Source organism: Crotalus tigris, unplaced genomic scaffold (assembly GCF_016545835.1).
Source record: "Crotalus tigris isolate CLP2741 ecotype Arizona unplaced genomic scaffold, ASM1654583v1 scf7180000020588.15403103151:6194809, whole genome shotgun sequence".
Classification (NCBI taxonomy): domain Eukaryota; kingdom Metazoa; phylum Chordata; class Lepidosauria; order Squamata; family Viperidae; genus Crotalus; species Crotalus tigris.
In genome coordinates, this window is record NW_024098092.1 from 3807600 (window position 1) to 3878512 (window position 70913).

Below are 70913 nucleotides of genomic sequence, written 5' to 3' on the forward strand. Positions count from 1 at the left end.
TCCGCGATCCCTATTGGTGGACAGGTGAGTCTCCTCCTCCCCTTTCTCGGGTTCCGCCCCGCCCCTCGGCGCCAGGTAAGGACGTCTTGACGAGCTCTGATTGGCTAAGCCCCTGCTCCGAGGGGAGGGCGATGGCTTTAGGTGAAGCGCCAGCCCGGCCCTGGCTTCCTATAGGCCAGCAGGTGCGGAGAGGCGGGAGCTAGCAAGCAAGCCATTGGCTGGGAGGCGGGCGCGCGCGCGCGGAGAGGGCGGAGCGGCCGGGGCTGAGAGGGACGCGTCCCGCGGGGAGGCGGGACCGCCATGTTGGGAGGCGGGAGAGCGGCTGCGCGGAGGGCAGCTGGGAGGGGGGGGTCGCTGAGGGGGTGAGCGAGGCGGCGGGAGCGCGCCGCCATTACCTGCTCGCGCGCTCGGGAACGCGCCTCCTCCTCCAAGGGGGAGAAGAAGAAAAGAAAAGAAAAAAAAAAACCGAAGCGAAACGAAAAAAAACAATCCTAATCCTAATCATCCTGTCAGGAAGGGGCGGACGCGAAGGGCGACTTGGAGCCCTTCCCTCTTGTCTCCTCCTCCGGGAAGTTGGAGCCGAACTTCCGCGGAGCGCGAGCCTTTCCCGGAGCGAGGCGGGAAGTGTGGAGAGGCGACCGACCCTCCTCCCCCCCTCCCCGTCACCTCATCAACTGAGGGAGGGGGTGACAATACCTGTAAGAAGGAGAGACCCCGCCCAAAACAGGTGAGCTTTTTGGGAGGGGGGAACTAGGAGGCCGGTGGGGAGGAGTGGAGGGAGGGAAAGGGGGCCAACAGGTGAAGCCGGGAATAAAGGGGGCAAGTGAGGGTGAGAGGGGTGGGCAATCAGAAAAGATAACTCCCAAGCATCCCCCTCCCCCATTATCCAAGGCAGGAAGCTAAACTAGCGGGGGACTCCAAAGACAGGGCTATTGCTGCTTTTTATTATTAATTTATTAATATTCATCTTTCTCTCCCAATAGGACTAATTGTTTTATTTATTGTTCTTAAGAGCGGTTGGCGGGAAGGAGCTGGATTCCAAGCTGAAAGAGGTGAGTTCTAATCCTGCCTCAGACCGAAAGCCAACAGGGCAAATTCTGGATAGTGGCTCTTTTTTTTTTCCCCTCTGGGAGAAGGAAGATATTTGGCAAGCCACTTCTGAAAAATGTTTGTAAGAGAGCGACGTGCATTTGTTCTCGGTGTCTCCGGGAATCAGGATTGACTCAAAACCCCTAACAACAGCAGTCACAACAACATTGTGTTGTTAGAGTCCACAGAGAAGTTTAGGAGAAAGCCTTTCCCTTACTACTAATATTCATAGTATTCTCTCTCTCTCTCCACATATCTAACTAGACCATCTTCTTTAGCTGAATATAGATGAATTTGACGTTTAGGAGAAGTTCAGATGGGGCAGAGCCAACAGAGGATAAGAGAGAATATAGTCTCTATTACAGCTACAATTAGAATTCTCTCTGTAAATTAAGTATTGATTTGTTTTTAATTTTATATTGGTTACTTCATAAGCTGCTTGGAGTCTATTTCTACTTCATCTCTGTAGTGGTATATAAATTGCAGTGATTATTGTGTATATTGTGGGTAAATATGTATTGTATATAATTAGATCATATTCTGTAGCTTAGATTAGTGTGGCAGAGAACTGGTGGAAAGGATACAAACATTGTGGGTGTTATTTTGCTTTTTGTTATTATCATCAAACATTCTATTATATATAAACAGTCTTAACTGGATTCCAAGGAGCGTAGGAACAGCAACAATAGCAAATATTGGCAACAAAGTGTACATAAATGTATTGTGTTACAGTGTATACACACAAACCTCTCACAATATGAACAGAATCATTCAGTACTCTCCACAGCAGATGTTAGAATCTAGCTTGCCTGGTCTAATCTCAAAAAGCTAAAATTTGGAGCCAGTTACTAGTGGGATGGGAGACCACCTGGAAATGCCAGAGCTTTAAGCAAATGTCCCAGAAAGGGGCATCAAATTATTTCCATACTGTTGTATGGAAAAGCAAGTTGCATGTGTGAGGAATTACTATATGATTCTGCATTTAAATAGAGGGGTATTAAGGTGATGGAAAGCCTATGATACACAATAAGTATACTGCCATGCGTATGCCATTTATGATGAATGTTAATGTTGTATATACTATTACCTTTGTGTGTATGAACTTTATTAACATACAGCCATTTATATGTTTATTGGATCAGTTTACTGTTAGATTATATTAATAATTCATATAATTAAGTATTCCACAGTGAAAGGCATAAATGTTAGTTGTTCATACTTCCTGTGTTGCTTTCCTTTGTCACAACACCTTGCAATCCAAAATGTGTCATAATAAAGACCCATCAGTATCCCTGCAGTAGACACACACACACACACACACACACACACACACACACAGTGTCAAGGAATAGGTTTGAGAGAGGAGAGTTTTATCACTGTTATACATAATAGTGTGTTGTAATTGCTTCTTATCTGGTGGAGGTAAGATAGATCCCTTTTGTGAGGGATTGATAATGTCAGTGGAAAATATTTATTAGGTCTACTTTGCTAGAAAGGAGTAGAAGGGAAGAAAAATTGAGATATTTGATTTGTGTCCCATCTTTGGCTTAGCCAAAGATGGGACAATAATAATGGGCTTCCCTGGCTGAATGTGAACTTCAATCTGAGATTCTGCTTTTGTCAGGCTCCCTGGGGTGGGCCATACCTATTGTATGAATCAAAAGTAGTTCGGTCAAAGGGAGGAAAAGGGTAAGCTGATGTTATTTAATACAGTATGAGGAGGTTTTTTGCAAGAGAGGAATTTTGTCCCACCATGAGCAATACAACTAAGTGAACAAAAGAATTGGTGCCAGGATAATAAAAAAAGGAGATGCAAGAATTCTAATTAAATATAATTGGGCTAAATTATAGTGATGGGATATTCAGCCAGGAGGTAAACTTGGTGCTGAAGGAACAGGAAGTCTTCTTGAGAAGGTGAGCATGTGTGGTAAGCGGGTGGGGCACTGTGAGTGGAAGGTGAAAAGGGTGTGTTTTGCCTCGTCTTAAATTATAATGTGAAGAGGGCACTGGTGGTATGTGAGGAATGCAGATCTGTCTGGCAATCCAGAAGTTATAGCAGGGGTGGGGAACGATGGCCCTTTTACGGCCTGTGGACTTCAACTCCCAGAATTCCTGAGCCAGCCATGCTAGATCTGGAATTCTGGGATAGCTGAAGTTAGAGGCTATCTAAATTGTTCCCCACCTCTAAATTGCAGGATAGCTGAAGTTAGAGGCTGTCCAAACTTTTCCTTTTTATCTTTGGTTGTGAACTACTTAAGAAAAAATCCCTTTGAACAGATTATATCACACATTTTTGTAGTTTTTGTGCTTGGAAAGGAAAGGGTTTGGAATCAAGCCAGATTTGTTTGCTAAAAAAAATCATTCAGTTTTCAAGCAGGGATAACTGATGTTATTGGCCAAAATGTTACCTGGTTTGTTTTAGCAGAGGCAACTTCTATTCTAGAATGTATACAGTTTACATATAATGGTACCTAACGTTACAAAGTTGTTTTTTCTTCTTCTGGGGTAATCTTAAGCAACAGTATATAACTTCATTGTAGCAAGAAAAGGAACATAAATTACATAGCTGATTTGTTTGACTGTGCATGTCTTTTTTAGGTTTAATTCAATATTTATTATGTTTTCCATTCACTTCTTTTTTTTTTGTCTATACTTTTGTGTGCATGCAGTCTAATGAAGTTTTTCCTGGGAAGAAGCATAAAAATGTCGCCTGTTCATTTATTGCACCCCTCGTCATTCTCTGAATGATTTGGAAGACCAGTCTATAAAACGAGGACATTGTTTCCCCCATTTGAATGTTGCATAGTATCATGCCTAGCAGAATGGGATCAAAAATGAACACGAAGAAAGACTTCATTAGAGTAAAAACTCATTATAATGGGTAAGTTACATTAAGGGTGTTTATGCACTGTATTTATTTATTTATTTATTTATTTATTTTATGAGACTTATATACCGCTTTAAGTGCAAGCACTCTCTAAGCGGTGTACACCAGTAAGCAATGTATATATATATATTTACATTGCCCCCAACAATCTGGGTCCTCATTTTACCTACCCCGGAAGGATGGAAGGCTGAGTCAACCTTGAGCCGGTAAGATTTGAACCGCTGATCTGCTGAACACAGTCAGCTAAAGTGGCCTGCAATACTGCACTCTAACTGCTGCGCCACCTCGGCTCTTCACTCATGTTGTTCAAGCCGTACACGTAGTCCTCAACTTACAACGATTCATTTAGAGACCTTTAGCAGTTACTGAAAAAAGTGACTTACAGCCCATCTTGCAGTTATGATCATCACAGCATCTCCATGGTCACATGATCAAAATTCAGATGCTTGGCAACTGGCATGTACGTAGTACAGTTGCAGAATTCCAGGGCACGTGATGACAGTTTGTGACCTTTCCAGCTGGCTTCCCACAAATGAAATCAATAGGGGGAGGCAGACTTGCTTTACTCAACAACAGCTGCAGGGATTCACTTAACCCAGGTCAAAAAAGGTCATAAAATTGAGTGGGACTCGCTTAGCAACCTGCCTTGCATAGCGACAGAAATTCTGGTCCTCTTAGCTTCATTTCAGACCTTCTTTTATTTTCACATATTGTAAAATGGATTTGGTGAAAAAACGTAGCCAGCACCACATGCTCTGTTTCCCATCACCGTCAGTGGGGAGGCGTTTAAATTGACACAATGTAGAATTCTTTAATTACTCAGTCTGGGTTTTATTGATCACACGTACAGGGTGGTATAAAGAATTTTACCAAAGCTTGCCACCATGAAGAGGATTTCTATTTTTATATGATCTGACGCGTCGCGCATTCTGAAGGTGCCAGCATCAAGACACAAAATTAGTGTCAAGAATTATTCGGGAAGGTGTTAAATTATTTACGATGTCTATTTCGGGTACAGAGCACCTTTGATAGTATGACTAAACTGAAGTCTTGCAAGCATGAGGAAGTTGTACTATTCATGTTTGCTAATGCGCCTCCTTGAATGCTTAAAAGATGGATATTTGTACATTTCGGGTGTGACCAATTCATTACTTAAAGTGGTATAAGTGTTCATCCTGAATGGCTAAAATACAGGTTGTGCGAACATAATCTTCCTTCAGGAATGAAATCTGTTGAGGAATGTATTTTCATTGAAATTTCCCAGGACTGTGCTTCATGTTGACATTTTGAATAAAGGACAGTTCTCGCTGAGTAGGAAGTCTTCTATCTCCTGCAACATTTCAAATCTTATTTAACCGTTCTTCACTTCCGTAAGTTGAAAATTGTCTACCTGTCCTTTTTGCACAAAGTGCAAAAGTGGCGACAAAGTTCTGGTGCTATGGTCATAAGTTTGAATCCGTTGCCAAGCATCCTAGTTTTAATCAAGCGACCTTAGGAATGCTGCAATTATAAGGATGAAAAATGGTCATAAGTCACTTTTTTCAGTGCCGTCGTAACTCCAAACCATCTCTAAATGAACTAAATGAAGTCGAGGACTATCTGTAAGGGCATCAGAAAAATGCACAGATCTTGCTTTCAAATCTTTTCGTGGATTCAGTGCATTTATTTGGTATAGCTACCCAATTACGTTCTGCGGGATCGTTCCTTTTTGAAAGCCACATATTTATTTACTCATATTTATTTACATGTGGACAGATGTTGCATAGTTTCAAAACATCTTTCGAATTTCTTGAAGTAGGAAGTTGCCAAGGATCTTGACTGAGCTAATTTGCCTTTACAAAGACCAGGCACTCTACTAAGCACTTATTTTACTTAATTTGTGAATTAATCTCTTTCAGAGACATCCTTATCACCCACTTGGGTGCCTCAATGAACTATGATGAACTTTGTGATGAAGTGAGAGAAATGTGCAATTTATCACAGGAACAACCAATTACCCTGAAGTGGATTGATAATGAAGGTATTTCAGGCTTTTGTAACCATGGTTTTGGGGGAAAAATATATTTTTTTCCTAAAGTACTTTATGGTCCAGTTAATTATCCCACCGAAAAAAGAGATATTAAACAGGTAACTTTTTATTTCAAAAGCTTTTTTGGAACTGTCACTCAATTGGCAGCTTCAGATTAGAGAAATAAAAAACTGAAGTCATTAGGGGCGTATTATATCTCCCTTTATTTTGAATTAATAGCCTCAGATATTCAAACTAGCAATAATTTCCCTTTAGACATTACATCATGAATTGACTGCATCTTATGATGGTTTTGCTGAAAATTGAAAGTTAACTTTGGTGTTCAGGAAAACGGTGCCTTAACAAAGAATGGTTCTGCTAAATGTCTGCAGCCTTTGCTTAATGGTTGCCCCAGAAAAAAATCCAGTTGGTCCTGTAATTGACTGGATTTACAACCATCATGGTATATGACCATTATAGGCAGTCTTTATTATAGGACTATTTCAAGGACTTCATGTATAGACCTCCCTTTCTTTGTACCAGCTAGAGAGAGAAAGGAAGAATTTGGCTTCTTCTATACCCAGGTGATCCTCAACTTACAATAGTTGTCGTAAGTCGAGGACTACCTGAAAATTTCCAGCTGTTTCAAGATGAGAAGGCCTGGCTGGCTGGAATTGGGGCAGTAGGACCCCCCTAAGACCCTTCACTCTTTGTATCAATTTGTGGGTACCACAAACGTTGGAGATCCTCACTTAAAACTTGAAAGCATCAAGGAGCCTTCTTAAAACTTCTTAAAAATAATCGAAGAGAGAAACAATTGTTTCCTTAAAGCATAGTTAGCTTGTTCTTCAGTCAGTATAAACAATAATATAGAGGGACTGGTATATTCAAATTCTGGTGCTTTCTAACTTGAGTTGTTTCACACTATTCTTTGGGGACCTCACTTCATGCTTTTCTCAGAATAAGTGACATTAAATTCCATGACCTTTTCTGTGTAAACACCGACAGGATCCATCAATTGTCTGTTGAGAATTTGCTTCCCAAAAAGGGTGTTTGCCAACAAAGGAAGACATAATAACACACTAAATGATCCTGCAGAATGATTGCTATCCTTTTAAATGTTTGCTCTGCTAATTAGAGGGAAAAAGTGGTGATTGATGGAATGAATAGCCAGTTCTACCCTCTACTATCCTGATTTTTAGTGTTTTATTTTCATGCCAGGATGAAACAGGCTTATCATTTTCCCATAGCCCTTCCAGTGAGTAACTACTACGAGACAGAGCTACACTCACATTTATGAAGGGAAGGGTCTCCGAGTCCCAGAACAATTGTTTTTCAACCGCTAAGTGTCCCTTCCCCCCGTTCTGAAATGTATAAATGAATTCCCATGATCTCCAAATTGCACTGTTTGAAAATCAGGGGGAAAAAAACACCTATTTTAAATGAGAGAGTTGCGTACATGGATTGCTTCCCTAAATGACATTATTTCTTTGTTTTCTTTTTTTTAAAACAGGTGATCCCTGTACCATTTCATCCCAGATGGAGCTGGAAGAAGCATTCCGTTTGTATTGTCGTTACAGAGACGAAGGGCTTATTATTCATGGCAAGTTTTGAGACTCGTAGTTTAGCCAACATTTCGAATGATACCTTCTCAGATCAGAAAACCTGCTTTTGTTCTTCCGCTCTGTCTTCTTTCTCAAGCCAGCTCAAAATGCAAGTGTTGGGGCATCGACCGCCCTCTTCTTTGGATTGATGCTGAACCCTAAGATCTGATCCTTACCCACTTTACACTTGTAACACAATCCTGTCTACCTACCGCAACAAATAACCAGAAGATCTGCTTTGTTGTTTCTTTGGTTTCCAAGCCACTGGTGAAATTTCTTTTCTCTGTTTGAGCTGTGGACCATTTTCCCAAGAGGACCGTTCTTGCTATTAAAACCTCTTTGAGGTGAAGATTGTCACTTTTGGGGGAGGCCCTTAAGAGTTCCTTGCCTGGTTTAATCAAATCACTCTTTTACGGGCTTTAGACATTTGTTAATTGTCACTGGCGTGTTTCATTGCTCTTTTCTTGTCTCACAACTTTGCGTCTTGATCTTAGGAGCCACAGTTTGATCAAGCAGGATTGGTGTATAAATGTCTTAAATGATAAAATAAATGAGACGTGGTTATAATTGTAAGCTGTTTGTTCAACCTCCACACATACAAAAAAATAGGAATTTACCTTCTGCAGCTTCTTCCTCTTAAGTGTATTGTTCTGATTTGCAAGTTCACCTGAATCTTTTTGTATTTCTTCTCTTGAATGTATGCTTCTTGTATGAGAGCACTCCTTGCACATCCTTTCTTTTTTTTTTTTTTTGAGTTTTATTCATACTGCCAATATCTCTTTTGTGTATGTTGCTTAGCCTGACTTTGACTTCAGTAACTGGGGTGCCTGCAACGAAGTCTGCAAAGGACTGTCATATTTTTAGAGTCCCAGTTTTGTGACTGAGGAAGTAGTCTGTCACTGGCGATTTATTCAAAAGACTGAGTAGCTAGGAAAGACTGCTCTTTAGGAAATATATATATATATTTATGATGCGTATTTTATGTTTTGATGCAGTCTTCCCAAGCATTCCAGAACAGCCCGGCTTGCCGTGTCCTGGGGAAGATCGTAAGTATCGAGGGCCAGAATTTGGGGTTTGAAAAAAGTTTTAGTTCATCGCCTCCCCTTTTTATTTTCCTTCAAAACATCTCTAGCCTGCCAAAGAAAACGGCAATGTAAGTGGGATGCATTGCCGGGCAGAAATTTTCTGCCGTATAAATAATGTTTAAATAGTATGTTGTTTTATTCAATTTACCACAAGGCATTCATGTAGCCCAATGTTTCTCAACCTTGACAATTTTAAGGCATGTGGACTTCAACTTCCAGAATTCCACAGCCAGCAATGCTGGCTGTGGAATTCTGGGAGTTGAAGTCCACACGCCTTAAAATTGTCAAGGTTGAGAAACACTGATATTGTAGCCATTGTCTGCATTTCTTTCAAGCAGCTTTTTTTTAATTTTACCCTGGAGTGTATGGCTGCTTTATACCATGATAAGCAAGATTTCAGGAAAAACTACAGAGAGTTGCATTATTGTTATCTGCATTCTCTGAAGTACCTTTTTGCTCTAAGGAACTGCACACTCTTATTCTAAATCATTGTTAACACAATGCTTTCCTCCTTATTGGGAAGCCTTATTTTCCCAACTGGATTTATCTCAAATGGAGAAGAATACTAACAGCCTCAAATGAGGAAAAACAAACAGGCAGTTATGCTCATTTTAAGAGTCTTTTGCTCCTGATGTAATTAGAAGCAGAAAATTGGGTATATAGTGACATCTCTGGGAAGGGCGAGAAAAACAAAGATGTGACCGCGTGATCAATAAGCCACGACCCTTTCTACATACATGTGATGTTGATCTGTGTACAGGTAGTCCTTGACTCATGAGCACAACTCTCTGTTCCAAACGAGAGTTGTTAAATGAATTTTGCCCCATTTTACAGTCTGTCTTGCCACCGTTGTAAAGACAATCGCTGCAGTTGTGAAATTGGTTGTTACGCTCCAGCTGTTACAATCATGGCTTTTATGAAGGTCCCAAAAGGTGATCACATGACCCAGGGACACCACAACTATCGTAAATACAAGCCATTTTCTTACTTTCAGCTTTCTTAGTGAACCAAACAGTAAACTGAATTTACTTACTACAACTCACCTTGTTCAAAGGCGGCCTTTAGTTTCACTTGAGAATCGATTCAAATTTAATCCGGACCGCCTTGTCCATTTTATCTGCATCATACTGACTGCAACGAAATGGGTTTTTGTTCCTGGGCCTATATTTTGTGTGATAAATATATACGACGAAAGAACGTGGCTTAGCTGCAACAGATACTCCCAAAACAGTATAGCGTGTCAGGACCTGTCAAAAATTTGGCCTGGATCAGAATAACTGCTTTAGCATCCATGGGTGTTCTTGATATATTTCTGAAAGAACAGATCCGACTGCCATATGACAAATTTTAAAGCCAAGGGGAGTTTTTTTAAACTATTTGTCACAATCCTTATAGAGGAGTCCACCGCTGTGAGTGAATAAATAAACTTTCAAGTCATATTATTCTGCAGTGTTTTCCACAGAAACGGTCTGGTTCAGCAGTTGTAACATACTTGGTGCGATCTATTATGCAATGTTGTGAGTTGTGCAGAGCTGTTGTCAATCTGCAAGATCAACTTGTTTGAATAGATACTACATAGGGATCTGATGGAAGATGCTCTAACGTAGTTTGTAAATAGCTAGCCGCACCCACCTATATTAATAAATTATAGATTAAAAAGAGGAAAGATACTCCAATTTATGTAAATCTTGCCTCTCTGGAGGTAATTCCTGTGAGAGAATATTTGACAAGATTTTGCTTGTAGCTCTGTCCTAATTTCCATTTGCTTTTCATTAGGGACAGCATGGAAATAAATACGTTAAAAAATAATAATAGAGAAACCAAGTAATTGTTGCTGAAATAAAACAGTTCAGAGTTGCATGCGCTGATTTTGTATTGTTTGAGAGTATTATTCAGTTCAACTGTCAGTGCAACATTATTGTTTCAAGCACAACTTACAACAGAGAGGAAAGAAAGAGGGTTACCATAGCTTATAAAAGGACTAAAGGAATATATATATAAAACTTGGATCCTGTGTCAGAAAAAAAGTCAGTGTTAACTGTTAACATGGCATACCTTCTTTCAGTCATGGACAATTAGATAGAGTCGGTTTTCCAAAATTGATGTTGGCATTGCAGTTGCTTTAGTCAAGCTAAACAAGTTCTAAGAGTGCAAATATTCCACTAATATTTGCATTCAGATGTGATTTTGCGCCTTGCAATGATCGATGGTATAACATATAAGTGTCTGCCATCTGGCCCAAAAGCGGGAGGTTTTTGAGAAGTTTGTAAGAGAAAGCCCTAAGGTCCATATTTTGCAACAAAGGCACGGCAGAGGTTCTTGTCTCAATAGCTCTTTATTATCAGGGTTATATAATAATAAATAGCTTTTACTGCTTTCTCCTTGTAGAACATACTATATACTTTGAATCTTTATAGTGTTGATGCTAGTAGCTGGAGACATGTTTCTGTGCTCTACTCAGAAATAAAGGAAAGGAAGCACTCCCAGCAGCTAAATATAAAATGTAAAATATGCTTCTATAAATCCACAGCTACATTGATTTAAAACACTGGCCCCTACGGCTTTGTGGTTTGTTGCAAGCCATTGTTTCCACCGTAGAGTCAAAGCCGACAAAACTCGGCATCAGTAGTCTTCAGCTTACCGGCCACGAGGGAACATCCCTGTTACTAAGCGTAATCTCAATTGTTAAGTGAGTTAGGTTCCATTTTGCGACATTTCTTTCTCGCCCAGGTTGTTAAATGAATCAACGTCGTGGTTAAGTAACACAGTTGTTAAACGAATCTTGCTTCCCTGCTTGTTATAGAACGTCATAAAAAGGGATTACAGGGCCCCAGGACACCACGCGTCATAACTATGAGTCTGAATGTAGATCACGTGACCATGGGGATGTTGCAAGCGTTGTAACACTGAAAAATAGTCATGTTACTTTTTCGGTGTCGTTGCAAATGGTCACTAAGCAAAACGGGGGTAAGTCAGGACTATTTATAGTCGCACTAGCCTCAGTTTTAGAATAATTTCAGCGTCTCAGTAGTTTGAAAGACTTAAGGTAGCACAAGATTCTCATCACTACAGAACAGGCCTAAATGACCTTTGGGGACACATTTCATATATGTAGTGATCCAAAGGAAGTGGCTTGATTTTTGAGAAGAGCTGGGGTTTTAAACCTCTAGTAAGCCTGTTGTAGCTATTGCGCTACCGGTTGGATGCATGTCTTGCCACAGAAGAGTGAGGAATGGTGACAAGCTCTCCTTGTAGCAATGGTGGGGAAAAAAAGATTCAGATCTGCAAAGAGGGACATCACAGCTACCAGTTGACCCACCTGGTCCAGAGCTGAACCTGCGGCCGACCAGCTACACTTATGAAAGATATCTCCATAGCATTAACACATCAAGTCTCTTGATTTGACAGTCCCATTATAAATTATGGATTTGTATAGATTAGTGTAACTCGCGTGACCTAATTCTTCACTGATATGTGTAGGAAGCATGCTCTCCCGCTGTTTCAGCGGTCAGGCTGCATTACACATGGAATACTTGAAAAGACCGCTCTGGAGAAGACAGTTGATAAATATCTCGGAGATATGCTGAAATAATCCCATATATTTCATCGCCCTCTGCTTCTGAAAAAGCTGTCTATAGTCAGGAATCAACACTAATTAATGGCATTAATTTCAGGCGATTAGCAGCTAATATCTGCAGTGGCGGTGCATAAATCAGTTTGTTTCAATTTATCTGTAGTCATTAGAGGCTTTTAAACCTCCAAATAATTTCCTTCTCTACGCCCTGTCTATAGAATGGTTTGTGTTTCCTCATACTGTTATGATTCTCACTAAAAATAACTTGTGGCTTTGAAAAACAATCCTCGGGTGAAGCTTGTTTTAATTGATCCTAAATTTCTCACTCATTCCCCCTGTCTGCTGTTTACAGTGAGCCATATTTACATTTCCGTGCCTGGAAATTATTTTCAGAGAGCAGAGCGAGAAATTTAAATTCTCCATTTGCCTCAGGAAGAGGCTGCCACTTAAATTAGCCATCTGTTAGAAGGTGCTCATTTTCTACAGTTGCGCAAAAAGGTGGACATTGTGGAATGAATCTCACAGACAGTGGGCGGTTAATTGTCCCTCCCCTCTTTATCCGGAAAGAGATCTTGATCGTATTGAGCTGAACACACAATGCTTAATTTACTGCTATGTGAAGTCAACACTTTTAGGGGGGTTGCGTGTTTAAGGATCACTTCCTCCAAATTTCTTGCAGGCCTTTGAATGCACCGAAACATCATTTCCTAGTGTGATTTTTCTTGTTGTTGTTGAATTCAGGCTAGTAATTTTCTTTCGTTCGGACAGCGTGCCAAAAGATAAAACTCAGGTTTTTTTTATCTACAGGTGGTCCTCGCCTTACGACCACAATTGAGCCCAAAATTTCTGTTGCTAAGCCAGACGGTCATTAAGCGAGCTTTGCCCCGGTTGTTAAGCGAATCACTGCAGTGGTTAAGTTAGTAGCACGGTCGTTAAACAAACCTGGCTCCCCTGCTTATCGGAAGATCGCAAAAGGGGAATCACCTGACCCCGGGACACTGCGACCGTCATAAATACGAGTCAATTGCTAAGCGTCTGAATATTGATCACGTGACCGTGGGGATGCGGCAATGATTGTAAGGGTGAAAAATGGTCGTAAGTGTGAAACAGGGTCGTAAGTCCCTTTTTCCCCAGTGCTGTTGTAACTTTGAGCGGTCACTAAACAAACCGTTGTAAGTCAAGGACACCCTGTACGTTTGCAGCGATGTTATTTTCAAATAAAGCAGATTTCCCATTTTCTCATCCCCCAAAACTCTCTCTCTCTCTCTCTCTCTTTTCCCTCCACTTCCTGTTTGTCTTCTCAAGTATGTGCAGATGCTTCCCCCTCCAAGATTTTGTGGTGCACAACCACAAGTTTCCTTAATTGGTTAATTGGAGCTGCTGGTGATAAGGATGCAGAGGGAAACACACCTTCTGGTTTTTTAAAGTTAAGAGTGGAGTGGCGTGAGGGGGGGGAGGGCTTCCTGGGGATGGGCTGATGGCCGCTGCTGGCTCCTGTGGATCAAAGGCAGAAGGGTCTGCCTTAGGCAGGCCCAGGACCCCCTGCTTAGCTCTGGAGACCCAGGAGCCATGGATTTAGGCTGAAAATGGAACTCTGTATTTCCCCCCCCCCCCCCGCATTTAAAGCGTGTGCGTTATTTTATCTGTTTTATGGTGATGTTTCCCATAGTGCGTCGGAGAGAAAGATTGCTCCTTACAGTCTGCTTCCAAATGCAGTCCTGGTCTCCTTAGTCTGCCCTCCCCTCCCCTCCTTCCCAGCTCTTGCCAACGGTCACCCCTTCCTAAGGAACCTCTCTGTAATATTTGGGGAAACCTAGTCGTGCTTTTCTCTCCTCACCTCCCCCCCCGGCATCCATGCCATGTTTTAGTTTGTGCCTGGGCTGCGAGGGAGAGCCTCCCAAGGGGAGCTGGTCCAACCCCTGCCTGGATACATGAGGCAGAGATGTGAAAGACGAGAGAACAGGATAACCAGCCTTCCATTAAATATTGGCTCTTAATATTCCGTCTTCTTCTTCTTCTTCTGCCTGCCGTCCTTTTTTTGGGGGGGGGGTCTAGCAGCAGCCACCAGTCTGCCAAATAGCAGCAGCAATGAATTAGCCGGGCCAGCCAAGGCTGGCAGCATCCTTGCTGCATTGTAAAGCAGAACGAATTCCATGCGGAGGAAGGAAAGGACTGAAACCCAGTGAGTAACGCTTTCTCTCCCCCCCTCCCCTTCCCTCGATTTCCTGTGTTTTTACTGCAATTGTTAGGGCGATGCAGTCGGTCTGGGCAAGCAGCAGCAGCAGCAGCATCGGGCATGTATCGGGGTGGACCAGTCCACCTTGCAAGCCACACCGGTCTGGCTGCTGCTCCCTCTTGCAGGCGTCCTGGGATGTGGCTGAGGCAGCGCTGAGAAAGACAGGGAGGGTGGGGGGGCGTCAGGGAGGATTTGCCCTGAAAAGACGTGCTCTCGCCAGGTGAGGGGGGGGGGAGAGACCAGACAGAGGCTTCTGCGGAGGGGATGCTCCTCGCCAGGACCGATGAAGGAGATGTACCCAAAAAAACCTGATGGTATGTCTGCGTCCGCGGCCTTGTTTTATGGCGAGGAGGAGGAGGGGGATTGTCGCCATCCGCTTTTGGATTTCTGACATATTTCCAAGGCAGCCTCGGAAAAGAGCGGGCGCCTTCCGCCGTCAGCATCCAGGAGAATTCAGCTGGTACTGCATTGCTACATCAGGCGACATCGAACCCTTTAAGGGGCAGATTGGATTTTGTGCAGGAGCTGGGGCTCACCCTCCATCACTTTTTAATTCGGCTTTTATTTTTATTTTTCCAGCCGAGACGCCGGTTGTGGTGCTTGTCGTGTAGCAAGGCTTTGCTTACTTGTGCCCCTTTTTAGACACGGCTCCTTGGATGTGATCAGGGCATCTAATTGGGTTTGTTGGCCAGGAGTCTTGGGCCTGTTTATTTATTTCATTTTCGTGTCTGACTTGCTTTGTCAGACACAGGTTTAACGCTTGAGGTTTGTCTCCGGTGACAATGTCAGCGATCTGTGTCCCTTTTGCTCTGAGTGCAAAGGAAACCGTGGCTCCTTGCATGCTTTTCTGGTGTGTAGACATTATTTTCCCGAGGGACCGTTAGTTGTATTTGACAGAGGATGCTACGCATTGTTATCTCAAGGAAGAGAGTAACGCCACAGTCTAGTACGTGAATTTGTCTCTCCGTTCCTGGCCTGTAAATACTATTCGACTCAGCTTTTCCCTTCAATTGTTGCCGTATTAGCAGCCATGCTGAGGTTATTCAGAGCACGTGAATGAAACCTGTCCTCCTGCAAAGAAAGGAAGGAGCGTGAGAGATGATGAGGCAACTCTGGTGATAACAGCTCTGCTTGCAGAGAGAGTAGATCTTTTGTACTACAGCTAGGAAGGCAAAAAAGGTGGAGATCCGTCTGTGTGGGTGTGCGAGGGAAATTGAACCGGCGCCGTTGTGAAAATAAAATAAAATGCCTATTTACCAGCTGTGTTGCAGCTATTCAGGGCTTTTAATTCCAAGTCTGCTTTCCCCTCTCATTTAAACAGACTCCTTATTTTGGAAAAGAAACTCAGGCTTTTAATAGGATAATTTTCACCCAATGTTTGTGGTCACCTAGTTGGAGGTGTTTACGTTTGGGGCAACAGAGAAAAAGCTGCCATTCTTTCTTTCTTCTTTCTTTCCCCTCCCCAAACAACAGGAATGTCTTCCCCAAGGAAATCTGCTTTGGAAACCCCCAGGGCTTTTAGAAATATTTCATTTCATTTCATTTATATGATCTTGGCATGAGATTGCTATTTAAAGAAGGAAAAACAAAATAGCGCAGGTCGAGCACAACTTTTTGGGATTCTGGAATGCGTGCGGTTGGTTCTTTAGGTTGTTGATTTTGAATTCTCAGGCTGTACATCTATCCCATTTTTTTTTTTTTTACACTTTGAACTTGTGGAGTGGAGTAGGATTATTTCTAGCATTGGGGTGTAGTTTGTATAATCACCACTGCATACAATTAGGTGTTAAGTCTGTGTAATTGGGTTTTGTTTTTTTTTTTAAATTCCAAGCATATTAGTTCTGTCTTTTAAGGTCCAAGATATAACTAACTTCTTCTGATTTGTAAATATTGTGACTTCAATCAGCAGGGGATGGTTTCCAAGTCTGGTTAGTGTGAAATATTGGTTATGATAACTATGGTCAACTTTGCTGCTGATGGTAGGGTAGAAGAAATTTCAGTTCCACTTTTCATTGATGAACAGGTCATTGAGATCTGCATGAATGGCAGTCCTCGCAGGCGTCTAACATTCTCCACCTTTTGAATCCCAGTTAAGCAAACAGGATTATTACATCCGTGTTGTGTTGTGTGGTGACTCTGGTGTTCCCATCTAAGCTTCTAAGCCAGCTCCGTTAAAGATTATACAGCTCTCTCGTGTTTATGTTGCCATTGTTTCTTGAATGCTCTTTTGTCAAACTGGATCATAACTTGCTGGAGTGCCAGTTATTTCAAATGGCGGCTAATGCTGAATCTGCTTTTTTGGAGAAGCACTTTTTTTCCTTTACGTGCAGAAGAATCATGAACCAAATGGGAATCTCAAGGTGACTTGCCTTCATTGTAAAAGAATGACTAGGTCACATCTGATGGCCCGATTCTACTTCAACTTCTTGATTTGTGAGATTGCCAGAAGAATCGAAGGCAATGGGGTCTGTGCTTCTGGAGTGGAAAAAGCAGATGTGAACATCTGTTGTTCAAAAGTGTGACCTCCCCATCTCTAATTGTTGCTTCTTTAGAATGCCCCATGAGTCAACGTCTAATCCAGTTGGGTGATAGAACAACTAAGATGCCTAGCACGGCTGCAGATATGTTGATATAAGTCAGTGTTTCCCAAACTTGACAATTTTAAGGCATGAGGACTTCAACTCCCAGAATTCCACAGCCAGCAACGCTGGCTGTGGAATTCTGGGAGTTGAAGTCCTCATGCCTTAAAATTGTCAAGTTTGGGAAACACTGATATAAGTGATTAAGAGATGTTACTTTGGGATAATATTTTGGTGTTACCCCAAGAAAAAGGAACTTAGCAATTCAACAGGCTTTCCTTCATGAGGTGATTGTGCCCTCAGATGAGCAAACAAGAATTGTGCAACAAAAGTGTTGTGTTTAGCTATTAACATCTGTATTTCTTGTTCTTATACATATGTACTCATGATCAAAGCAGACTTTGAATGTTCCAGGGAGATCTGATGCACTTGTGAATTAGTCAAGGGGAGACACCATGTTCTGAGAAGCCAGGGTTGACATGATTAAACAAAGGCAACTGTTGTGATAGAAAAAAATTAAGTGCATGAAAGATTTGATCTATAAAACATACATTCAAAATATAAAGTCCCCATAAGAAACCGATTCATCATCATCCATAGCTTATGTGAGAGAGAAACTGGGAAACTAAGCAAGAGATAAGAGGCATGAAGTCCAAATTGGGCCAAGGGGGAAACCCTAAAATTTCAAAGAGGAAAAGATCAGATCACAATTGCTGAAGAAAGATGGTAGGCTTTGAATGATAGAAAAATTACACAGTGACTAAATGCAGACTTCTGGTGTCAAGCCAGGAGAAGACACAACAGCTCATTCAAGAACGTAATCCGGAAAGGAAAGTGGAAATAAGAGATTAGAAAAATCACTGAAAATGTATGGTGAAGCTAGGAAGACTCGAGAATAATCAGGAGATGTAACTGCAGCGGTTTAAAGGAAAATGGAGTGTCTGAAACACGGGATAAAATCTGCATGAGCTTTGGCCTGGTTCTCATGACGAACATGTCTGTGTATCTTTCTCTGACTTTCCTAAGAAATATCCACAGAGCTTTGAGGCCTTTTCTGTTCCTTCCTGAACCTTATTATCTACTGTCGTCACTCCTGTTCCATATACAGACATAACACAATAAGGTTTTGCTCCTAAGTAGAATTAAGTGTTGGTTTTATTCTCCCTGGGAGTGAATCCTGGCTTAACCTTTAGGCAAGTGAAAAAAGGGCTGGGATGAACGCCTTTCCATGATCTTGAACAGGGATCTCCAAACTTAGCAACTTTAAGACTTGTGGACATCAACTCCCAGAATTCCTCTGCCAGCAGGGGCTAGGGAATTCTGGGAGTTGAAGTCCACAAGTCTTAAAGTTGCCAAGTTTGGAGATCCCTGATCTTAAGTAAGAAAAAAAAAATACTCCTGTAAACGGAGAAGATAGTTAAAAATAACCATATGTGGGACTTCAGGTTAATAGCTATGGTAATAAAGCTGCCTTTATTAGTTCAGTTATTTCTAGGAAGTCTTTTAATTCATCATGTAACTTTTTCCAGCTGAAAACAAGTGACAATTTCTCCTGCTGTTTACCTAAGGTACAAAATGGGATAGTTAACTTGTTTGATTGAGACTGCGGACATGAACGTGGAAAGACTGAGTCATCCACGCAGAGTTTCAGAAAACTCACAAAGTACTTCTCAGTTGAATATTGAAATTTGTTAGCCAACAAACGCATTACAAAGTCCATTTGTTGTGAGTACTGTAGTAAAGGCCAAGTTGTTTGTCATATGAGGAGCCAATTCGATATTAATGTATATCCTACTTGGCTGTTTCTTGAGGTGGGGCAAATTACAACCTGCAGTTACATCAAAAAATCCCAAGTTGCTGAGTCAGCCATGAGAAACTATAGATATGAATGCTAATTTGTCAACTACGATATGGTGTGTACATTTAACTAAGGTATGTTGGGAAATACCAAGTGTATGTCCCGCTGGGTGTCCCACTGGGTGTCAAACTTTTGATTAGGGAATGTGATGGCCTTCAGGATAAGTCCTTAACTTATAACACCTATAACAACAACAAAAAAATGAGGTTAAGACAGTTCCTTGACAAATGATTTTCTGGAAGGAAGAGTTTCTGTCACATTTCCTTGTGTCCAACTTAATTTGGATTTTAGCCTTTTTGTTTGCTATTTTTGACCACTTCGGAATCTAAAAAGTGACTTTTCCAAAGCTCTGGTACCCAAACATAATTTTCCACTTATGATTTCAGTTTTCATTCCCGCTCTGGGCCAAGGCAAGACATTGTCCAGCCTGAGATGAAGAACAAAATGCCTTATTGCGGTTGTGTCTGTTACTTCAGCACTGTCAAGAGAACAGTGCCTTCAACAATTCATGAGCAGTGTGGGCCAGCTCAGATGGTGTAGTAGGCACTTTGCGCCTTCCCATGCCTTGACACCTCATCCCATCACATGAGGATGTAGCAGGAGGTTGACCTGAAATGCTCACCTCGATCTGGCTACAAAATTAGGTGTGATTGCCGTGCCCTGTTTTCCAGAGGGGTGCGTTTAGAAAGAAATTGTCAGACAAGACTGGCTACCATCCACCATGGAGATTTCTAGACCTGTCATCCTCACAATTTTGGAAACCCTCTTGAAAAACATTTCTGATCTTCATCCGTCTTCATATCATTTCAGATCCCCCCAAAACTCTTCTGGTCAATATTTTAATGCTGAAAGTTGCCCTACAATTTTAAGAGTTATTGATTGCGGTGTGTATCCATTGGAACTGGAAGTAGGGGATGGTACGTGTTCTTCAAACACTGCGCGGTTTGTGAGCTTCTGTTTTAGTTTCAATAATATTAACAGTTTATATTTAGCTTACAAGTTTCAATGCTCCTGAAGGGAATTTCAGCTAGTGGTCTGGCAGCCAAGCGAATTTGGGTTACTCCCAGATGAATGTTTTGAGTTTCATAGTACTATAAATCTCTGACTACTTCTAAGGCAACACATCATATACAAAAAACACACTTGTAACATTATATTCTTAGTATTCACAGTAATTGAGCAAAAAAGATACTTTTTAAAAATAAATTGACAATGTTTTCACAGTGCTGTTTGGAGGTGAAACATTTCATGGATCGCCTCCAATCTACCTTTTCCTTGCTTTCCCTACTCTGTACTTAGAATCATGTTTTGATCTGTCCACCGTGTTGCAAATCATGGGAATAGTATCTGGCTGATCTTACTGGACCTTTCCGGCTTTTTACAACCAAGTGGTCAAGTGATGCTAATAAAACAGAATCCTGAGATTGTGAATCTTTGCAGATATTTAAGCAGTCTCTTCAGTGGGAGTTGGAATGATCCAGTCAGGATCCTGTATGGCTTTACAATACAATGTAGTCTCTGAATGAAATCCTGGAAAGATTATGTTTATAATACAATAGTCCTCCACTTAAAATCATTTGTTCGGTGACCATTCGAAGCGACAACGGCACTCATAAAATTGACTTATGACCGATCCATGGTTACATGATCAAAATTTGGATGCTTGGCAACTGACTCCTATTTATGATGGTCGCAGTATCCCAGGGTCACATGATCCCCTTTTGTGACCTGATAAGCAAAATCTATGGGGAATCCAGATTCACTTAACAACTGGATTACTAACTTGGCAACTGCAGCAATTCTCTTAACAGCCGAGGCAAGAAAAGTGGTAAAATGGGGCAAAACTCACTTAACAAGCGTCTGGCTTAGCAACAGAAAAGCTGGACTCAATTGTGGGCGTACATTGAAGACTACCTGTACAATTATTATTATTTTTTTTGCATCTTCTTTACTTTCGGAACTGGCTCATAGCACTTCCAATTATTGTGTGTATTCAAGTTTTGAAATATGAAGATAATGAGAGAAAACAGCAGGGAAATGTCAAGAAGTAAACAGAAATAAAATAGTAAATTATGAAAGAGCGTCATCAAAGCGGTCCCAGGAAAATCAGTTGCAAAAAAAAAAAAAAAAAAACATTGATGGATGAAAGGCATAAGATCGGTCTTGCATAAATATTATCTCAGCTGAGAGATATTTCTCCTTGGAAGTCTTCATTTTTCGGTGGTTGATTATACTTGGGCTCCTGAGCACATCCTAAACTGTAATGACAGCTGGTCCTTCTAAAGATCCAGATATGTGTTTGGTAGGACTTCAGATACCTCCATCATGGATACAGGAGAAAGATAACTTTTGAGAGAGTGTTGAAATTTCAGATGGATGCTTAGGGGGCTGGAGGCTAAAACATGAAGAGCGGTTGCAGGAAATGGGTCTACTTTTACATAATAATATATACTAGCTATTTCTGTAACAACAAACCTATCTAATCATCAAAGCCCCAAATCAAAGTTTCACTTTTTTTCCCACCTCAAGCACAAAGTCCCCAAGTGGTTTCCAAAGAGAAACGAGATGGTGTTTTTTTCTTTAAACAAGGCAGTCAATTTAGCCATCTCTGCTAACTCCAGAAATGAGCAAAAGAATTGATGAGATACTAAGTTTGTGTCTTGCCTTGCCATTATTTTTCCTTACAGAAATCTGACAGCAGGATTCCCTACCATAGCTGGACTGGTTTTTACTTAGCCTGTACACAACAGTTCAAATCAAATCAATTTATTATTACAGCCGAAGGCCAACACATTGTAAATAACAGTTTAATTAATAGCATTTAGCAATTTCTGTCTTTTGGTGATTGGAGTAACACTTACTAGTTTTGGCTTACTCGAGAGAAAACGTGCCCAGATCCCCATTCAATCAGCTTCTTGATTCTTCCTAGAATACACCAATTTTGTTTACCGAAAATACAGTTCCGTCAAGAGACGCTAAGAGCATTTTTATAGTGTCGTTTTGCTAGAAGGAGAAAGAACTAAATTAAAATATTTTAACAACGGTGTCTTTGCCTCAAAGTGGTTCTGAAGCTGATTTTTCCTCTCTAGGTGCCTCTTTTCGCATTTGTTCTCTGTTGCTTGTGATGTTATTTAAGCAGTAAATTGCTTGTAGGAAGAAGATGCATTAGCTTGTCTGTTTTTTGTTTTTTTGTTTTTTAAAAAAGCTTTCAGGTTGGCATACTGCTAACCAGTGACAATTGTCAAGCATTTAACAAGAAGGTTAAGAATTGGTGGAACTTTGCTCTTAATGTCTTACGGTCCATTCAAAGTTGTATTGGCCAGGTTTTATTGATTGTGAGAAGGCAGCCACCACTTCTCCCAAGTTCTGCTCAGGGCTGACTCCCAAGAAAAGATGCGGCTGCCTTAAAAAGTTGTGGGCCGTATGTGCCTACCTGTGTGATTCCTGAGAACTTTTCTGTCTAAAACACCAGGTGTTACTGTAGGCTGTAGCTTTGGAAGCCAGCTCTGCCCTTCTCTGCATAAAGATAAGATCTATTCCTGCACTAAGGAACTCATCTGAAAGGGAAGATCAGATGGGGCTCTGTTGCAATCTTTGCTTAAAAGCACGGCAGGGCTGGAAGACAAGGCCTTATGTAACTCATTGGGAATTCCCTGCAGGTTCATAAATTCACAACCAGCGGGGGAACGTTTGATCAGTAAATGTCTCATTTTTAGAAGACGTTGGGAAACATCTCTGGGTTTCGTGGCAGGAAAAGCCTTACGCTTGGTAGCAACATTAACAGATTGCCACTGGTCTCAGTTGTTGCCTGGAGCAGAGCAGTTAACTGGCAATAGATGGGCTGTGGGAGGATTAAAGAGCAATTGATTAGTTCTTAAAGTGGAACCTTTTTTAGGGCTGAATCCTACGACTCCTGATTTGCACCTGCAGCTTATGGTTTTCCATTATGGGGTAGCCAGAAGTGAAGCTGGGAACTCTCGCGCTGTCATCCCAGGACAGATCCTGCATCAGTGTAGCTCCCTCTTCCTCAACGTTGGCCATTTTAAGACTCGGTGGACTACAGCTTCCAGAATTCCCCAGCCAGCGAGTTTCAGAAACACTGGGGTAGCCACTGTTTGCATCTGATGAACGGAGTTGCAGCTCACAAAGGCTTCTGCCTTTGAATAAAAATTAGGCGTTGGAAAAGGGCCACTTTCTGACCATCAACTCCCAGGGGTTAATCCAGCTTTCCTTCTGCGCTATCACCAAACTTTGCAGTTGACTTAAGAGGCCATCTTGATAGTCACTTCTCAGATGTTTCCCCAGTGCAAAGTTTTGGATTTATTTGTGTACAGGAGGTTAAAATTATCAGGACTATTATTCTGATTTTCTTCCTTCCTTCCTTCCTTCCTTCCTTACCCTTCCTTCCTTCCTTCCTTCCTTCCTTCCTTCCTTCCTTCCTTCCTTCCTTCCTTCCTTCCTTCCTTCCTTCCCCTTCCTTCCTTTCTTTCTTTCTTTCTTTCTTTCTTTCTTTCTTTCTCTCTCTCCTTCCTTCCTTCCTTCCTTCCTTCCCCTCCCTTCCTTCAATCCATCCTTCCATCCATCCATCCATCCATCCATTTCATTTTAGCTCCACATTTATTCAGCTTGCTTTGAAGGCAAACTGCTACTCTTTGGGGCCAACCTCCATGCAGAGTTATGACTCAGCAGGTATTTTAGAGTAGAAGGTTTAATTGTAGGAGGAGTGAGATCTATTGAGCATGAGTCAGATCTTTCATCTAAAGCTCAGTGGAAAGCATGTTTTAGTCTCAGTCTTGAGCATCACGGCATCTGTTTTGTGGTACTCTCCTCATGAATATGCTGTTTTCTCTTTATGGGCCATGCAGTCTTCTAACCTGGTGTTTCAAGCTGGTCCTCAAGTTGCTTGGCAACTGTTCGAACTCACGATGGACCCCCCCCCCCGCATTCCAAAATTTCAGTGCCCCCCTCCACGCAGCCATGTCACCACTGCCTTTCAGTTATTCAATAATTGACTTGCCTTGATGGCCGTTTGCTGCATCCCGCAGTCACATGACCCCAATTTAATGACATTTTGCAAAAAAAAAAAACCATAAAACAAAACGGCCTTCCCTTCTGATTTTCAACAAAAATGCCCCACACCAAGCATGGCTTCTCTTAATGACCACAGCATTCACTGCAAAAAAAAAAAAAAAAAAAAAACTTTCAAGTTAGATTGGTCATTTGGGTGACCCGCTTTATGACTGCAATGGCTAGGCTCCATTCAGTTGTAAGTCCAGGACTACCTATCTTTCATTACAGGGGTGACCTTTGACCACCGACAGGCCCGTCAATGGATTAATCTGATCTATAGAGAAAGTCCAATAGAGTCAATATGATTGCTGCAGTTAGCATCAACTAATCAGGGCCAAAATCTTATCCTTTACTACTGCTCTTAACCACCTCTACTCTTGAAGCAGATCCCTCAAGGGTCAAAATCGATCCACTTCCTTTGCAGTAAATGGCATTACCGTGTGTACAATCACATTCCCAGTTCTGGAGAGCTCACCGGACTAAGCCTCAGATTTCAAGATTAGGTTCCAGAATCTCCAAAAGCATCATTGTGTAAATTGTTCAAGTCTTTCCTTGAGACCGAAATGGATTTAATTTTCTTTTCCCCTTGCAACGATTAACAAGTTCATTTCTAGACTGTGTAAATAGTGGACGGTTATCCCAGAGAAGTTTGCTTTCAAAGAATTAAGGCTGCTGAAGATAATTAAAGGGAACACGGTATTGAATTAACAAATTGAACAATTAACCACCGCAACAGCTTGCCGTCAGAAGTTGTGGGTGCTCCATCACTGGAGGTTTTTAAGAAGAGACTGGACAGCCACTTGTCTGAAATAATATAGGGTCTCCTACTTGAGCAGGGGGCTGGACTAGAAGATCCCTTCCAGCTTGTAGTCTAATTTTGATTCTCCCAGGTATTCTCCATAGATATGTGTTTGTGTGTACGTCTCACATCCTGTGTTTATTTCAAACCCGGAATGTGTGTTGGCTGTCGAGTTGTCATAGAAACAGTTACATTCCTTTCCATGTTCTCTAATAAAAAAAAAAACCCACTGAAATAAAAGTCTACCTCAAGATCTTTTGGTCTGGTCGAAACCGTCGGCTTCTGACAGGCTAAGGTTGACTTGACTGCTGGGCGTGAATGCAGAAAAAGGGCTTATGTCTACGAACGGCTAATGGTTTTTCATCAGTGGAGAAAATGTAAGTCTTCTCAACCCAAACTTTTATAATTAATCCTTCAGGGTGGAGAGATAAAACCATCTGGAGGACATTTTCTTGGCTTATGATTCTTGAGCAAAAGGTCTGTTGAAATCTTGGTTCGGTACCTTGAAGGTGGTTGACTTGATTGACTTCCATTTAGACGTGAGTTTAGGATATGTCTGCAATGTGATGGATATGAATGGTTGGACCTTTAGATATTTTAGTTTCAAACCTCATTGATAGGAAGTCCTCTTTGCTTTCTACCTGTGGCCCTTAGAACTCACCTACAGGTCATATCATTTATAAATTGAGTAATATTCATTGATATAAAAGACCAGAATCCGGTTCCTATAAAAATCCAATCCCTAAATAGTGCAAAACCTTTAATCTGCTTTGGTTTATAGCATTGATGTGGGTTTCCCCCCCCCCCCCGCTTTCAGATCTTTCATTCTTCTAATTTAATCTTTTATTGATCTTTATTCTGTCTTTCTCTTTTCAACTCCCCCGGGAGTTTTCTAGGCTGAAATAATGGCGTGTATTTAAAATAAGGCTTGGTATACTTTGGGCTTGATTGTTGTTGTTTTTTTTTTTAAAAAATCCCTTTTCTCCACTGCATACATTGAAATTCTTAAGAGCCCAAAGATCACACAATGAGTGCTTTGGACCCAAGGCAATGTAGGACTTTCACATGTCGGACAGTGAAGCTTGCGTGACTGAGCCAGATGACATTGCGATGGGAGGAGCAATCTTTTCAAGGAAAAGCGGTGGCATGGATTGGGTCGAAAGATCTCAGCCATTTTGGGTGGAGGATTCTTTTGATTCCAGATCCACATTTGGATAGAGGGGCACGTTTGCAAAATGCCGTTCGGGGATGCCTGCATCAAGGACTCTACGATCAGTTGGATCTGTCTGGTACTTCTTTTTAAATTTGGATTCCCCCTACCTTATCCTCTCCCTTCAGAGAAGGAAAATTCGGTCTGCAAAAATGCAACTCTCCAGTTACACTCCCCACCTGCAGCTGAGCCTGCTCTGAAAAAAAAGACTCCTTTTAAAGAAAGCTACAAGGCTGGTATTAAAATAGCTTGAGGGCAGGCTTTGAAAATCCGGTGAAATGATATATATATATATATATATATATATATATATATATATATATATATATATATATATATATTAAATGAATTTGGTCCCCATACTGCCCTCAACAGCCTGGAAGGATTCTTAACCGGAATCTGAATTCCATTTGGACAAAGTTCCTGAATGGAACATTGGTCATTTCTTGATAGATACTGAAACACACACACACACACACACACACACATTTTACCCCCTTGATCCTAGTGACATCATCTTCCAGCAGGGAGAACAGGAAAATGGGAACCACCATTGGGCAACTGTGTATTGTCATCGGGGTTTCCCCAGCTAAGTTGGTTCGTTGGCATTGGCTTAAAGACTGAGCCTCTTCTTTGAGGTCTTGCCATCTTCTCGCCATCTCACCTGCGCCTGCAGCCCTACAAGTGTCATAAGACCATGCTCATGTGAAGGGGACTCTGGGGGGGAGGGAGGGATGAAGGGGGGGGAGGGAGGGATGAAGGGGGGAGGGAGAGGCCAGAGCGACGGGGGAGACATGTTCTTCAGATGCATTTTGACAGCGCAGCTTTTCGGCGATGCTGTTGCCGCTGCCTTGGACGCTCGGAAAAGCCCTCTCCAGACGCCACCGGCTCGCCCTAGAGAGGCCTGGGGATTAATATGCTCCTGCTTTACACCTTTTTCATCTCCTTCTCAGAATCAATCTATCGGCGGGGCGCCAGAAGATGGAGGAAGCTGTACCGAGTGAATGGCCATTTGTTTCAAGCCAAGCGCTTTAACAGAGTGAGTACTGTGGTCGGAGGAGACGCTGGGGTGAGGGTGGGGGCGGAGGCAGGGGTGTGTGTGGGGGGGGGTAAGGGAATGGGTGGGGGAAGAGCAAAAATTGGGGGCTGCTTCCCCCCCCCCCAGGTGATCCTTCTCCCAGCCTGGAAAGGCAAAAAAGAAAGAATCAATTCAGCTTTCGGCTGCAGACAGTGATTGAATAACAAGCTTTCAGTTCTGCTTCTGGAAAGAGAAAATCCCAGCGCAATTTCCCCCTCGAATGTGTGTGTGTGTGTGTGCTGGTGTGTTCAGAGGATTTTTTTTTAAAAAAAAATTCTGGTTTTCCAGCTATCTCCCTGATGATACACATGGATTTTCTTCCCTGTTTTTCCTCTTTTTCCCCCTTATTGTTTCTCTGGATTATAGCCTCAAGTTGCTTAGAATGCTCTTAAAATGCAGGGGGGGGGGGAGCTAAATAGATGTGACCTAATTAATGACACCATAAATATTTCTATCTTTGGAGCAGCTGCCTGTGTGTGTGTGTGTGTGTCAGAGACACAGCTGTGTTAAAGATCTGACTTCATCTATAAAGCAACCCCCCCCCCCTTAACCCAGCCCTTTAATGCTGCAGAATGTAATCAGTATTTAATCCTTGTTTGGGGGGGAAAGATTTGTGCATGTTGATAAACGATTGGATGAAAGGCTTATTTAACTGTCAAGATGGTATGGCTGTCACTACTTCTTGATACTGTACAAGAGGAGGCTGGTGTGCTAGTGTGGCTGCCCTCACACAAACACACACTCGTTATCTCTGTTGCAACATTCCATCAGTTGAAGGGGTTCGGAGCAAAATTAGATTTTTTTTTTTTTTAATGGCAGCTCACATTTTTAACCTCCTTCCCGGTGATCGAAGTCTTTCCTGATTCTGGTCTTGCTATAGACAGCTGGATTGTGTCCGGGTTCCTGTCATATGTTCATTGGTCTTTATTTTAATATTAAAATTGTATTTTAGGAATACAATTAAGGCAGAAGGTTTGAATCGGCAATCTTTGATAGTTTCACGAACCACGGTTTTGTTAAAACGCGCATGGATTTTAACAGCGTTTTCAACAATTAGTGGGTATTTAATTAAAACGGTCAAGAAAAAGCTATTCCCGATTTATTCTGTATGACATTTATTGGAGTTTATAGCTCTTGTTATTCCTTAGGTTCAGATGTCCAGTTTTTCTTTAAAAAATGTTCTCCGTTTTGCAAACCTCTCGTGCATCCATATCAGATTGCTAGGTATAAAGATGTCTAAAAATGTGTTTCTTTAATAATATGGCTGGCTTTAAAATGCAGCTAATGTGTGCCTAAGGAAACTAATCTAGAGCATTAGGCCAAGCATTAATCCAACTGGGACAAGTCAAAATGCACACCTCAGAAAAACAAAAAGTTTCTGCATCAAGTGTGTACATTACAAACATTTTCTCCTACAGAACAAATACATACGTGTGGGTTCATCTACCTATTCATTTTAATAAGCCCTGGGATGGCAATGTAGGGCACGTTTGATTCCAAGATCTGCTACAGTGGCAATTAAGGAATTAAATCAGCATCACAACAGTGTCATAATTAAATTTCAGAAAGCAGGCCTCTGCAGCCTACTTACATCATGTATGTTGTTTAAACATGCTCACATCTGGCAATTAAGGTCTTCTGTCTCAGTCTGTTCTTCTCTATTTAATCAGATTTAAGGGCTGTTTAAAAAAAAGAAAGCACACACACACACACACACACACACACACACACACACACACCTCTTTTCTATTTGAATGTTGAAAACAAGATTTGGAAAAGAATACAAAAGGATTACTTTGTTGCCGCAGTCTCATAATACTTTAAAAAAACTAAAAATTCTTAGGGCTGAAATATTACTCTGAAGTTTTTGGCCGGGAGTTACAAACAATTGTAGGGGGGTTGACAGTTTTTAAAACAAGCGAATAGGCTTGTGGGGGCAGAGCAGATAGACTGTCAAAGCTCCCTCTGTGTCAGGCTTCTCTTGTGTGTTTCAAACCCCCCCCCCAATAACATAGAAATAGAAACATCATCATTGGAAGTCAGTGGGGTATCCCTCACCCCAGTGAAATCACAAATTCCTTTATCAATGGAGGGGAACCCTGCACAATTCTGTACTAGGTCCTACATTTCCTTGATCAACTACGGCACGTTCATTTCATTTATTCCATAAGTAAATTTGTACGCCTCCCATCTCAGTATCAAAGCACTTCGGGTGGCAAAATCAAAACATGGCAAAATCAAAATCTAGTGATGGACATCTGGACTGCAAGATATTCTGCTGATGTAAAATCTACGCGTTGACTTTAGCCCTCAGAAGCATCCCGGATCATTTGGGCATGTTTTTAAATTTTTTATTTTATTTTTCTCAGTGGAAGCATTTGGATAGCTTTTCACGATCCAAGTTCTTGATGCAGAACCCCTTTCCGCAAAGCCTGGGCGATCTCATGGCCCAGACCCCACGCGTGCAGCAGCTGTCACATAAACGGTTTGCTGAAAACACTTGTTTCCCCTCGGTTCCATTTCCAGGGGCTTCCCACATGCCAGCGTGGAGAATCTGTGAACTGGGCCATAGTAACTTGTGTGAAGAGATTGAGGGTCACAGCCAGGCGCTTCCATTCCTCCAATTGCTCTCACCGCCGGAAAAATTAAGGTTTTTTTTTTTTCTTCTGCAAAGGAACAAAAGCACTTTTTATGCTGGGGAGCTTAGCTGCAATTCGACAATGGCCTCAGTTATGTCTAATTTTCCATTCTGTCAGTTGGCCCTCATTCTCTTCTTGAAGGGGTTCAAAAATAATGACATTTGGGATACTCTAAACGTCTTTATCCATGCAGGAGAGCATCAGCCTTCCAAGTACCAAGCTGAAATTCTTAATAATCTACCTGTCAGTTTCAGTGGTCGTTTTACCAGAGCAAATCACTGAGAACCGTTAATATTTTTTTGAATCTCACTTTCCAATCTGTTTGTCCCCCCCAGACACTGTGGGTATGTTATTTTGTTTGGGGAAAGAGCAGGAAAAGTCCTGATCCCATTAGCTCATAGTTTAAGATGGATACGTGGGCATATAATTCAGCAAGAATTACAGAATTCATTCATGGACCCTTATTTCGTTGCCCGCAATGTAAGCATTGGATAGGATGGGTTTATAAATCCAAAGTCATAGTGTAATGCCACTCACACCCATCAATAAACAATCTGGCTGGAACTTTAGAAAAATAGATATAAAATGAAGCTAGATTCAAAAGGGGAAAGTTGTAAGCGAAGTCAAATCGGGTCCAGTAGATTTAAACACTACTCCCTTTCAAAGTTAGTTACAATGGAGAATTCAGTTCTGTCTCGCCTTGTGGACAAAGCAAAGTAGGATGACTCCACGGACAAATTAAAAAAGAGGTCCGGTCTTGAGGTGGTAGTAGGGAGAAGAATTGAAAAAAAAATTAATTTTTTCACTTTCTGACATGGTACAAAGATTCTTACCCCCGCGTCAGAAATTCCTGGATTTGAATTTAAAAACATCTCAAAAGTTTTACAAGATTTATCTGTCAGGGAAATGAGGGTGTTATTTTTTCCTTAATGCTTTCCTTTAGGATAAAAAGTTAGATTATTATCACCGAACTTTTAGCCACAAATTTACCTATTTATATCGATCTGGGATTATATCTAAGCACCAAGGACTCCACAGATCAAAACTAAATGAAGTTTGTCTTTATATGTGAAACATCTCCAGATCGTAGCAGCTTAATTTCCATAATCTTTTATTTCCAAATCATTCCCTGTGACTATTTTAAAGGATGAGAATATTTTGCTCTCAGAATCAAAACTGTTATATTTCATTATGTCAGTTACTGTAATACAGTTCTGTAGCCAGGTTCCCTTGCAATCCATGCCCAGGAAATGATTGGAAGAAAATAAAATTTAACTCTATGATTATAGGTGGCTGGTAGTATTAGCTCATGCCAGCCAGCCTGTTTGGACAGCTGTTTTTGAAATGCTTGTCTGTTGGAAAGCCTCTTTGTGTGCATGTGTGTGTGTGTGTGTGTGTGTGTGTTTTGGTTGTTTTGTTTTTTCGTAGAAAGCCTTGAAGTGGATGTATTTCTAATTGCATGACTGGGAAAAATATGTTAATGTTTTGGTTTCCAAAAACAACGGACAGTTTAGGCTTGAAAACAATCAGAACCCTGACAGTAATAGTTGCAAAGTGATGATTTTTTTTTTTAAAAAAATGTTTGTTCTCCTATTTGAAAAAAGAATTGTGGGTGCCATTTTTGCATGCCCTGCTAAAGGCAAACAGCAATTAAGCTTCTCTAACAAGTTGACTTGGGTTTGAAAGTATCCGATCAGTTCTAAGCAATAAAAGATTAGAGACTGATGCTTCCCCCAAACACCTTAAAAAAAATATTCCAGGATTAATGAGTGTATGTTTTTTCTGGACCGAACACCCTCAGCCTAGTGCTGAGCTGCCTCTGCAATCTCTTGCCTTGTAAATGTGCCCCTGCTAAATTAAAAGATCTCTACATTAATCAGATCCTTTTGATTCTCAATGCACCTCAGTGCGAATTCTTCAGCATTTGATGTGCAAGGATCTGTTTTGCCTTTAAAACAAAAATAAAAAATTCTTCAGCTCTACTTTGCAAAACTATAGATGTCAAAGCTCTGTTGCCGGAGGAATCGTCATCGTGGCCCTTCTCGATAGCTTATAATATCTGTCAAGGAGTTGTTTTCGTGACTTCCCAGAGGGGATAAGCTGTGTGAGTCTACAAAACTTGAAAAAGGGTCATTCTTTTTTCTTTTTCTTTCTTTCTTTTTTTTTTTTTTTTTGCCTCAGTGCATATTCTACAAATTAAAGCAAGGGATATTTTCATGGAGCAACTGAAAAGTCAGTGTACATGGTGTGTGTGTGTTTGTTTGTGTGTGTGTGTGTGAAGCTTTTATATTGATTGCTTTACTGGGATCTGTTTGCTACTCTTATCCAACAGGATTTTAAGGGACAGACCAAAGCAGAAATGACATTATCTGCTTTAAAAGCTAATAACCCTCTTCACAGTCTGCCAGGACACTTCTATCAAGAGGCACATTTTTCTTCAGCCTCTCACAATCTTAACAGTGGGAAGGCATTTACTTCAACCAGTGACCTGAAAGAAAGAAAGAAAAAAAAATCTCCCCTGGGGGGGGAAGGGTTCTCCATGATTACAATTTGATCTAATGCACGTTTCCATTCTCAGGGTGACCTGCTCTTTCTTTTCCCATTGCAAACTCTGCCCCTTGCCTTTTGCAACTGCTTGGCAGAGCGATTTCTGTTTGCTAATGCAGAACTTGTTAGAGCTTTGGCTATCTCTGAGCCTGGCAAAGGAAAATAAATGAACTCCTTCCATCACTGTAACTCTAGCGTCCATGCATGGAAACTAAGATTTGGTGCACTGAAGAATTCGTTTTTAATGACCACTTTTCCGCTGGCATTGCAAATGGATATAATGCTGGGTAACCAAAATTAAAAGGAGCCCAGAGTCACTTGGCTGAGCTGGGTGGCTAGAGAAAGGGAGGGAGGGAGGGAGGGAGGGAGGGAGGGAGGGAGGAAGGAAGGAAGGAAGGAAGGAAGTTGGTTGATTTTACAAGCCAGGTGGATTAAAAAAAAAAAAAAGCAGAAGGGCAGGTCACCATGTGGCTGTACTAATGAGTTACCTCTCCACTCAAAAATATTTATCCTGAATTCTCATATTCAAGGTACTACAGCGGTAAAAATGGAAGGGTCGCCTTCAGTTTGTTGAAGATTAGAATGAATGAAGACCAAACCTTTTGGAGTGGACCTATTATTCATTGCTATTGTATCTGCTTCCTATACAAAAGCTGCTAGATTTGGGGTTGGTATTTCTAGTTCAAAGGTTTAAGCAGGAGATGATGGGGAAATCCTTCTCTGTCGTTCACAGACAAAATGGTGCCAAAACATGTTCCTCAAACTTTTAACTGGGACTTCAACTCCCAGAATTCCACAGCCAGTTGAAGTCGAAGTTCACCCATTTTATAGGTTGAGAAACACTGGGCTAGATTAACAAACGATCCAGCTTAAAACTGAGATGCTGTCTTGACCCCATAGATACCAGGGAAGCCTTGTATCCATCCTACAATGAAGCCTTTGGCTGTTTTTCACCATCTCTCTTTTGAAATGTGGTTTTGTTTATTTGGAGGGCCCGGGTGTCACTTCCAAGTGCTTCCATTTGTGTTCCAGAGAGCATACTGTGGCCAATGCACTGAAAGGATATGGGGTCTGGGAAGACAAGGTTACAAGTGCATCAACTGCAAGTTGTTGGTCCATAAACGCTGTCACGTTCTTGTCCCACTGACCTGCAAAAGGCATATGGTAAGTTGGTGACTGGACTGTGTTAAAATGAGAGCATAACAAGATGAGGGTTGCAGCTTTCAAAGCTCAGCGGGTCAGCTGATTAGTGCGGGATAAATCACACCTTGATTCCTCTTTTACTGGTGAGGAAAAAAAGATAATACGTATTTTAATTCTGAAGTAAGAGGAAAGGGATTGCAGCCATTTTTGTCTTAAAGCTCTTTCCATATACACACTCCAGCTTTATATGCTTTTTATGGCTCCATGCGGTGACTCCTTGCCCCAAAGCGCCTTAGAAAGACATTTCTTTCGGCTTGCACTTATATGTGAAATACAGCAAAATGTGCTCATTTTACCTTTGCGCGGTAATTCATCAACAGAAAAATTGGTTCATGCTGGAGCTGTGTTGTACAGCGTTTGCCACCGTCTCGTTGGCAAGGCAATTCTTGGTGAATTTCCTGTTTGGTCTTCAAGAGAGCCAGCCGTTTACGCAAAACTTGCCTTTTTTTTGAGCCTTCACGGATCCATATTCTTACAGGATTCTGTGATGCCTTCCCAGGAACCTCAATTAGACGATAAGAATGACGAAGCTGACGTCCCTCCAGAAGACACAGACGGAAGTGAGTATGACTTTCCTTTCAATCTAGACTTCTGAAAGTCTAGATCCATTTCAGGGGAAACTCCCCCCCTTCCCATTTGTCATTCTTAAACTTCAAACATCCCCAAGGAGAATGACTAATTGATAGGCTTCCACAAGGGGGCCTTGCAGAAGAAGGAAGGACAGCTGTGGAACCACTTGCAAGCCCAGTGGAAAAATCAATTATTTGTAATAAAGGTTTATTCCTGAATTTATTCAAGGGCTGTTAATCAGTGTGGTATGGTAGTAAAAGTGTAAGATTAAGAATGGGGAGATCCAAAGGTCTAGTGCAGGGGTAGGCAACCTTGGCTCTTTTATGACTCGTGGACTTCAACTCCCAGAATTCCTGAGCCATCCACGCTGAGGGGAAAGGGAGAGGTTTCCATGCTGAGCCATGCTGGCTCAGGAATTCTGGGAGTTGAAGTCCACGAGTCATAAAAGAGCCAAGGTTGCCTAATCCTGGCCTAGGCTGAGACCCTCCAGATCAGGGGTAGGCAACCTTGGTTCTTTTATGACTCGTGGACTTCAACTCCCAGAATTCCTGAGCCAGCCATGCTGAGGGGGAAGGGAGTGATTTTCAAGCTGAGCCATGCTGGCTCAGGAATTCTGGGAGTTGAAGTCCACAAGTCATAAAAGAGCCAAGGTTGCCTACCCCTGGTCTAGTCCATCCTCAGCCACAGTCAGTTTTGGTCAAGGAGGCCGATGGGGAGATAGGTGAAATAATATACTACACTGCATTCAGAGGGGTTATTGATCAAATGGAGAAATTAACATAGACCGGTTACTTTAACAGGAGCTCTTTAATCCCTAAGTTCAGTGAAATACAGGTATTTCTTGCCTTAATGATTGTAATTGAGCCCAGAATTTCTGCTGCTAAGTGAAACAGTCATTAAATGAATTTTGCGCCATTTTATGACTGTTCTTGCCACTGTTGTTAAATGAATCACCATATCTTTGCTATTGGATATAAAAAATGCCGGTGGGTTTGTTTTACAGTTCTGCTTCTTATGTTTTCTCCTGCAGTATCTTACATTTCTTCGACTCGGAAACACGACAATATTAAAGATGACTCTGAGGTGGGTCTCATTTTTCAGTAGAACATTAAGAGAGCCCTCTATTTAGACCCATTAGACAAAATATGTTTTAGATTCTCCTCGCTGTTAACACGTGGGCTTCCAAAGCATTACATGCCTGGAGTTCTGGGTGTTCCATCCTTTGAGGTCTTCAAAAATAGACTGGACCGCCATTTGACCGGGATGGGTATAAGGCCTCCTGCTTAAGCAAGGGTTGGACTAGAAGACCTCCAAGGTCCCTTCCAGCCCTAGCATTCTATGTTCATCTGCAGTAATCTTAGGCCATTCTGGGTTGCCATGTTCAGAAATTGGCTTAGTTTCGGAATTTAACAGTTGCTCCATATCCGAAATGAATCACAAATAAGTTTGATATATTATTATGGATCATCGCACAGTCAGCCAGATGTTCAGAGTGGATTTGGCATTTTGTCTACCTATCGAGTCCTTACACAGGACCTGGGATAGGCAGATGTGGATGTTTGATGGTGTTACAGATTATTATTATTATAATGATGTGTTTTTCCATTAAGAATTATAATTGAACTCAACTTCAAGTCTCTCATATGCTTTAAGCATGTTTGTGAGAAAACATATAGAGCAAGGCATTCAGTGATGAAAACTTTTTGTTAAGAAATGTGTCTTTAATGGCCACCTGAAAGCTAGGAAAAGATAGCCAGGGGATATCTCCAGGCCAGGGGTCCTGGTGTGTGGGTTTTCTGATGGAAAAGGTCCTATTTTTAGCTGTGTAGTGATAACAGAATAGGAAACCAGACCATAAAGCTAATAGTAGCAATCAAGCATGATTTTTGAATAAGGACATCCTGAGATTCTGATACGAAAACGCTCCATTATTTAAAGGTCATCTCCCTCCCTGTAAATCAAGCTAGAAAATTATGAATCTTACTGTCTCGGTATCACAATTACATGATTGGATAGGGTGATGTTGGTATTGAACCGATATTGAATTCCATTTTCACGACACGCTTCCCATTCCATTACACTTTGTCATGCGGTGGGTTTTGCCAGATCCATTGATTTTTTATTTTTTTTTAGAAAAGTAATTATACCTAAGAAGGCAGTGTAGTGGGTTTCAGTAATAGGAGGTGTGCCTGGCTGAGGAATTCTGGGAGTTGAAGTCCACAAGTCGTCAAAGGGCCAAGTTGGAAGACCCCTGGCCTAGAAGACTTCCTCCCAGCTCCGTTATTCTATGTCCTGTGTTCCCTTTCTGATTGCCAAGAGGGTTTTTTGGGGGGGACCTTCATAACGTGTTTTCTTCCATACTTCTTCCGATAGGAACTCAAGCCAGTTATTGACGGGATGGATGGGATCAAGATCTCTCAGGGGCTTGGCCTACAGGACTTTGATCTGATCCGAGTCATTGGACGAGGAAGCTATGCCAAAGTTCTTTTAGTCCGGTTAAAAAAGAATGATCAAATTTATGCAATGAAGGTTGTCAAGAAGGAATTAGTCCATGACGATGAGGTAAGAAGCTGCTTCCACACCTCACAAACCTAACCTGGTTGAGCTTCCTGGATTCTACAGGACTTTGCCAAAACCCAACGTGAAACCGTTTCTATTTTGACCAGTCCCCCTCTCCAAAAATAATAATAATAATATATGGGAAGATTAAAAAAAAGATTACAGGAGGAATGAGAAACCTGTGAGTGGACTTTATGAATGTGTATTAAAACTTTTGAGGGTGTGCGCTTGTGTTAACGTGTGGCTTTTGGTGTTCGATTGTCCGCGGCCTATTTTACAGCATCCCTTTGGATTCTCCAATTGCTCTCTTTCAGGATATCGATTGGGTGCAGACCGAAAAGCATGTCTTTGAGCAGGCATCCAGTAACCCTTTTCTAGTTGGCTTACATTCCTGCTTTCAAACAACAAGCCGGTAAGTAAGCAGATCTTCCACTTTTTTAAAAACAACAACAACAACAACAACTCAAATACTCCTTGCCTGGATCTTACTGGACCTTCGTGTCGGGGCCTGGAAGCCTCTGAAGAATGCATGGCGTTCTCTTTTGTTGACGTGTCTACAACCCTCTTGCTTTGTGCTTAGAATCAGGGGATCGTAGCATGCTAGGTTCGAAAGGAACCTTGGTAGCAATAGCACTTAAGACTTATATGCCGCTTCACCGTGCTTTACAGCCCTCTCTAATCGGGTTACAGAGTCAGCCTATTTGCCCCTTAACAATCTGGGTCCTCATTTTACTGACCTCAGAAGGGTGGAAGGCTGAGTCAACCTTGAGCTGGTGAGGATCAAATTCCTGGCAGCCGGCAGCGTTAGCCTGCAAGACTCCATTCTATCTACTGCGCCACCGTGGCTCTTAAGCATCTTGTCCGATTCTTGTCCAGTGTGAGAATCCACCAATGAAGCAACCACAGCAGATGGCCTCTCATCCTCCCTTTAAACGTCTCCAGTTGGCACCTCCTAAGACCGGCAGTTCAGTACAGCACAGCTCTTATGGTTAAGAAATTATTCCTGATTAGTCTTAAGCCCTAGTTTGTTACCTTGTCTTCATGAGCTATCCCTGGTCAGGAAGGCTGGTAGGTCCAAAAAGAATGGGGGGGGGTAATGTTTTTCTTCTGGAAAACAATGTTTATGTCTGGCATGATAGCATCTCCAAGAGCTTCTGGCTCTTCTTCTGTCCTGGAGATGATCCAAGAATGAGCTCCCGCTCTCAAGTCAGTTTGGTGACAGAATTATGTGAAGGACTTCCTGCACAGTGTCTTCTAGACTCTTTGTAGCTCAGGGTTGAAGTATGGGGTCCTTGGTGCTCTCTGAGCTTGGCTGTTTTCTTACAGACAAGTGTCATCACCAATAATGTGACCTAGATGGATAATGAAACACACCGAGGGCCCCATAGCGTCTTCCCTAGCAGGAAGAGTCCACACTGAATGAATCCTATTTAAGAGAGGTGAGAAGGTTCGCTTCCAGTCTCAGATTTTGGTGTTCTTCCATTCCATGGACTAACCCTGTCCAACCCTCCTTTTCTTGGTGATAATCAGTCAAGGTCAACTAGACTTCCCGATTAGGGAGCAAAAACACACTGGAAGGAGCTAGGAGAACTATATCTCTCTCCACGAAGCCCAAGGTCACCCTGCATTGCTTTGTCTCCAGAAGGCAATGGAAGGTGGGAGGGTGCCAACAGCCCCAACCTGTTTAGAAAGAGAAGGAGGATATTTAGAATTGCAGAGGAGGCTAGCCATAACTTGATTGATCTGTTGATCCCAAAACAAAGACTTTAAAAACCCGTTGTGCACATTTAACAAATCACCAAAGAGGCTAGTAACGCAGACAATTAAAAGGCTCTCAGTTATTTCTCTTTTTAGAGGCTGCATTGGCATGCGTGTGAGAGTGTTTATTTATTAATGGGGGCTTCTATTACATCAGGGTAGCCTCATTGCACACCATTTAGATGGTTAAACAATTTTTGGCTCTTTTAGGAGCAGAGTAAATTTGAACTGCTTTTACGCTCTAATGGATTTTTCCCCTTGTCTGCGCTAGCTGAAAATTTCAGGGTTGTCGTCTTTTTTTTTTAACCGTATAATCAAAACATTCCAAGCAACATTTCTTGTTAGTTAAAAAAAAAAAATAGGAATGTCCTCAGTTATCTCCCACTGCATAGTTTCTGAAGTTTAGAAAATGCTTCCCCAAATAGCTAATTTGTAAACGGCTTTGAGATCGGTCTAAAGAGTTAAAGAGCTAAAGAGCAACTGGTGACTTGATTGTTATTTTGAATGTTGAAGTTTCAACAAGCATCCTTCTCAACTGGGCTTGGCCTTTGGGTGTGTATGTGTGTGTCTGATGACACAATATTTCATGCTCCAATTCAAAAATAATACAATCTTGGGGGGGGGAAATCTCCATCTTTCTAATGACCATTGACAAAGATTCAGTGACAAAGATGTGTGTAATTGCCAGATTGTGTTTTTTTTAATTATTTTGCATTTGTTTCTGCTGGGGGGGGGGGCAGCACCATTATCCCACTTGAATTCGTGCGTCCCTCAAATGTCATTGTCAGGTTACAGCTACCTGACTAAGTGAGGCATTTATTAAGTGAGTTTCATCCCATTTTACGACTCTCCTTGCCGCATTTGTTAAGGGAATCTCTGCAGTTGTTAAGTTACCCAGTTGTTAAGTGAATCTGGCTCTCCTCCCCCGTTAACTTCGCTTGTCAGTAGGTCACAAAAGGTGACCTGCAAATGTCGTAAATATGAATCGGTTGCCAAGTGTGCGAATTTCGGTCATGAAACCACGGAGATGTCGCAGTGGTCATAAGTATGCAAACTGGTCCTCGGTCCATTTTTTTTCAGGGCTGTTACAACTTTGAATTGTCACTCAAGGAATAGTTGTAAGCTGAGGACCTCCTGTACTACTTACCAATTTAATTTGGTATATTTAGTATTTTGCTGAACCTGCGGGAAAAATGCTAGAATGGTGATGAGTGTTTCCCTTGGATTTTTTGGCGGGGGGGATTCTGGATTGAGCTCCCCAGTGCTTATTTAGAGAAAGGATAATCTTGACTCCTTGAATGGGAAAAATAAAATTATAAAAAAACCACTTCCTTTTGCTGTTCCTCTCCCTCCCACCATCCTTCCAACCGGATGTCTTGGGAAAAAAGTGATCGTGACGACTTGAGGGGTGGTTTGGCGCAGTGGCATCTCCAGGACCCAGCCCTTTTTCTCAAAACGACAAAAGCAACATTGCCGTGTCATCTCGCAAGCTCCACCTCCTTTAGAGCGTGCGGTATTATGAGGCACATACACACAGAGAGACACAAAGCAAGGGTGGCGTTTACAGCTGGTTAGCAGCGACGCAATAATTTCGTCTGTTCGCTCCCACCCTCACTCTGCAGGCAATCTGCTGACTAACAGCAATTGTGTGTTCTATTTTCAGGTTGTTTCTTGTTATAGAATATGTGAATGGGGGTGACCTCATGTTTCATATGCAACGGCAGAGAAAGCTGCCAGAGGAACACACAAGGTAGTGTGAATCTATCCTTCCTTCCTTCCTTCCTTCCTTCCTTCCTTCCTTCCTTCCTTCCTTCCTTCCTTCCTTCCTTCCTCCTCCTCCTCCTTTTTCTTCTCTCTCTTCTCCTCTCTCTCTTCTCTCTCTCCTTCTCTCTTTCTCTCTCTCTCTTCTCCTCTCTTCTCTCTCTCTCTCTTCTCCTCTCTCTCCTCTCTCTCTCTTCTCTCTCTTCTCTCCTCTCTTTCTCCTCTCTCTCTCTTCTCCTCTTCTCTCTCTTCTCTCCTCTTCTCTCTCTTCTCCTCTCTCTCTTCTAATTCTCTTCTCCTCTCTCTTCTTTCTCTTTCTCCTCTCTCTCTCTTCTCCTCTTCTCTCTCTTCTCTCTCTTCTCCTCTCTCTCTTCTCTCTTCTTTCTCTTCTCCTCTCTCTTCTTTCTTTCTCTCTCTCTCTCTTCTCTCCTCTCTCTCTCTCTCTTCCCCTCTCTCTCTCTCTCTCTCTCTCTCACTCTTCCTTCCAGAGGAGTGAAATTACATTTTCCTTTCAGGTTTTATGCTGCTGAAATCTGTATTGCTCTCAACTTCCTCCACGAAAGAGGCATCATATACAGAGATTTAAAACTGGATAACGTGCTCCTGGATACAGAGGGCCACATCAAGCTAACAGATTACGGCATGTGTAAGGTAAGTTGGCTTTCCAGATTAAAGGAGTCTCTTGACCGGCCTCCCCAAGGATCGGAATCCGATTGTGTAAGGTGGGCAAGATCGAAGACGGGTTCTTGTGTTGGGGAGCCAGACAGACAAATTGGCCCAGACAGGAAGGGGAGGATCTAGAACGATGGGTGAGGACAGAGAAGGCCCACAGCCGATCAAGCGTAAGGTCATCCTTGACTTACGACAACAATTGTGCCCAAAACGTCTGTGGCTAAGCAGGACAGATGTTCAGAGAGTTTTGCCCCGTTTTTTACAACTTTTCTTGCCACAGCTGTTTTAAATGAATCACTGCAGTTAATAAGTTAGTAACACAGTCATTAAATGAATCTGTTTCCCCATTGACGTGGCTTGTCGGAAGGGGATCACATGACCCCGGGACACTGTCACTGTCATCCATTGGAGTCAGTTGTCAAGCGTCTGAATTTGGATTATGTGACGCACAGCAGCAGTCTTCCTATTTTTTTTTTTTTTTGTAGGAAGGATTGGGCCCCGGTGACACTACGAGCACTTTCTGCGGCACGCCAAATTACATTGCCCCGGAGATTCTCCGAGGAGAAGAATACGGTGAGTTGCTATATAGAGCGTGTAATTATGTAGGGACTGCAAAGCGTTCGCCTTCTCATCTGGAGGGATTACAGACGCGCCTGTTTGTTGATGTTGATGTCTTTACGCCATTAAGCAGAGGTCAGACTCAACGGAAGTTATGATCTGGAGCAGAAAAGAGTGGAGCACTGTTCAAAATGGAGAAGGATGGAGTAACTGGCCCGCGTCCCTACTTTGTGGTGGAGGTTAAGTGGTCGTATGCTTGAAGGCGCCCCTGAATTAATTTTGAGGGAACCTCAGATGTTGAACTTTGGAAGGCTGGTCAACGTGGAATGCCCTGGGCCAATAAATTATTGCTAAGCCTAATGGTGTTTTATGGAACTTCATACCATTGCTACCACATTTTCATTGTAAAAAACTAACTGTGTTAGTCCTTAATTACGTCGTATGGAGCATATCGCATTCCCTTTTGTTGTTTATCCTTTGGGGACATTCCGATTACACAAACCAAAGCTGAGTGTCGGAAAATAGGATTAAGATAACTGGGTTGGAGGTATTTCTGATAGCCACAATAGTTACGGAATTGACACCGGTCGTTGGGTTTGAATTTTTAAGCAATTCCAAAAACCCTTAATTTTATCCTGTTGCTTTGAACCAATCGTTCATGGTATTGTGGCAAAGGACATCTGAATTATTTTTTTGTTCTGGATCAGTGTTTCTCAACCTTGACAATTTTAAGGCATGTGGACTTCAACTCCCAGAATTCTGGGAGTTGAAGTCCACATGCCTTAAAATTGTCAAGGTTGAGAAACACTGTTCTGGATGTTTTTATGTTCCCCATTACACGCACACAACCCTTACACCACTAAAATCTTCTCTGGAGAGTCCCTAATTTCATTAATTAATTTGTTCGTTCGTTCATTCATTCATTCATTTTCTTTAGCCACCTATCTCAATCAATGACTCTGTCTAATCCTTAAAACCTGTTCCGTATGTTAAATCAGAAAGTGTCCGCTCTGTAAACTGAAATCTTTTCTTGAGCGCATCCTTTTTCTAATATTTTTTTTTACAGGATTCAGTGTGGATTGGTGGGCCCTTGGTGTCCTCATGTTTGAAATGATGGCAGGAAGATCTCCGTTCGACATTATTACCGACAATCCAGATATGAACACTGAAGATTACCTCTTCCAAGGTATGCCGCGACCCCCAACCGGTCGTACGTCTAGGACTACTCAACTGGTGCAGCACCGTTTGCAGACTGGGACTTTTGGCGGGCTCAGCAGGGCAGAGACAGCCTGGACAATTCCTATTGGCTTTGGAAAGCCAATAGAATTAGACTCTATTCAAGAGAGTCTATTCTATTGGCTTTCCAAAGCCAATAGAATAAAAGGGAGTAGCACAGCTAAGGAAAAGGGGGGGAAAAATGGCGGACTGTGTTGTTTGGCGACCCCCGTGAAATGGTTGTTCGACCCCAAATGGGGTCCCGACCCACAGGTTGAGAACCACCGTGCTAGAGTGTTAAGATTCAGAATAAAGTTTCACTCAAGAGCAGAATAAAAATTGTAGGATCCAACAGCACAGAGTATGTGCTGTTCTATGTTGTGGTATTTATATGGTGCCTGTTGTATGTGGCTTTTTAGATGGGGGTGTGTTGATGCAGCATATAAATAGCACACACTCTGCTAAAGAGAAGTTTCTTGGGGATGGGCTCCAGCATCTTCCAAAAGCTCGGAAGACGAAGACCAGATTGGGTCTTGCAACATTATCCTGGCCCAGGCACCGTATAAACACCACACAGGAAATTTTCCTGGGACATGTATATTTGCCTTCATTTGTGAGAATAAAAATTTCCAAAATGTGAGTAATTATGCCATTGACATCAGTGGTGTCATTTGCAGCAACCTCAATATAACAGGCAAACTCTCCCTTTAATAGTCTGTTAAATGGGTGGAGAGGAAATTGTGTTGCATTTTATGTCTGCTAAACCAAGGCTTTCTTCTATTGATGTATTGGGGAATATAACATTTTCTCTTTCGAAAACTTCTTTTAACAGTTATCCTTGAAAAACCGATCCGAATTCCGAGATTCCTTTCTGTTAAGGCCTCCCATGTTTTGAAGGGATTTTTAAATAAGGTAGGTTTACAATATTTTGTCTTTGGGGGTTTATTTTCGCCCGTTAAGCACAACAGCATTTTTGGGCTGGCTGCCTTTCGTTAACCCTGGGGTGACTGTGGTTTATTCATTAAACCTTATTTTGAACAGTGTGCGAACCAGGGCAAAATACACGAAGAAGAATTCTTCTGCGTTTTATTCTATAATTTGGTAAAGTGTAAAAATAGGGAGACGGAGTTGCCAGTTGAATTTAGTGGCTTCTTTTAAAAAGGAAAATTGGTTTTTAAAGAAATTTTGTCTTCAGACGTTGGCCTCGTAAACCTAACAATCACGGGGAAATTCATTTTAATTCTCCCTCCTAGGATCCCAAAGAGAGGCTCGGATGCCAACACCAAACAGGATTTTCCGAAATCAAGTCACACACATTTTTTCGCAGCATAGACTGGGATCTGGTAAAGCATTTAACTTTTTTTTTGTCCCCCTTCGGTTTTGTGCCTGTGTATCTGAGCCGTTCTTTTGCACCTGCCAACTGATCTTGGTAGAAGTCACTTCTGCAAAGGGGCGGATTAATGGGTGGGGCACGTTGTATCACATGTACCGTAACACCCTCACCACTGTTTACATCCTTTGTGTGAGAACATCAAGAAGCAAGAGGCAGAACCACCTAGCAGAATGAGTGAGGAACTATAGCCTGGAAGACTTGGGTTCAGACATCATTCCATATCAGGTGGCCATTTCCAAACAAACCAGCACACCATAATAAAGAACGGCCAGTCTGGTTTTATCATTATGGTTGCCCAGTTAGATCCACAACAAACCAATAATCTTTGCATACCCATACAATCAGCTCCCATTTGAGACAAACTTATTCCTACTTCCCTTTGTGGGAGTTTCTCGTTCCCTTGTTCTTTGTCTTTCCACATTCCCTTCAGATCTGCTTTGGAATGGCACCTGACCTTCTAAGACAGCTGGAGAACTCGGGGTTTCAGCAAGATCTAAGCTGGTGCAGAATCAGAATTAAGAGTGTACCTCTATTTTGTTGACTGATGTCTAGAAGCCTCCTGAGATGTGACATCAAGTCACTGTTAAGCCATTCCCTCCTGACCCGATACGTTTGCTTGTGTTGAGTCCAACAATGAGGAGGATCCAAATTTACGTCTTCCTTCAAAGCCACTTTTGACAGAAAGAGGTCAACAAGGAGCCATAGTCATGTGCCTAGATAGGCTTAGAAGAAAGCCATGGTTTCAGATCCTCACTCAACTGCATGACTCCTTGGATGACCCTGAATCTACCACTGTATTTCAAGGATAAAACAGGACAGCCACGGGGAAACAGACAGACGGAGTCAGCAGGTGCTAAATGACAAACAGTCGTGAAGGCTTTCTCACTTGCTCAAATTACACACCAGCACTGACAGATTTGCAACCTTAATTCCAGGCCTGCACACTTTCAATGCTGATTTCTGACTCTCTGACAGACACAACTTATTTCTGTCTCTCCTCCATCTTGATCAGAAAGGGTCCTCAGAAGACAAGGACAAACGTAGAAAACTGCCAACCCTGGTCTTGGAAGGGCCTCTTTTGTTGACTACATGATGGTTAACTAACTGGGGGTGAATTTAGTGTCTTTTGGACAACACATCACCTCCTCTCTTCTGTCTCTCTCTTTTTTCCCCTCCTTCTGCTCTCAATTCAGCTGGAAAAGAAGCAGGCCACCCCACCGTTTCAGCCTCAGATCACGGACGATTATGGCTTGGATAACTTTGATACCCAGTTCACCAGTGAACCTGTGCAGTTAACTCCAGATGATGAGTATGGCTAATGGATAAATACATTGTTGAGCATTAAATCATAAGGTTTTTCGACCTTAGCAGTTTTAAACGGCGTGGACTTCAACTCCCAGAATTCCCCAGCCAGCACAGCATCCCCAGGGCCACATGATTAGAATTCAGATATTTATGACCGTTGCAGGGTCCCGAGGTCATGCAATTCGCTTTTGTTACCTTCTAACAAACAAAAGTCCATGGGGCAGCCAGATTCACCTAACAACGATGGCATTTTTAAATAGTAAAATGGGGCCAAAGTCAGTTAACCGTCTCGCTTAGCAACAGGAAGTGCGGTCGTTAAGTCGAGACTACCTCTATTTTCCGCCAGTCTCACTGCACGGCCACAAAATTGAAAGCACCCAGACCCACAACCCTTTGTTATTGCAAAGAAAACGTGATTTCCCTGTTCGTTTTGATGGTGCTTGCCCATTCCGTTTGCCGGCCTTTGATAAAACCTCAGAGATGAGCGTTAAAATTCTCTTTTTTCTTTCTTTCTTTCTGTCTCCAGAGATGTAATAAAAAGAATAGACCAGTCGGAGTTTGAAGGATTTGAATATATTAATCCACTGATGCTATCGAATGAGGAAACGGTATGAGAAACAGGCGCAGAGGGGAAAAACAAAATGAACGCACATGGACATTTAATCCTGAACTACAGTATATGCATGCAAGGCTGGGGCGGGGTCACCATAAGGTTTTGAATGGAAACCAAATGGGAAAATGGCCACTGAGAAAAATCAAGATACGTGATTTGGGTGGGTGGCTTCCTCTCTTTTTTTTTAAGTCCGGGGGAACTGGCAGAGCTGACTTTGTGGATTTCGCACTCCGTGCCTGCTTCAACAAAGGGGTCAGTGATGGCTTGTTGCGTCCTTGGGAAGAGATTCCAGACCACTTTGAAAAGTAGCCCGCTTCTATCGGACTTTTCCATGCAACAGCCTCCTAAAACAGTTGAACATCCAGAACACAATTGCTTGTGATGTTGAAGCTTAACTTTAGATGCCTTTTCTCACAAGTGGTACCTATCCTACATGTGTGTGCGTGGGTCTGTATGTGTGTGTACATTCACATCTATGTAGGCACACATGTATACGCACACTTGCTAAATCAATAGAAAGGAGTTGTGTTTTATTAGCAATGTTAACAAATTTGGGTACAGTATTTTAAGTGCCTAAATGGATAATCTACATTAAATTATTCCATTTTTTGGAACAATTGATGAACCCTGTAAGTTCTGGTTATTTAAAACGAAAAGTATTTTACACATGGAACCTACAAATAACAGCTGCTATCTAATATTAATCACAGTCTCAGAATGGACAGGAATCTTAGCAATAACAATTCCAAAATTAGAATTTTGCATCTAAACATTCTGGATTATGCTGAATGTGGGAGAAAAAAAAACTACCAAAATTCCCATCAGAAAATTTAAATTTGCACATGGTGGATTTATGAAAATATTTGAGCAGTGCCTACAATGATTTATGTTGTATACTAGATTTTTGAATAATATTTTTATCAATGCAATATTCAAAAGGAACAATGGGAACGTAATAGATCTTAGCCTTAAAATTTTGGAAAGAAAAAAAATAAAAGAATTCTAGGATATCTATCAACATACTACTTTTTTTTTTTTTCTGATAAAGCACACCTCCTACGTTCTCCCAGAGGTTGGTTTGGTAAATGAAACACTATCAAAACAGCCACTTGGGGATAGGAAAGGCGACCACAGATAAAAATATTACTTGGATATAAAAATGTCTTATTATTTTCTCTTTGGAGAACGGCGATGTGTTTCATCGGGATAATTGTCAGTTCTTGGAATTCAAAGACAATTCAGTGCATTTCAGATGGAACTACGAGTACATATTGCTAATCTTAATACCGGAACCCTTTCCAAAGTCTCTGGGTCAATTGCAGTTTTGGAGAATGAGGTTTTTTTAAAAAAAATCAGATTGACTCTACGGGGGTCAATTGCAATGACATAGAAAAATCCCATTATGTCACGACTTGGTGGATATCAAATGACTCAGTCTAGGCTTCTCAGCAGCGTTGGTTGCTGTACAGGAAATCTTACCTGCCTTTGTAGCCATCAAATGCTAGGATATGGCCAAATTTGAAAGGTGGATAAATCTGGCCAAGAACCATTGGTTAAATTTCATTTTGGATTCTTCCTTTAGCTTGGCCAATGATTAAAGCACATATATGATAAGAAAATGTTAGCACTCCCGTGCCGGGTTTCTTGAAACTCGGCCGTTTTGCTTTTGAGAAAGATTCTTAAGTCTGTTCTAACCAGCACTTAGTAATTCAGCTAGAACTATTTTTTTTCCCCCTCCAGTGCTCGGGATTTAAATAACCAAGCTGGAAAATGAATATCCTATCTCCCCCCCCCCCCCCCAGCAACAAATTCAGTATTTCCTTCACTGCTGTGTCTCTTCCCCTTCAATTTGCAGCTGAGCAATTGGTTCTTGTATACTGTCCAAACATCAAAGCAGGACTAGATACACACTTGATCCCAGGCATCAAAAAACAAGTCCTTGATTTATTTACAATTTAAGGCATTTACAATGTTGCTGTGTTGCCAAATAAGTTAACTGGTTACAAGTCGGTTGCTGCTCTTGTGCAATGTATAATGTTCTGTCCATGATGAAGGGGAAATTTTTTTATATAAAGTTCTTGTTTTATAAATTAAAGAAAAAATGAAGGATGTAATTAAATGTGTGGTTTAAAAAAAAATTCCTTAATATATTGCAAATGGAGCTGGTAATGAGATCATTGTCTTAGTATGTAAATGAAATGTAAATGAAAACACTCTCTAGCTAATTTAATGATTGTAAAACAGTAAATATGTTCTTGTAGTTTTGTATAATTAACTAGTTGAGATCTTTGGCCAGTTTTATTTGTGCAAAAGATGGTATCCTAACCAGTTAAACAGCTAAAATCATTTATATTCTTGCACATCTATTAAAGACTTTAATGAAAATATTATGACTCATTTCATTATGCAAAAATATAATATACTTTCTTCAGATGGATTACCATGTTTTATTCATATATTTCAGTTCCATACGTCCTGCACACCAAATGGTTTTGTTTGCATTTGACCTCTTCAAACAAAGTTGATCTCTTCAAACTGTCTGGAAACAACTATTATAATAAAAGCAGAGTTCAAACATGAACCCTTAGTTACTATTCAAGAATTCGTATTTCTCTATAACTGTAAAGGTGGTTAAATTCAATCTGCATGAAATTAGAGCTCTTAGTGTAGTTGTGTTTAGTTCGCTAAAGTGGAGCTGTACTTTAAAACCGTGTTGACTTTTGACACTTATTTAAATCCCGAGCTGATTATGTAAACTCAATTCCTCCAAAGTTATTGAAATAACATTTACAAAAAACATTTCTTTGTCCTTTGCAGGGCTACATAACCAAATACCCATCAAGATTTCACTATATAGGTAGTCCTTGACTTACAACAGTTTGTTTAGTGACTGTCTGAGGTTACAACAGCAATGAAAAAAGTGACTTGTGACCGTTTTCCACACTTACCACCGTTGCAGCATCCCCATGGTCATGTGATCAAAATTTGGATGCTTGGCAACTGGTTCATATTTATGATTTTGTTAACATCTCATCATCTTTGTTTTCAAATAAACGTTTAGCACAATTATTACCATGTTCTAGTTTGGAGTATCTATGAACTGGAAACAATTGAGATAATTTGATCTGCAGATAAAATCACTATCTACTAATACACAACTCTTATTATATTTCTAGGTAACTACTAATTCTACCACATTCGTCATCTAGTTTAACACAAAAGAGAAAAATTTTTACTATCTTGTTCAATTTTTAATGAGGCTACATGGTAAATGGAGTTCACTAATTTCTGAATCGTGTTATTGGATATAAAATTTTGGCTGGATATCAAATTTTCGTCAATTTTCTTTTACCTAGTTCCTAACCATTATCATTCCAAAAAGTGAGTGTTTCAATTTATTCCTTTGCAAAAATTATTGAAAACTATGAGTCAGCTCCTCCTGCTGCTTTTAAAGCTGGCACTTAATGCCAACCTATTACTTATATAAATTCTTTGCTGGTTTTCTATTTATCTGGCTGATGATTCATTCACATTTATGCCCTTCACATTTAAATGGGGGTGGGGAGGAAAACCTCCAAGTACATAGCCATGTTTCATGCTAATGAAAATCTTCTAAAGTTTAAAAAAAAAAATTCCAAGATATTTTAATATTAGGTGCCTTTGTTGGGGGAAACTTCTGATTTTCTGTTTTTGCTTTCTAACATGTAGTAGTCAACTAACATTCATTTTATTGCTATCCCTTTCCCAAATGTATTCATGATGCGCTTAGTCCCCACTTATTTCTTAAAATCAGATTTTCGCTGAAAGAATAACTTCTGTAATATTACACACATTGGATATGCTACTCTGATCCTCCTGGCTGCCAGTGGAAGAAATAGCAGGCATCTCTTGCAGAGGTGAGTTCTTGTTAAGTAATCTTCTATCATGCTACGTCACTCTGCAAAGGAGTCTTTTTTCCATAACTTTGAAATTCAAAACTTTAGGGACAGTTCAGAGCATTTGTTAGTGAAAAAAGTCTGGGCAAATTTGGTGAGTGGCTTAAGATATCTCAAATGCTTCATCTTCCAGCACAACAGAACGTCTTACGCTACCCTTTGTGTCTCATCTTGGTCATTTTCTCCTGTGGAAATGGATTTTGTTTCTTCAGGCGTACAGTTTTGATGCCTTCCTGAACCGGTGGCTTCCCAGTCTCTGTGATAAACTGGGAACGGAACCCATTCAAAGGTCTTGGTTCCACAATTAAATGTTTCGAGAGGGGGTTGAGGATTCGCAATTTGAGAATTCTGCAACGAAAAAACAAAAGGGTCAGCACTGAACAGCAATGGCTAGAAGAATTTAAATTTTCCTCTCTCATTTGATCCAGTGAACATTAAATATTCTGATCCTTGGCCAACCTCCACCAATGAAATTAACAGGCAATTTCATATCCTGGAATGTTTGATTATGACTATTTTGATTTGTAAACATCTGGTTTTTAACTCTGGCAATGTCTGTCGGCTGATTTAGTTCTGTCTAGACTGTCTGAAACTTTATTCATTTCCTATTGTCCCTGCCCTGTTTTCCTCTACCTGTGGTAAAGCATTTGATATTTTAATTTTCAACTTTTACCTCTCTGGGAATTTAAATATGACCATATTCTACAAAGGGAAGACTTAATTTTATAAATATTCTCTTGGAGACAGTGTCAACTGCTGCCTTCTGCTACCTTTGGATGAAATTCCGGGAAGCTGACAAATTTTTCTAAATTTGATTGATTCAGATGTGGATCCACAGTCCTCAGCAAGGTAATCCATGAAGCTTCAGCCTCACTTAGCTCTTGCTTTTCAAACCAGGAAGCGTTGGTGGAAAACGTCCTATAGAAAGGAAAGGCACAATTGTAACAGTTCCAGCTTGTCAGAACACAGTGATTTATCATTTTAAAAGAGTTCTTTGTTTTCCTTGTTTGTGGAATTCTAACTGTACAGCAAGAAGTTTAGCTCTTCTAGGAATTCCAGAATCCAAAATAACCAAAATATTGAAGAAAGGTGAAAGAGGAAGAAGAAAGGCTGGAAGAGGAAGGAAGGGAAGGATGGAAGGAGGAAAGGAGGAAAGGAAGGAAGGAAGGAAGGAAAAGAAATAGAGAAGGCGAAAGGAATACGGTGAAAGAAAAAGTGGAGAGGGAATCAAAGTGAAAGAAAGAATGGTGAGAAAGAGAAAGAGTAATAGAGTGTGAAAGGAAAGCAGAGACCGGAAGGAAGGATGGAAGGAAGGAAGGAAGGAAGGAAGGAAGGAAGGAAGGAAGGAAGGGAAAAGAAGGGAAGGAAGGAAGGAAGGAAGGGAAAAGAAGGGAAGGAAGGAAGAAAAATAAAGAAGGTGAAAGGAATATGGTGAAAGAAAAAGTGGAGAGGAAATCAAAGTGAAAGAAAGAATGGTGAGAAAGAAAGGAAAAGAGAAATAGAGTGTGAAAGGAAAGCAGAGACCGGAAGGAAGGAAGGAAGGAAGGAAGGAAAAAGGGAAGGAAGGAAGGAAAATAGAGAAGGCGAAAGGAATTCGGTGAAAGAAAAAGTGGAGAGGGAATCAAAGTGAAAGAGAAAGGAAAAGAGAAATAGAGTGTGAAAGGAAAGCAGAGACCGGAAGGAAGGAAGGAAGGAGAGAAAAAGATAAAGAAAAGAATAATGGAGGAGGAGGAGAATGGAGGGAAGAAATAAAAGGAAGAGAGGTGCCCAACCGAGGGAAAGGCGGGATAAGCAAGCCATGGAAGCAGCCGGGCGACTTTGGGTCTGTCCCTCTCTGCTTCAGCCCCAGCCCACCTCGCAGGGTTGTTGTGGAGGCAAAAGAGGAGGAATTGGTTGCCCTGGGTTACTTGCAAAAGTAAAATGCAAAGGAAGCAAACAAACCCACGACGACCCTCCCCTCCCGCGCGCCAAGCCCCGCCTCACCCAGCGACGCCCCCGCGGTCCTCCCGCCGCCGTTTCAAGCTCAGCTTCCCGCCGATGCCGCGCGCAGGAAGCCCGGCCATTTCCTCTCCCCGGCCACGCCCCCTCCCGCTCCGTTGGCGGGAAAAGAGGGCGCCCGCGCGCGCAGGCGCGGGAGGAGGCGGAGGCTAGAGGTGGGAGTGGGAGGAGTTTCCCTCAGGCTTTTCTTCCTCTTTCCCTACTTTTTATGGTATATATTATATTGTATTCTATTAACTCTACAGTACAGAGCAGCATTTTTATTTTCTGTGGTCTAGATCCTAGTATTATGTAGGTTTTATATTTATTTTGCACGGCTTACCTTGTATTATAAGCAGGGATCGTCAACCTTGGCTCTTTTAGGACTGTGGACTTCAACTCCCAGAATTCCTGAGCCAGCCACGCTGAGGGGAAAGGGAGAGGTTTCCAAGCTGAGCCAGGCTGGCTGAGGAATTCTGGGAGTTGAAGTCCACGAGTCATGCAGGGCCATAGTTCCCCCATGCTGGCTGAGGAATTCTGGGAGTTGAAGTCCGCAAGTCATGAAGGGCCATAGTGCCTCCATGCTGGCTCAGGAATTCTGGGAGTTGAAGTCCGCAAGTCATGAAGGGCCATAGTTCATGCTGGCTGAGGAATTCTGGGAGTTGAAGTCCGCAAGTCATGAAGGGCCATAGTTCCTCCATGCTGGCTCAGGAATTCTGGGAGTTGAAGTCCACGAGTCATGAAGGGCCATAGTTCATGCTGGCTGAGGAATTCTGGGAGTTGAAGTCCGCAAGTCATGAAGGGCCATAGTGCCTCCATGCTGGCTCAGGAATTCTGGGAGTTGAAGTCCACGAGTCCTAAAAGAGCCAAGCTTGCCTACCCCTGGTCTATTGGCAAGAGGAGGATCAGAAGACTCCAGGGAACCCCCCCCCCCAGCACACAGACACACACAGACACAAATCTAGAAAAAAACAGAGTCTCTTGGAAGAGGACTTGCTGGTTGAGGCCTTGACTGGGAATCATTCTGTGGGGCAGGGGGTCTTCAAACTTGGCCCTTTTATGACTCGTGGACTTCAACTCCCAGAATCCCTGAGCCAGCATGGCCCAACTTGGAAGCCTCTCCCTTTCCCCTCAGCATGGCTGGCTCAGGAATTCTGGGAGTTGAAGTCCACAAGTCATAAAAGAGCCAAGGTTGCCTACCCCTGTATTATAATATAGTATGTTGCATTATAGAAATAATAATATGATATAAGCATAGAAGGAAAACTTGACACTAGAACATAACGGTTTCATGGCCTTACAGCTGTGATAAAACCAAAAGAAGGCTTTCATTTCAAACTCCCAGAATTTTTTTCACAGTAGATCCCTTTAAATTGAGATGTTACTCCTTGCCACTTGGGGGCACCAGAAATACATTTAAAACTTTTTGTATTATTATTGTTATTATTATTCCAGTTTTTAAGGGAGAGTCGAACATCTGGAGGCTTTTCCCTGTGTACAATCATCTATGATCATGATTAGTAACAGTTCTGTTTGCCTGAATTGTAAATAGTTCTGTAGAATATTTTGTGACAGTGTTGCACAAAACTGAAATCATTGCAGTATGTGTTTATGGAACCATATGCGACATGTGGGCGAATGAGTCCCTTTAGAAAGATTGCAAAAATGAAAAGATTTTTTTTAAACTTTCTGTTATTACAATATACATTTGCAGTAATAATGAGCATATCACTTTTATGTATATAACACATTGCATAATGTGTATGTGTGTCAATCAGAATAGAGCTGGAAGGGACTTCGGAGGAAACCCTATATATTTCAGACAAGTGACATGACAAAAGACTGTCCAGTTTTTTCTAAAAAAAAAAACTCCAGTGATGAAGTACCCACAGCTTCTGAAGGCAAGCCATTCCACTGGTTAAAAGTCCTCATTGTTAGAGAGTTTCTCCTTAATTCCAGGTTGTTTCTCTCCTTGATTAGTTTCCATCCATTGCTTCTTGTCCTGCCTTCTGGTGCTTTGGAGAAGAGGCAGCCCCTCAAATATTGGAATACTGCCATCATATCCCCCCTAGTCCTTCTTTTCTCTAAACTAGCCATACCCAATTCCTGCAACTCTTGTGTGTGTGTGTGTGTCTGATGTTAAGAGTGGGGGGGAAACTATCCTGGTAAAATGCTTCTGTTTAAAGATTGTAACATTCAAAACATGAGTGATAGATTCCAGCCATGCCCTTTGCCTGTATAAACAATCATTTTTCTTTCTTGTCAAGGTAAAAGGAAAAGCAATTTTATATCTACAGATGGCACAAAAAAAACGAAGAAAGCATCAATGGGGGTGCTAACAATAGAAGGTAAGAAGTATAATTTTCATAATAAAAAAAAATATTGAAATGTCTAATTGGAAACATGTCCACCCGAAAAAATGATGATTTGACTAAAAGTACACTTTGCTCATGACAAAGGTTGGGGATTGGATTTTATTTTTTTAAATACATCTGCCAAAGTAATTTTTTTTTCTATTCTGGAAGTGTCTCAGAGGGCAAGGGTTTGGTTTTATGATGACAGAAAATAACATGTAACATCTCTCTCAAGTTTTGCTGGACTGAAATAACATCACTGATGGAGCCAGGCAATTTTGTTTAACTTAGTCTTTTTGTGGGGTGTTTTGAGACACCCACTCTACTGGAGGCCTCTCATCCAGAAACATTGGCCAGGTACTAATAAGGCCATTATGTCATTTGGCCTTCCTGTGTGTGGCTTATTCAAAAAAATCGCACACAAGCTATGAACATGCCCACAGCTACTGTCCTTGTAGCTCAGAAGAAAGCAGGAAGGCTAAAAATTGAGCTTACTCTAAAGAAAACATGCAAAGAATTTTCTCATTTATGTTTAGCATGTAGACCTGTGGTTGGCCTGCCTCTATAGCTGGAAAGGACGCTGACTGGACGTCATATAGTAGTGTTATGTAATTCTATTTACCAGAATAAGCTCTTTGACAGGGTCAAGTTTATTTCAGCTGAAGACAGGTGCCTTCAACAGCATTGCTGACATTTTACTCAAACTGGAAAAAGAAATAGCTGGAGATAAACATTAGGAGAGTGTTTTCAACGCTGACCTGAAGTCTGAAGCAGCGATCCAAACTACGATATTGCCAGTAAAGTTAAATATGACCATCTTGCAATGAAGCTAAATAAAAGCATTAGAGGGGACCATTTGTTTTTTTTAAAAATGTCAGCCTGATTCTGTTTTTTGACTCATTTACCCATCAAAACCAGCATCCATTAGGCAGCTTGCATTACGTCAAAGATCACGCAGGCAAGAAATTAAATTCAAGTTGCTGATTCAAATTGCCCATATGTTGCTTTAAAAACAAATATCTACGTAGTTGATCTCCACCAAGCCCCCCCCCCAACCTGTTGTGTAGACACTTTTAAAATCTGAGAAAGCAGACTGTTGTTGTTGTTTTTGTCCACTAAGTTGCTGTTAGGCGGCTCGCCTTAATAACCACCCCTAGAAATTGAGCAACCTTCAGGGTGGTCCAGAATCCTCCAGACAGCTGAGCAAAAGCTAAATGCAAGTTTAGCGTTTGCAACTGCTGAAGAGGAATTAAAATGGCATGAACATGTTCTGAGCAAATCTCCTTGGTATGAGCGGCTGAGTCATAGATAGTCTCAAGAGCTACAAATATTCTGAACTTCCAGCTGAAGTTCTCTGGCTGCACAGGGGTGAGATGGTCCAGTCAACCCATCTGTTTCCACATTCCTTTGCTGACTGTCAACGGAACTTGAGAGTCTTCCCCCCCCGAAGGCCATCCATTTACCATTGTTCGTATTCATTCTCTCTCTCTCTCTTTCTCTCTCTCTCTCTTTCTCTCTCTCTTTCTTTCTCCTCTCTCTCTCTCTCTCTCTCTCTCTCTCTCTCTCTCTCCTTCAGACTTATTCTTTTCCAAGATGGGGGGATTGCAAGATTTGTCATGCTTTCTCCTGGCTAGTAACGGGTATCAGTGGGTGATAGCAAAGAAAACACAATTTGAACAAAAAACACAAAAAACCGTGCCTTGGCACCGCAACACTGTTCCTAATGGCAAACATATACGGAGCTCTTTACCTTCCATCTGTTAGAATGGCCATCTAATGGATTCTGCATGTGTTAGCAGTAATATCAGTCTCATAAATCATCTTGTTTGATTCGGATTGAAAAATTCCAGAGACTGTGGCTTGTGTAACAGGGCTTCTTGGAATGCAAATTTCTCAAAGGGTTTTTTAAGAAGCTGCCTCCCAAAGCACAAGGTTTCCTCAATGGCACATAAAACCTTTTTTTAAAAAAAAACAAAAACAATTATCAATCTTAGAAAGAATAAATTAGGAGTCAAATTTTTAAAAAAGTACGGATTGTATTATTGCAAGTCAGCCCATTCCATCAGGTTGTTTTCCCCCCAGATAGTAAAATCACTAATCTGGCATCCTTATAATTAAATATTCTGGTTTCTGGCAGACAAGTTAGCATTAGGTTTGGAAGAAAGTGGAGGTAAAGGGTCCAAAGTTTTGAGGGTTTGGATTAAATAAGATACAAGGTGGTGCAATTTTCTGCAGAAATAATAAATGCATATATTGCTGATAATAATTAACACCCACAAGCTAAAAATAGTTCATTTTTTTCTCCTCCTCCTTGATTCCTTTATCTGATTTCTTTTAAACTGCTGGAACCATTCATCCTATTTAAAATCCCAGAAGTAATCTATGCTGCAAAACAACTGAACACCTTTGGGATCGTGGATTACATTATTCTTTATCTCCCAGTTGTCAGATTGAAACTACTCATTTTGGGAGGAGGGGGAAAAATGAAGGCCAAACACACTGACTACATATATTTTGCAACAAATACTACTTTTTGTTATTTTGTGTGCTGAATACAAACAGTGCTGCTTCTGAGTCCCAAATAAATTTAACTGGTTGAGAATGCCTGGACGTGACTAGTGGTAATTAACTCTGTGCACTGTAATACTCTAATTCTGCCTAAGCCAGTTCAGCACAGAGTTACTGATCTTTTTATGCCCTTAATGATTTGTGATCAGGTTATTTAAAGCCCTCTCTACATCCATGTGAAGTTTCTGGAATGTTAAGCTGGCTGTTTCCCTTTTGTGATCAGTTCAGTAACTTTTTGATGGCTGTGTTTGCATAGCGCCATACCCTGAGTTACTCAATTAGTTGTTTTCGAGGTCTACCCGTTCTAAATTGTAGTCCATGTGGCCTGCAGTCCATTAAAATTCAGTCACCTATTTTGTGATTTGTTTGACAGGTGAATCCATAATGTGGCTTTACACTGATTCTAAATATGAATTTCACAGTTCTTTTATCTGTCAGCCCTCTAGCATGTCTGAGCTTTTGGGATCTTCAGAATAATGAGGATACATTTTCCATCCTCGTCACATCCCTTGAATTTGATATGGAACAATATTGCTTAGCTTTTAGTTGGAGTAAGATCTTTGCACCTGCTCAAAACATCACCCTTGTAAGCTAGGAAATCAACTTGTTTAATTTTAATGGACATATAAATGCAAAATGACTGCTAATTGCTAAATGCAACAACTTCACATTAGCAACTCTCAAGAGCTGTTAACGAACAACTGTTAAGATTTATAGCATGTTTCCAAACCTATTAAAAGGCACCTTTGTCCAGTTTGCAGAGGAGAATAGGGTCATGTTGTTAACAAAGAGCACAGCTCTTCGGAAATAGGAAAGAATTTCTCACCTCGAACTGAAAAAAAGGCATCCTTAACCTGAAGCTGAATAGAAAAGGGCAAATAGCAAATTTTGAATGCAGCAGAGCTCCGTAGAGTCTGTCACTTATTTTCAGGAAAGATATATCAATCTGCAAAGTTGCAGCCAGTAAAACTGATCAAGAGCGCAAATAAAAATCATAGCTACTTCCTTATATTCGCCTAGAAGCTTCCATCTATGTTTTCAGATCCAAAAAGGCAGCATAAGAAGAGCTGATCAAAGGACTAACCATCAATTAAATCTGTATTACGGATCATAGACCAGCATAATGAGGGTAGGACACCGCCAATTAAAAAGCTATAGACAATACATCAGACTCTTTAAAAATACGAAAAGCTAGCAGACATAAAAATACATGTATGAAAAACAAAGTATATATTTAGAAAGAGTCCAAAAGAATCTAAAAGGAGGGGTGGGAGCATTAGATGGGAGCATAAAGGTTAGTATGGGGAAGACTATATCAAATTACAGAGCATTCTAGTATGGTGAACTAGATGCTCATTAAGTCTTGTGTATGGGTCAGGTCATCATCCAAGGAATTTTAAGTACTGCTGTGCAGAAATCTGGCAACACTGCATGTTGTAGCAGCCTTGTTGGTATCTGAAAGCAGCTGGGAGGTGTAGAATTGTCCAGTTCAACCTGGATGTGTAGGCTGCAATGGTGAGATAAAACTAGTATGAATGTCTCATAGAATAATAATAACGAAGTTGAAAGGGACTGTGGAGGTCTTCTAGTCCTGCTCGAGCAGGAGATCTTACGCCATTTCAGTTAGATGGTTGTCCAGTCTCTTTTTTAAAAACCTCCTATGATGGAGCACCCACAACTTCTGCTGGAGTGAAGCCGTTCCACAGGTTAATTGTTCTCAATGTCAGGAAATTTCTCCTTAATTCCAAGTTGCTTCTCTCCTTGGTTAGTTTCCATCCCTTGTTTCTTGTCTTGCCTTTTGGAAAATAGATCGGCGTCTTTGTCTTTGTAGGAGCCCCTCAAATATTAGAAATATTAGATTAGAAAAGGGGAAAAAATCTTAAACGGATGGAATGGTGAAGCACTTCTATTTGGCAAAAAAAATTATATAGTTCATGAAGGTTGACTTGAAAGAAACCTAATTTTTTTTATATGAAAACTGAAGAAAAGAAAGAAAAAACACCTGATTTTCGTCGTATTATATCTAAAGATGAAATCCACATAGTTTGGTGATCCCTTGTCAGTGGGAAACTGATTTGAAGAGACAGTGAGGTGCTTGCCATATGACCTGCCTCAGGAATGATTTGAAAGCTGATCTAATCCCATCACAGAGACGGAATGCAATTCTCAGCCAATGCTGTAAATGTATTTTAAGCAAATGTCCTTTACTCTAGACTCTCACAAACAACTGGGGATATATTGCTGCATTAAGAAGAGGAGAGAACAAGACAAGAAGAACAAGTGCTCAATCCTTATTTATTAAAAAAATATCGCTTTATTTTCTTTAAAAAGTAGGCCTTTGCCCAAGCAAAAAAAAAAAACCCCAACATCTATAACAGAGCAATAAATCCATTAGGACTGACCCAAATGAATTGTAACTGTGCCAAGTGGTTTTTTTCCCATCACTTTATCTGAAAGAGAGAGAGAGAGAGAGAGAAAATAAGTGGGTGTGAGAACAGGAAACTGCAAAACTTAGCTTCCTGTTTGAAAATGTGACTTAAGGAAGGGACGGGGTGAATGTAAACTGGCACTTGTCCGTCTTCATCCTTCTTTGATCTCTGACTTTCACCTTCCCTGTTGTACGCAGCAGCCCATGGAAAATAAAATCAGTACTCTTTGCCATGGTTTTCCCAGTTGCAATGTACGGCTGTGAAAGTTGGACCATAAGAAAGGCGGAGCGCCAAAGAATGGAGGCCTTTGAACTCTGGTGCTGGAGAAGACTCCTGCGAGTCCCCTGGACTGCAAGGCGTTCAAACCGGTCAGTCCTAGAAGCAACCCCGACTGCTCTTTAGAAGGCCAGATCCTGAAGTGGAAACTCAAGTACTTTGGCCACCTAATGAGAAGGAAGGACTCCCTGGAGAAGAGCCTAATGCTGGGAAAGATGGAGGGCAAGAGAAGAAGGGGACGGCAGAGAATGAGATGGCTGGATGGAGTCCCTGAAGCAGTAGGTGTGAACTTAAATGGACTCCAGAAGACGGTAGAGGACAGGAAGACCTGGAGGAACGTTGTCCATGGGGTCGCGATGGGTCGGACACGACTTCGCAATTAACAACAACAACAACTCTTTGCAACAGTAGTTGGAAAAATGACACTTCTTGCCAAGTCTTCTTTTCAGGATCCTGTTTCAGGTTCACTTCTGGAAGCAAAGGATAACAAAACCAGGCACGTGTTTGTTTCGTTAACCTAGGAAATAAGAACTAATCCGCAAAACAGTGTGGTCTTCCCAATTTGACGCCCTTTGGGCACCCTTTCTGAGGATTAGATAACTGCTTCAACAGGGTAAATTTCAGTAATTATGTCAGTTTTCTCCAGATGAGGTGGCATCCAGATGATATTAATCACCGAAAGCAAATGTGACACACAGACACACACACACCCCCACCAGCTTACAAACTCTTTCGGCCAAAATTAGGGTGAAAAAAAAATCTATTCTTAGTTTGTGTCATAGTAAGATCCATCTGTTTTCAAACGGGGAGTTTTTTGGTCTGAATCAGACTGACTAATTAGTCGTTAGGTACTTTTTATACAATGTTTTGGTTCTGAAATCTGTCCTTGACTTCCGCCATAAGAAGTGGGCAGCCCGCATGCCGCAACGGGGCCATTTTTGTGGTGGCTGGAACATATTACAGTTCAGTGGCATTTTTTTTTTTTTTTAGGATAAGAAATAGTCATTGTGTTAGACATCCTAAAAGCCAAGAAAGACAGAAAATGCCAAAAAATATAAGCCAGCCCCAATGATATTGTTGGGCTTGTATCATAACTTCTGCAACTCTTGGAAGACAAAATCTTATTTTTTATTTTTTTGAAGTGCTAATTTTTACTGGACTGATCCGGATTTCTTTTTAATTTGGGCAAAAAAAAGGCTTCTGGGCCTCATAGGTGGGTTTGCACTGAAGCCCTAGCCGTCTTCATCTCTCCCTTTCTTTAATGACATTTTTCATGTTCTTGGCTGACTTTTGTCAGATCTCTTTCTTCCCTTTCTACCAACATTTTCTGGCCCTGGCTGACTCGAAGCAATTGAAGCTGGTTGTTCCTTGCTGCCTTGCAGTTGTCACTTATCTTTTCCAACTAAAACACTGCCGATGGAAATTAGAGCATGCTTGGCGCTGGCTTTTGGCTGAAGGTGAAAAAGAGAAAGGGGGGGAGGGGGGGGAGGCAGAGAGATGTCCATTAAGGCTTGATGGTCATGACCAAATGTGAGGACTAGAGAGTTCCAGCTGGTGGTGGCTTGTGCTGTATTTTCACAGTGTGTTTGTTTAGCCAGACCTGAAAAAACAATGCTGGGTTGAGCAGTTTTGGCAAGGCAGAAAGGCATGGCGTTCTCAGTGTACAGGAGATGATGCTTTGAGGTCACCAAAATTGCTGACAGCTTAAAATGTGAATGCACACCATCTTTTTTTTTTTTTTTTTTAACATCTCTGCGTGAGACACTTAGGTGTTTCCTAGGAATGAATCGACTGGACCTTGTGAACTTTCTGCCAATGTTGTGGTTGGTAACAAAATAGGAACAGCAGGTCCTGTACAGCAGTTCAGTACAGTACTCAACAAGCTTTGTGGATAAGCAGAGGCGAGCCAATAGGAGTGTAGAATTTGAACTGTCTTTTCCATCTCCAGCGTCCTTGTTGCTATGCTATATCTGTGTAGGAGAACTTGTGTAGGAGTCAGCAACGGGAGCCAATTTGAGACCCTTAAGGCTACTCCCAACCACTACCAAGAATGACAACAACAGGGAGAGCCTAGCAAAGAGCGTCTGTGCCAGGCTGTTCCTCTTGGGACCAGCTAAAGACACTTAGCACTGCCTCTCACAACTCTGTGAAGTATCCAAAACAGAAAACCCCAATATTTGGTCAACCCACCCATCATGCATATGGCATAATGTAAGTTTTGGTGCTGAAGAATTCATCTGTCTCAACCTCACAACCCATGATCAACGCACTCTTATGTTGTGTTGACTCTACCTTCCTTGTGAACTGGTAAAGATGAGATCATGATTTTTCCATCGCTTCAGGGATGTCCTCCTTGCTGCACAAGCACTGGGAGCTGCACAACTTTTTGCAGTAGAATGCCTGCTGGTGAGGGAGAATTGACCCTGTTTATCACGATCGTGACATTTGTACACACCCTACGGACACTTGTCCCATTTGGCCTACCTGGTTTTTGAAAAGTAGGATTGTTCGGGAATGTGAACTCTATCCCGGTGGCGTTGCAAATTGAGCAAAAAATTAAAAAAAATAAAAAATAAAATGAGGGAGGAAAAGTAGTACTGAATCCTTGGAGAGTAAGTGGAAAATTGAGTGCAAGAAGGAAAACAGGGCAATTACGTCATTAAGAACTGAAATCCAATGTTATGATGAAACTCCATGGAAACAGAACGGCACAGGGTGGGTACAGATCTTACCACATTTGGGCTTTTTCATTTTAGAAGAGGGGAGAGGCAGGCTAGAACACGCCAAAATCTGACACAATACGAAGAATTTTCTCCCCTCTCCCAATTTTACAAACTACTCTTACAAAGCTCCTCTGTGGGATTTTCAGATCAGGGAAAAGGAAGAATTGAGAGAACGGAGCTGACCTGTAGAATTTACTGCCCTAAGATGTAGTGATGGTGGTCCCTGGCTTGGGTGGCTTAGAATCTGGATTAGGCCCAGCCACAAAAATCTTTAGTGGTTACTCATCAAGATCAGCATATTAGGCATTTGAATGGAAAGCCACTAGCAAAGCCTAGGCTTGGACACTGCTGACCATCCCAAACGTGGGCAACAAAACTACAAGAATTGCTCATAAAACCACCAAGAATTAAGCTGCAGCGGTCGTACGTGTGAAAAACGGTCATTTTTTTCCAGTGCTGTTTAACTTTGCATAGTCACTAAACGAGTGGAGGATGGGAGACTTTCCTTTTTTTTAATGCCAGCTTCCCATTCTTGAAGATCTCTTATAAAAAAACTCAATTAGAAATGGATTATTTTGCGTTGTCTTTCTTTCCTGCAGCAATGGTATCCAGATAGTAAACATCACGGGCAATTGGGGATTTCTGTTTGCACAATCCACTTATGCCTGCTTAACCATGACACGCTAAAGCTAAAATGTAGTTTCTTCTTTGTGGCCAAGAGTCTTCTGGAAACCTAAGCCTTAAAAATCACTGTTAATCCATAAAAGGTTCACCAGCTCCATTGTGGAATTCAAACCTTACCTTTAAAGGGGAAAAATACACCTCTGTTAAGGCTAGTTTTAACCAACACAATCTGTTTCAAAAGACAGTATGCAGCCAGCACTTTGTAGAGAGAAAGAGAACAACACAACAGAGCTTTTGTCATAGGTAAAAATCTCAGCTAGAGGAGACATGTGGTCAGACAGTATGAGAATAGGACACAGAAATGTCTCCATTTCTGGATGGCTGGTCTGCTGTGTATCCCAGAGAAAAGGCTAAAATGCTTACACACCCTTTTTTAAACAAATGAGCTTATTTTGTTGGGCTGGGCCAGAAACAATAAATAAGCAGGAGTGGGGGAAAAAAATAGAAGATCTAGGCTGGTTCCCCTAATCTAGTTAGATGCTCTTGCAATTGTTAAGGCTAATTCTGCAGTGTGCAATCCGAACCCATCAAATCTTTTAACGTGCATTTTTCCCATGTAAGAAAGGCTCTTGTTCAAAGATTTTCCCCAAAAATGTTTTGGAAAAGAAAGTAGTCGTCTCCATAATAAGGAGAGGTACCTTGAGAAGGGAGAGATTAGATCTTCTCCTACCATATTCCTGCATGGTGATTGAATATTCTCCACATTATGTACCTGTGATTTATATCTCCAGTGTAGAGCTCTGAGGGTCTTGCAGTATATGGAAATCAAATGGAACCAGAAAAAAAAAACAATCCAATATAACTAAGGTTGCAGCTGACGAGGTCCAAAGGACGATGGTTTTTTTCCTCTAAGGAATTCCCTCCTCCCCATCGTTGTAGGGTTTCCCCCCTCCCTCTTAAACTCTAAGCCAGAATAATAATAATAAAAAAAAAACCCTGCAGCCTAACAGATGTTAACCATCTCCTAATGTTTCATGTAGGATGGGATTGCAGCGGAATTTATATACTGTAGTTCTTCTGCATGTGGAGAGCTGAAGATTTCCTGCCACCGCTAACTTTATATTAATTTAACAATATGAAATTCGTTTAAGGCAGGTTTTAAAAGAAGAGCTAACTTTCCCGTTGTAAACAGGAGCCTCCCTTTTTCGGTTGGTCTCTTCAGAGACCCGATTTAGGGCTCCAAAGTCTTTTGGGGTGACTTTGAGCAAAGGAATCCTTTTGCAGATAAAAAGACCTAAGAAAAAGGGGTCACACACACAGGTAGAGCCAAGGCATTGGGTCACAAGTTTAAAAACAAAACATCCCCCGCTTTAAAGCTCCAAGCGCAAGACGGGAAAAAAAATTAGGTTATTGGAATCTCAATTTAGATTAATTTTGCCCCGGGCTGATTGTTGGGGTTAGGAGAAAGTGAATATTGACCAATGTCCAGACTGACAGTTTCAGTCGCGATCTTCGAACACCTGGCTTATTTCATTGGTTAGACCCAGTCCCTCTGCTTAACTTAGAGCGGTATTTATTATGTGAATCCAGGCTGAGAAATTCAGGATTTGGTTCACCACGGTTAAGCGTATCACACAGAGGCTTGTAAAACAGAACCTATTTCCTTGTGACACACATGCTCAAAGGCACACTGAGCACAGAGTGGGGTCAGTCCCGAGGTAGAAAAGGTGCAGTGGCTTCTAACAACACCAGTGGATCAGTCTCTGGAAAGATGGCAGCACAATGAGACGGTTCCTAAGCAGCGATAAGAGGGCTCCATTTGGAAAAGTCTCCCTGGAGGAAAAGCTGTCCTTGAGCTTGTTGCCTTCCTTCTCCCTCTTCCTCTTCTCTTTCTCTCCAAAACTGAGAGCCCCAGGCAGGGCCAGTCATCCCTCTGGAAGCTGCTGGGAGGGTTGTGTGTGTGTGTGTTTTTTTTTTCTTCTAAAAAGCAGAGCAAAAATGCTCCACAGAACTCAATAACTCAAGCCTCCAGGTGACTGTGACCACAGCTGTCTGCAAGTTGCAGACACCTTTTGGAAATTCCAAATTCGCCCCTTTCAGCAGCAGCTGTATGTTTCTAACCACCGAGAAGAACCCAATGGCTGCGCACTTTTTGTCCCCTGGCATTGTTCAAAGAAAGGGCCAGCTGCTCAGAGATGTAGACAAGACATGCTGGAAAAAAAAAAAAAGTCTCCTCCATCAGGGGTTACTAAGCGTCTTGGATTGGGAAACAACAGCTGCTTTAGGGGCTGTAGCCACAACAGGAAGGCCCTTTAGACCAGATCAGATCCTTTTTCTTTGTAGCTATCTAATCCAATGTTTCTTGTTTTGATTTGGAGCCATTCTCAGAGCATGAGTCATAAATTTTTCCCATCTTCCCATCTTTAAGAAAAGCCAGGAAGCGGGTGGCAAGATCTAGTCAACTTTATCTGGGCTTAAAAACTAAGTAAGGTTACTTCTAAGACAGTGGTTCTCAACCTTTTTAATGCCGCGACCCCCAACCGGTCGTAAGTCGAGGACTACTCAACCGGTCGTAAGTCGAGGACTACTCAACTGGTGCAGCACCGTTTGCAGAAGGGGACTTTTGGCGGGCTCAGCAGGGCAGAGACAACCTGGACAATTCCTATTGGCTTTGGAAAGCCAATAGAATTAGACTCTATTCAAGAGAGTCTATTCTATTGGCTTTTCAAAGCCAATAGAATAAAAGGGAGTAGCACAGCTAAGGAAAAGGGGGGAAAAATGGCGGACTGCGTTGTTTGGCGACCCCCGTGAAATGGTCGTTCGACCCCAAATGGGGTCCCGATCCACAGGCTGAGAACCACTGTTCTAAGAGGAGAGACTGACTTGGAAAATCCAGGCCTTTAGGTGAGACTGAATGCTCAAATCAAAATCATTTATTACAGCCATAAGGCCAGAAAACGGGTTAATTAAAAAAGAACATAATGGATGAAGTTAATGGCAAACTACTTCCGTAAAATTGCACGAATGTTTCTACAAAGTCACAACAGTCAAAATTTGGCTCAGGGCACTTTTGCCTTTTAATGATAGAGGAAAGTATAGAGTTAGCCTATTCTTGTTGGGCACCTTAAGATCTTGATAATTAGTCAAGACTATTACACAAGGCTTTGTTGTAGCACCCATACTTACTTTCTAATTAAAGTATGTATGTATGTATGTATGTATGTATGTACGTATGCATGCACGTATGTATTTTATCAATTAATTCATATAGCCACCTGTCCCAACACATTACTCTGGGCGGTGAACAGTGGTAAAAAATTAAAAACTGACACATATAGAAAAATTAAAACAACAGTCATCCTCATAGCCAGGAGAGGGGTCCCTTCACACATTCTGAGACAGAACCCAGTATTTAGGGTCTTCTGAAAATCCAGCCTAACCTGATCCCTGCAGGGAGAATGTTTCTCCCAATTGGGAACAAGGACAACCCTATTCTGTATGGTTTCCTTTTTAAAAGGTTGTTGCCCCCCTGATCCAAATGTCCAAAAATGACTAGCAATGGGCTTGGAAATAAATAAAGCTCACTTTATCAGCAGTAAAACTCTCCTTTAAATCAAATTCCACCTTTTAAGCAGTAAATCACATACGACTTATTTCTTCTTACCTCCAGAAATACTTTTAAGATGAAAAAACGGACGCATGTTTGAAAAACAAATGTTGACAGTGCCCCTGGGCTCGTTGGCTAGAAAACCAGCAGCCCAGGTTTGAGACCTGAGCACCAGGCGATGGGGTGAGCTCCTGTCCTTGCCTCAGCTCCTGCCAGCCTAGCAATCTGAAAGCATGCAAATGCGAGTAGATAAATAGGTACCACTTGGGTGGGAAGGTAACAGTGCTCAGTGGTGTCATGCTGGCCACCGGACCGCGGAAATGTCTTCGGACGATGTTGGCTGAATGGCCTTGAAATGGAGATGAGCGCCACCCCTGGCAACTCCTAGTAGAGTAAAATCTGCTGGTTTACTAATCTATTTGCTGGTTTTTCACATCTATTTCCACACATCACACATATGGGTTGAGATCTTTCTTTAAAGGGAGGGCTGGCAAGAGTGTCGCCTCTTGTTTCCCAGACACTTCTCCTGCCTCCCTCTGTTCTGTGGGGTCATCGCAAAAAGCAGCCCAATCATCTGGTCAAGCCTTCCCATCACTTTGAACATCTGGTAGAGCAGGAGGTCAGCTCCAGCGAATGCTCCCGCCCTGCCCCACCCCATGGCAGTCTTTAAACCAGACGAGGCCGGTAGAAATATGTTTGTTTTCCTCACTGGAGACACTGGAAGGGGCAAGGGATGGTAGGCGGTGTCAAGGGCAGAGCTGGTCGTTTTGCCGGCCAACGAGGGAAAGGAAGTACCCAAGAAACAAGCAGCTTGTTAGATATGGGGGGAAAAATGAATCCTTCTGCTTTGGTTTTTGTTCTGGGCTTTTAGGAATCTGTGGGTGGACTGGAGCTGGCAGGCAGAGAAAGAGCACCCACCAGCCACAGGGTTGAATAGTTCACAAGTTTACTCGACTGTTTGTGTGCCAGAAATGGCTGGCTGTGGAGCCAAGAAGGAAGAAAGAGAATGACAGTAGGGGGCAAGAGCCCTTCCTTCCTTCCTTCCTTCCTTCCTTCCTTCCTTCCTTCCTTCCTTCCTTCCTTCCTTCCTTCCTTCCTTCCTTCCTTCCTTCCTCTCTTTTCTTCCTTCCTCTCTTTCTCTCCTTCCTTCCTTTTTCTCCTTCCTTCCTTCCTCCCTCCCTTCTTTCCCTTTCTTCCTCTTCCTTCCTCTAATTCCTTTCTTTCTTCCTCCCCTTCCTTCCTTCCTTTCTTTCTCTTTCCTTCCTTCCTTCCTTCCTTCCTTCCTTCCTTCCTTCCTTCCTTCCTTCCTTCCTTCCCTTCCTTCCTCTTTCTAGTTCAAGATAAATGAATAATAATCAGAATAAAGTGGTACATCCTGTTAAGCAGGCTAGATGTCACGAGATTTATGAGTAGTTGTTGAGCCCACAGAAGGGGTCCTTTTGAGAAATGGATCTCTCTCTCTTTTTCTCTCTCTCTCTCCCCCCCTCCCTTTCTCCCTCCCTCCCTCCCCCCCTCTCTCTTCCATCTGTTTATGCCATGGAAATAGAGAAGCTTGTTTATTTGTCTGCTGTTCTGTTGTGGGCAGCCATTCCCTCATTCTCTCCTAACCAGCCATAATTGGAGCTTTAATCATTTGTACTGTCTCGTCTCCTTCTTCCTTGCCTTCACTATTTCCTCGTGTGTCATCGCTTTTAGTTTTTAAGGCTGAAAGCAGAGGCCACTTCCTGGGGCATGTTTATAAGCAGTTTTGTGTCAAAAAGAAGGGGGGGGGACTCTACACCTATCCACCTGTTGTGTTTGAGCTTGTGCAGAAAGTATATACAGGCAGTCCTTGGTTTCTGACCACAACCGAGGCCAAAATTTCTGTTGCTAAGGGAGACATTGGTTAAATGAATTTTGCTTCGTTTTATGACCTGCCGATTGTTAAGTGAATCTGGGCTTCCCCCCCCCTTGACTTTGCTTGTCAGAAGGTCACAAAAGGGGATCCCATGACCCCGGCACACTGCAACCGTCATAAATACGAGTCAGTTGCCATTTTGATTTTGATCACGTGACCCTGGGGGATGCTGCAATGGTAAATGTGAAAAACGTAAGTTGCTTTTTTCAATGCCATTGCAACTTTGAACAGTCACTAAGCGAACTGTTGTAAGTTAATGACTACCTGTACATTGAACCTAGTTGAGAGGGCTGGAAAGGGAAGATCAACTTTCTAAATAAGAGGAACTAAGTGTGAAGATGCTTAAACACAAAAGACGCAGTTGTGGCTGTCTCCCTAAAGCCTCACTTGGAGGTAAACTTTCCCAAATGTGGGGCAAATACTTTCCTAATTTTGAGCAAATGTTTAAAACCACTTGGATGGGCCCCGTTTGCTCACCTCAACTCAGATGCCCTTTCTAAAATTCTAGGCTACAAACCAAATTTGTGTTGGTTAAAAAAAATAAATAAAAATCTGTTGTTTTCTTCCTGGACCTCAGTTTGGGATTGTTATCAAAACAAAGGCTGCATTGTGGCATCTGTGAGTTCAGATGCTTTGTGTTCTCAAGTCCAATGAATGCCACTGGATTCAGCCACCACCGAAAACGTGAATTCAAACCTTCACCCCATTTCTTCCCATCCAGAGAGTCTTTTCTTAAACCCAACAGCTGGATTTTGTAGATCCAGATACTGGGTCGGCGTGATAGAACGGCTGAAGGCTTATCTCACCCATGGTTTGTCTATTTGTCAGAGGTTGAAAGTCAGGGTTTAGGTGACAAAATGGACACTGGGTTGCAGTTACGGATGTTCAGCAACTGATAAAATGGAATTATGCCAAACCCAAGTTTGTTAGGAGGTCATTTAAAGCCGTTTCTCTGTTGCCTTTTTCATTAGCTTTCTACATTGGTTGGCGATGTTTTTTAAGATTTGAAGATTTCAGAAACAAGTACCATGGCACTACGGCTTTTCCCGGGACACGAACCTTTAACAAAGCTTTAAAACTCCACTGGACGATTAAAACATTTAGAAATACAGGTAGTCCTTGACTTACAACAGTTCATTTAGTGACCGTTCAAAGTTACAAACGCACTGAAAAAAAAATGACTTAGGACCGTTTTTCACAATTTATTTATTTATTTATGAGACTTATATACCGCTTTAAGTGCAAGCACTCTCTAAGCGGTGTACACCAGTAAGCAATGTATATATATATATTTACATTGCCCCCAACAATCTGGGTCCTCATTTTACCTACCCCGGAAGGCTGGAAGGCTGAGTCAACCTTGAGCCGGGTGAGATTTGAACCGCTGACCTGCTGAACACAATTGTGACCTGTGGCCATATGATCGAAATTCAAACGCTTGGCAGCTGACTCCTATTTATGACGGTTGCAGTGTTTCCCTTTTGCGACTGTCTGACAAGCAACGTCAGTGGGGGAAGCCAGATTTACCTAAAACAACCGTGTGACTAATTTAACAACTGTGCTGATCCATTTAAGAACCGTGGCAAGAAAGGTCGTACAATGGGGCAAAACTCACTTAGCAAATTTTCACTTGGCAACAGAAATGTTTGCCTCCGTTGTGGAGGACCAGCTGTAGCATCTCCACAAAATAACTCTGTCATGTCACAACTGACTCTGTGTGGTGCATGCAGGAGGATGAAGGAAAGGTTCACACTCAGAATCTCACAGTTTAAAATCCACACCAGTAGGGGGTGATCTTTCCCATGAGTCTCACAGAAATTGGGATAAGAAAGGTGAGCATCTTCTATATTAAATATTAGGAGGGCGGGCAAATTAATTCTGTCATCTTAAAAAAGAATGTTCAGTTTACTGCCTCTTCCCCCGGGGGGCAGATTTAATCTCTGCATGTTTTGCCTCGCCTTTAACATACAAGGAAACCTTTTGCATTTGTTTTTTCTTTTTTTTTACAGCGCCATAATAAATAGTGTAACATTTAAAAAGAATATAGTTTGTTTACTTGGGACTAAGAGAAAGTGGCTACAAAATATAAAATGCTGCTTTTGTGTTGAGACAGTTATGGATGGTAGAACTCCTGCTGAAAATGTGGGGCTTTTTTAAAGGCTGCACTTGACGACATTTAATTGCAGGTATAAACTAATGAATTAAAATATGAGGATGCTGCACCGAGAAAAACATTTTCTCAATGCCTTTGTAACTTCAAACTGTCACTAAACGAGCAGTTCTAACTCAAGGACTATCTATGTTAGGGTGTATCTGAGCTGCAGAGAGATCAGAGGTTTAATCACAGATTATCTTTCCCACATTCTACTTCCTCAATTCGGCTATATGCCTTTTGCAGTGGGGCTGGCAATATATTTCTCCCCGGTTAACTTAGGCTCCATTGTATATATCCTGCAATTTGCTCCTCCGTTGAGGTTTAATTTTGGGCTTGCTTTTTCTTCAGGAACTCCAGGCGATGCTCGTGAGACGACTCGTCAACGACAGCCCTGTGAGGTAGGTCGAAAAGAATCAAACTTCCCTCCTCCCCCAGTGAGTTTTCTTTCACTGAGCCCATGCCAAACCACTAGGCCTCACTACCCCCAGGTAACGTTTA

General features: G+C 41.7%; 2 protein-coding genes across 5 annotated transcripts; one reads left to right on the top strand and one right to left on the bottom strand.

Moving 5' to 3' along the window:
- Window positions 1–307: 307 nt before the first annotated feature.
- Window positions 308–48255, top strand: PRKCZ (protein kinase C zeta). 4 transcript variants are annotated; one of them, XM_039367138.1, is made up of 20 exons: window positions 308–727; window positions 984–1052; window positions 3759–3970; window positions 5875–5996; window positions 7498–7587; window positions 8584–8634; window positions 26953–27038; window positions 33296–33427; window positions 33966–34026; window positions 35067–35119; window positions 36410–36598; window positions 36910–37007; window positions 40017–40103; window positions 40630–40765; window positions 41272–41359; window positions 42411–42530; window positions 43392–43471; window positions 43813–43902; window positions 45146–45261; window positions 45784–48255. In XM_039367138.1, the coding sequence occupies exons 3-20, from the start codon at window positions 3885–3887 to the stop codon at window positions 45869–45871; spliced, it is 1773 nt and encodes a 590-aa protein (XP_039223072.1). In that variant the 5' UTR covers window positions 308–727; window positions 984–1052; window positions 3759–3884; the 3' UTR covers window positions 45872–48255. The 4 variants fall into 4 exon arrangements, with proteins under 4 accessions (XP_039223072.1, XP_039223069.1, XP_039223071.1 ...); XM_039367135.1 differs by having other exon boundaries at window positions 310–727; window positions 33945–34026; XM_039367137.1 differs by having other exon boundaries at window positions 310–727; window positions 1013–1052; window positions 33945–34026.
- On the bottom strand, window positions 48221–51922 carry LOC120318945 (Fanconi anemia core complex-associated protein 20-like). Its single transcript, XM_039367140.1, has 3 exons — window positions 51789–51922; window positions 50576–50723; window positions 48221–50153 (listed from the first exon to the last, which is right to left on the bottom strand). Exons 1-3 carry the CDS (start codon window positions 51866–51868, stop codon window positions 49953–49955), a joined length of 429 nt encoding a protein of 142 aa, XP_039223074.1. The 5' UTR covers window positions 51869–51922; the 3' UTR covers window positions 48221–49952.
- Window positions 51923–70913: the final 18991 nt, after the last annotated feature.

Excerpts from the sequence above, each read along its gene's own strand:
- PRKCZ (XM_039367135.1), top strand. The coding sequence starts at position 3,885 with ATGTTGCATAGTATCATGCCTAGCAGAATGGGATCAAAAATGAACACG. Across the intron at positions 7,588-8,583 it reads CGAAGGGCTTATTATTCATG|TCTTCCCAAGCATTCCAGAA; the intron begins GCAAGTTTTGAG and ends GTTTTGATGCAG. Across the intron at positions 40,766-41,271 it reads CAGATTACGGCATGTGTAAG|GAAGGATTGGGCCCCGGTGA; the intron begins GTAAGTTGGCTT and ends TTTTTTTTGTAG.
- LOC120318945 (XM_039367140.1), bottom strand. The coding sequence starts at position 51,868 with ATGGCCGGGCTTCCTGCGCGCGGCATCGGCGGGAAGCTGAGCTTGAAA. Across the intron at positions 50,724-51,788 it reads GACCGCGGGGGCGTCGCTGG|GACGTTTTCCACCAACGCTT; the intron begins GTGAGGCGGGGC and ends TCCTTTCTATAG. Across the intron at positions 50,154-50,575 it reads TCCCGGAATTTCATCCAAAG|AATTCTCAAATTGCGAATCC; the intron begins GTAGCAGAAGGC and ends TTTTCGTTGCAG.